We start from the raw sequence: 71,885 nt of genomic DNA on the forward strand, positions 1-71,885 counted from the left end.
GATAAACAAAATTGACAAATGCTTAGCCAGATTCACTAAGAAAAAAAGAGAGAAGGCTCAAATAAATAAAATTAGAAATGAAAGAGCAGAACACAATGGATACACAGAAATACAAAGAATTGTAAGAGAATACTATGATAAACTATATGCTAACAAATTGGAAAATCTAGAAGAAATGGATAAATTCTTAGACTCATACAACCTCCCAAAACTGAATCAGGAAGAAATAGAGAATCTGAATAGACCAATCACAAGTAAAAAGATTGAAACAGTAATCAAAAACCTCCCAAAAAATATAAGTCCAGGACCACGTGGCTTCTCTGGAGAATTCTACCAAACATTCAAAGGAGATTTAATACCTATCCTTCTTAAACTATTAGAAAAAATTGAAGAAGACAGGACACTTCCTAACACATTTTATGAAGCCAACATCACCCTGACCACAAAACCAGACAAGGGGACCACAAAGAATGAAAATTACAGGCCAATACCTCTGATGAACATAGATGCAAAAATCCTCAAGACAATATTGGCAAACCAAATACAGCAATATATAAAAAGGATCATACACCAAGATCAAGTGCGATTTACACCAGGGATGCAGGGATGGTTCAACACCTGCAAATCAATCAATGTGATACACCACATTAACAAAATGAGGAGTAAAAACTGCATGATCATCTCAATAGATACAAAGAAAGCATTTGACAAGATCCAACAACCATTTATGATAAAAACTCTCATAAAATGGGTATAGAAGGAAAGTACCTCAACATAATAAATGCCATATATAACAAACCCATAGCCAACATTGTACTCAACAGGGAAAAACTGAAAGCCATCCCTCTGAGAACAGGAACAAGACAAGGGTGCCCACTCTCACCACTCTTATTCAACATAGTGCTGGGGATTTTGGCCAGAGCAATTAGGCAAGAAAAAGAAATAAAAGGTATCCAAACTGGCAAGAAAGAAGTGAAATTCTTGCTGTTTGAAGATGACATGATTTTATATATAGAAAACCCTAAAGAATCTATCAGAAAACTATTAGAAATAATCAACAACTATAGCAAAGTTCCAGGGTACAAAATCAACTTACAAAAATCAGTTGCATTTCTATACTCTAATAATGAGCTAACAGAAAGAGAACTCAAGAATACAATCCCATTTACAATTGCAACAAAAAGAACAAAATACCTAGGAATAAATTTATCCAAGGAGGTGAAAGAGCTATGCAATGAAACTATAAGACATTATTGAAAGAAATCGATGATGACATAAAGAAATGGAAAGATATCCCATGTACATGGATTGGAAGAATAAACATGGTTAAAATGTCCATGCTACCTAAAGCAATCTACAGATTCAATGTAATCCCAATCAATATCCCAATGACATTCTTCATGGAAATAGAACAAAGAATCCTAAAATACATATGGGGCAATGAAAGACCCCAAATAGCTAAAGCAATCCTGAGAAAAAATAACAAAGCTGGAGGCATCACAATCCTTGACTTCAAAATATACTACAAAGCTATAGTAACCTAAACAGCATGGTATGGATACAAAAACAGACACACAGATCAATGGAACAGAATTGAAAGCCCAGAAATAAAACCACATATCTACGGACAGCCAATCTTCAACAAAGGAGCTAAGAACATACAATGGAGAAAGGAAAGTCTCTTCAATAAATGGTGATAGGAAAACTGGACAGCCACATGCAAAAGAATGAAAGTAGACCATTATATTTGCCATACACAAAAATTAACTCAAAATGGATTAAAGACTTGAAGGTAAGACATGAAATCATAAAACTCCTAGAAGAAAATGTAGGCAGTACACTCTTTGACATCAATCTTAGAAGGATCCTTTTGAATACCATGTCTACTCAGGCAAGGGAAACAAGAGAAAAAGTAAACAAATGGGACTTCATCAGACTAAAGAGCTTCTGCAAGGCAAAGGAAACCTGGAACAAAATGAAAAGACAACCCACCAACTGGGAGAAAATATTTGCAAATCATATATCCAACAAGGGGTTAATCTCCAAAATATATAAAGAACTCATGCAGCTCAACAACAAAAAAACAAACAACACAGTCAAAAAATTGACAGAGGATATGAACAGACATTTTTCCAAAGAAGATATACAGATGGCCAACAGGCACATGAAAAGATGTTCAACATCACTAATCATCAGGGAAATGCAAATCAAAACTACATTGAGGGGGTCAGCCCAGTGTCTTAGTGGTTGAGTTCACACACCTTACTTTGGCAGCCTGGGGTTCACAGGTTCGGATCCTGGGTGAGGACCGACGCACCACTTGAGAGGCCATGCTGTGGCAGCGTCCCATATAAAGTAGAGGAAGATGGGCACGGATGTTAGCCCAGGGTCAATCTTCCTCAGCAAAAAAAGGAAGAGGAGGATTGGCAACAGATGTTAGCTCAAGGCTAATCTTTCTCACACACACACACAAAAAGAACTACATTGAGATATCATCTTACACCCATTAGAATGGCTATAATCATGAAGACAAAAAACAACAAATGTTGGAGAGGATGTGGAGAAAAGGGAACCCACATACACTGCTGGTGAGAATGCAGACTGGTGCAGACACTAGGGAAAACAGTATGGAGATTTCTCAAAAAATTAAAAATTGAAATACCTTACAACCCAGCTATCCCACTACTGGGTATTTATCCAAAAAAGTTGAAGTCAACAATTCAAAGAGACTTATGCACCCCTCCATTCATTATAGCATTATTCACTATAGCCAAGATGTGGAAGCAACCCAAATGCCCATCAACTGATGAATGGATAAAGAAGATGCGGTATATATATACCATGGAATACTACTCAGCCATAAAAACGGACAAAATCACCCCATTTGCAACAACATGGATGGACACTGAGGATATTATGTTAAGCGAAATAAGCCAGAAACAGAAAGACAAACACCATGTGATTTCACTTACATGTGGGAGATAAACAAACACACGGACAAAGAGAACAGATTAGTGGTCACCAGAGAGCGAAGGGGTTGGGGGGTGGGCATAAGGGGTAAAGAGGCATGTATGTATGGTAACGGACAAATAATAATGTACAACTGAAATTTCACAATGTTATAAACTATTGTGACCTCAATAAAATAAAATAAAATGTAAAAAATAAGAAAGATCTCAAACAAATACCCTAACTTTACAACTTAAGGAACTAGAAAAAGAAGTGCAAACTAAACCCACAGCAAGCAGAAGGAAAGAAATAATAAAGATTAGAGAAGAGACAAAAAAATAAGATACAGGCTAGAAAAACAATGGAAAAATTCATTTAAACCAAAAGTTGGTTATTCAAAAAGATCACCAAATTGACAAACCTTTAGCTAGATGGACTAAACAAAGAGAAGACTCAAATTACTAAAATCAGAACTGAAAATGAGGATATTACCTCTGATTCTACAGAAATAAAAAGGATTATAAGAGAGTACTATGAACAACTGTAAGCCGAAAAATTGAGTAATCTAAATAAAATGGACAAATTCCTATGAAAACTAAGCCTACTAAGACTAAATAATGAAGAAATAGAAAATCGTAATAACCCTATAACTAATACAGAGTATGAATCAGAAATAAAAAATCTACCTGATGGCTTTACTGGGGAATTCTATGAAATATTTAAAGAAGAGCTAATGCCAATCCTTGTCAAACTTTTCCATAAAGTTGAAGAGGAGGGAACACTCTCTAAGTCACTCTAAGAAACCGGCATTACCCTGATACTAGGGCCAGACAAAGACAATACAAGAAAAGAACACTACAGACCAATATCCCTGATGAATATTGATACAAAAATCTTCGACAAAATACTAGCAAACAGAATTCAGCAGCACATTAATAGGTTTATACACCACGACCAAGTGGTATTTATTCCTGGAATGGTAGGATGTTTCAACATAAGAAAATCCATCAATGTAATATACTACATTAACAGAACAAAGAAAAAACCCGTGTGATCTTCTCGATGATGAAAAAGCATTTGACAAAATTCAACACTTTTTCATAATAGAAAAGGCTCAACAAACTAGGAATAGAAGGAAACTATTACCTCAATATAATCAAGGTCATGTATGAAAATCCCACAGCTAACATCATATTTGATAGTGAAAGACCAAAAGCTTTTCCTCTAAGATCAGGAACAAGAAAATGATGCCTGCTTTGACCACTTTTTTTCAACGTATTACTGGAAGTCCCAGCCAGATCAATCAGGCAAGAAATATGCGGCATCCAAATTGTAAAGGAAGAAGTAAAATTATCTCTGTTCACAGAATATATGATCTTACATGTAAAAAACTCTAAAGATTCCAGTAAAAAACTAATTCCAGTTAGAACTAATAAATTTAGCAATGTTTCAGGATTTAAAATCAACATACAAAAATCAATCATGCTTCCCTACACTAACAGTGAACAATTTGAAAAGGAAATTAAAACAATCCCATTTACAATAGCATCAAAAAGAAGAAACTACTTAGGAATAAGAAAATACAAACAAAATTTCAACATTGATTTTTCAAAACAATAATCTGGAAACATGACAAGTGAGTGCTTTAAAATTCTGACACGTGACACACTCTAAATAGTTACTGGGAATATACTGAACACAAGAGTCAACTTTAGAAGGTGCTCCTTGTGTGGCATCTGCTGTGACAGTCCCTGCCCTCAAAGAGCTTATGATTCAGTGACAGAAGATGAAATAAATGGAGAGTTGGCAGACTTGCTCTGCAGAGGGCCAGAGAGTAACTATTTTCAGCTTTGTGAGCCCCATGTTCTCTGTGATAACTATTCAACTCCGCCATTGGGGCACAAAAACAGTCACAGACAATACGTAATTGAATGGGCATAGCTGTGTTCCAATAAAACTTTATTTACAAAAAGTGGTGGGCTGGATTTGGCCCATGGACACTGGTTTGCCAACTGGGAACACATGGTTGCTTATACTCGTGTATTTTGAAGAATAAAAATAGTATAGTGTACTTGAATCGACATTTTGTACAGTGATTGCTAACAAATCATCTGTGATAGAACCAGCCTTCTGGGCATAAAGCCAGCACCTCTCACTGCACTTCTAGCTGTTGCACGTCTACCTGGATGTTCTTCTCTAGGAGTTACCTTGTGTCTTATTTTATTTTTTAACATTTTTTTAAATCATAGCAATCATGTATGTATTCCTTCTCAGTAAAAATTCAGAGACTACAGAGGAACCTAAAGCCCTCCTTCATCCCCTTTCCATCTCCCCCAATCCCATTTGCCACCCTCAAGGAAACCGCTGATCTCATTTTGGTGTGTTTCCTTCTGACATTTTTTAATGCTTTTATATACGTAAATACCCTAAAAGAAATACATAATTTCTGCTTTTTAGAAATAATTACATTATACCATATGGCAATACTCTTATAACTTACTTTTTTCCCTCAATGATAGGTCTTGTAAATTGTTCCACATCAGAATCTATAGAGCTGCCTCATTCTTTCAATTTAGTGCAGAATATTTCATAGGTTGGATATGCCGTGTTTCATATAACGATTCCAATATTGCTGAACATTTAGATTGTTTCCATTTTTTGTCTTTACATATAATACTTCAGTGGACATCCTGTCCAAGGACACATATGCCTTGCACCTCTATGGGAGTGTTTCTCTAGGTAATACCATGACGTGGAGTTACCAGCTGTTAGGGTGGGTACATTTACAATTGTAATAGACAGTGCCAAGTGGCCTGTCATGCGATTATGTTAATTTAAGCTCCCACCAGCAGTATCACTATCTGCACACCCATTGCCTGGCATTTTAATACTCAAAAAATGAATAACTTTTAAAAATTCTTAATTATGTGTGTTTTTAAACCTTCAGGGCATCATGGCTTCCTGTGGCCTGGTTTGAATGTCCCTCTTATGAGAAATGGAGCTGTGCAGACCATTGCCCAGAGAAGCAAGGAAGAGCAGGAGAAGGCGGAGGCTGATATGGTCCAGCAGAGAGAGGAGTGGGACCGGAAGATGAAGGTTAAGCGATAGCGAGGAGGGAGGGGAAACACATGGGGAGGTGTCAGTCTTGGTGCCCCAGACCCTGGTCCCAATGGAGGTATCAGAGTCCTGGTGTTGCTTACCTTTGTGACAGAGAGATTACTTGTAATTCTAGAATTCTTTATTATGATTTTATTTACTTGTCTGGTTAGATTACGTTTTCCCAAAAAAGGATTTGAGGATCATTGATATAACTCCACATCATTATCCAACTGTATTTTAGGAACACATGAGGCCCATAACCAAGAAGATTCCACAAACAAGATGCAAAGCACTGGGTTCTGGCATCTTTATTGTGTAGCTTCTCAGAGCCTTAATGTGGTGGTGTGCATTGTGGATCTACACAAGCCACCTACAGGATGCAGTTTCCCGAACACAGTTGGTCAGGGGGTGTGTATGGAGCAGCATAGCTCGGGAGTGCTGTTCCATAACAGAAGATAAACCGACTGGATAGTTGTCATTAAGCCTCATAAAAGCACACATGAAATAACAATTGATGATGCTTATCAGGCCAAATTAGAAAACAAAGTCCTCTCCTCTCTCCAAGTACATTAAAAAAGTAAAAATCATCTGAAAAATTCATTCTTGTCACTGAGTAGGAGATGAAGAGACAGACAAGAGTTTGGCTGCTTCCTTAACTTTGGCTTAAAGAGGAGAGTTTGAGATGGAGAGACCTAGGCAACATGCTTAAAACTGAGCAAAATGTTTCCACTGGAAGGATGAAGATATGGGAGGGAGAGAATAAAAACCCATAAACTCAGTCCCTAATGAGGCCCCAGATCCAGAGTGCAGATAAATGGATTAACTCCCGACAGAAGAAAGGGCAGAGTGCAGATTCAGGTGAGCCTGTGTTGTTGGTAAAGGAAATGTGGTGGGTGGGAGGGCCTGGTATGTGAGTGGTATCACTCTGGTGAAGAGGAGGTTGGGTCATCTACTGAAAGTAGGATGGCAGCATTGATGAGCATGGACAACAGAATATTTTGATAAAAATGTAGGGTATCTGGGACTGGCTTCAAAATTATCTAGGGGAGTGGCAGTTGGACAGAGTTTAGAGGAAAGAAGATTGGCCATGAGTTGATAATTGCTGAAGCTGGCTAATGGGTACATAAGCTTTCATCTAGCTGTTCTCTCTATTTTCGTCTATGATTGAAATTTTATATAGTAAAAAGTTAATAAAAATAAAAGATCACAGAGAGTGCTTGAAATGGCTTCTGTGGTGAGTGGAGAGAGACCTAACTAAAGGACATGAAAGGCCAACACACAGAAGGGAGGACTCACCTGAGTTGGAGACCATGGATTTTCAGTGGCCCAAGTGTGTACTCTGCTTTGACTTCTCTCCAGCAGCACCCAGCAGGCCAGGTGTGGCAGACAGCTGCATGGATTCAGGCCTGGATAGTGTGGTGGAGAGAGAAAAGGGGGAGAGAGTTGGGGACATTCACAAGATCTGGTGGAGGTGATGGATTGTGGTGTCCTGGCTGAGTGGGAGAGGCTGTGAAGAGCAGAGGGGGTGAGAGGGAAGGGGAAAACAGGGTCAAGTGTCTGGAGGTGCTGGGAAGCTCCAAGAACAATTGTCTTGGGAGTCGTCGAGTGCGCGAGCTGGAGGGTTAGGAGGATGCAGTCAGGGAGATGGTGGCCGAGCTGATGAAGTCAGTGGTGGAGCAGTCTCTGGAGATGGTAGAGGACCAGGGCGTGGCCTTGGGAGCGGCACCAAAAGATCTGAGATTCTTTCTCACTTAAAAGTCGGTGATGGAGCCTGTGTTGAAAAGTGCTTTCACACACTAACTGTACAGACACATTTACCTGTATGCCTGTTTCTTCTCTCCCTGCAGAAACATATGACAATTTTGATACCAGGATTCTTGAGGTAGGCGTGCTGCATTAAATACCCAGTTAAGCCTTTGGAGAAGTTGGGGTGGGTGGAGTGGGGATAGGGCAAGAGGAACTGTGAGGGAAAGCTTTGATGCATGACTTTTTCTAGACACAGAGCTGATTTGAGTAAGTAAATAATGGAACTTGAATGTCAGTGACTTGATATTGGCTTTCCTGTCTGCCCCCCTTTGTGGGGGCTACCAGTTGAGGTCCCAGGACAAGGCAACTTCAGTGGCATTGTTAGTAACAGAATTTGGAGATTACCTTTGAATTTCCTCCTTACTAAAGCTAAGGTAGCATTAGCAATCTGTCCTTGAATTATACACCAGCTGTATGTGGCACTCAATTCAGGGAGCAGAGCCTGAGAGGAGCCCTGGGGCAGGGGTAGGAAGCTTGGAGTTGCTGTGAATGTCCAGCTCTTGATGGGAAATGACCTGCTGGGCTGCTTGCAGGCACTTGAAACTGAAGCCTGTATCAGGTGAATTTCAGTCACTCTCTCCAGGACATTCCCTAAAAGAGTCAACTTCCCTTTGAGCTAGTGCTGCACACTGGGTGTTAAATACCGTAAGGAATGACCATTTATTGAGTTCGTGATTGAGTATGTATATTGTTTCTTCAATGTCAGTTGCATCATAGAATTTAACATCTGGTCACCAGTGTTTTATGTCTTTGGTCCCAGTGTGTACCTTTTGGAAGTAAATCTCTTTGAAGCATCCTGTGTGTGTGGTGGTTTCCTGTCAGGTCGTCCACAGGGTGGACGGGAGCTCCCGTTTCCTTTAACCCATTTTATGGGAAAGGGGCTGCCGGGTGAGCAGTTTAGTTCACAGTTTCATAGTTCCTGCCCTTTCAAATATGCCTCCAAAATGCAGATTTTCCTGTAGTTCATAACAAGCAGATATTTCCAGATTTCTATTCTCAGTTGAGCCTAGTCCTAAGCATGGAGATCCAGTCCTATGCTAATTCTTTCTATATACTGCATTTGTCATTTCTATGATGCACATTTTTTCATATTTTAACATCTCTGATATTGGGTATGTCTTATAGTCAATCAGTTATAAACCATGTCAAAGTATAATCAGCAACTTTTTTTTCTTTCTTGCGGTACGTTCGTTAAAATAGGGTATGTTGAGTTGTACAGTTTCAGGTCCCTTTAAAAGTTACCTCAGTGGAACCTTCTAACAACCCTGTGAAATAGGAGGAGAAATTCTTGTTTCCTTTTTGCTCTTTAGGAAACAGTCCTGAGAGAGGTTCCTTTGGAGAAAGTTTGCTCGTGGACTTGGAGGATGATGTACGATTCAGCACGTGTGCGTGTGTAAGGAGGTCACCCCACTTCCCTACTCCAGAATGTTATTAAGGTGTAATATTCATGAAACACTTTGTCTTTTAGGTCAGAAATGTTTTCAATATGACAGCAGAAGAGGGAAGGAAGAAATCAGTCCGCGTCCTGGTCGCTGTGGGGAACGGCCGAGGAGCCGCAGGTGAACGGGGTGTGATGGTCACGCGGTGCTGGTGGTGGTGGCAGAGGACAGGCGTGGCCGGGCTCGGCTGTGGGGGGTCTGCGGGTTCATGCTGCAGCCAGACATTTCCTCCTGATTAAATCTGTTAGTGGTTTGGTCTCACAAGCCTTGTGGTAAACCCGGGAAATCCCTTAGAGGGAAAAGATCTTCCAACATTTGCCTTTGCCTTTGAGGACAATGGATATTTAAAAAAGCTCAAGACACTATTGTATTATGTTTAAAAGTGAAAAATTAGGGTGGAAAAACAGTAAATATTCAACAATAGGGACATACAGAAAGAGTATAGCCACACATTGTAATGTTCTGTAGCCATTAAAAAACTATGGAAAATCACAAAATAATGCTAAATTAAAAAAAATTTCATGTAAGACTATAATATGATCCCAATTTTTGTTTTTTAAAAAAAGTATGTTTCTATGGGAAAAAAAGATATGCAATGAAAAGGTTAATAATGTTTACTCTAATTAGTAGTTTTGCCAATCATGTGCATTTTCTTCTTTATACTTTTCTATAAAGCTTTCATAGTGAACCTCTATTTGTGAAATGTATACTTGAATGTGTAAGAGAAAGAAAGCTGGAAAACTGTCCATTTAATCCATACTGACACTTCCAACACAAGAACTAGGTCTAGATAGTATTTGCCAAGAAAACCACTCTTAACAGTTACTTTTGTATCTTTCTAAGAATTCTGTATTCATATATCACCATATATCTTTTAAAATATTGACACAAAGGAATCATATCATATCCATAATTCAGCACCTTGCTTTTCTTCCTTAGTGTTATGCCCAGAGATCTTCCTGTATTAGCAGAAACAGATTCCCCGCATTCTTTGTACTGATTGCACAATGCTCCATTGTGTGGATAAACATAATTTTTGTAACCTTTTCACTTTTGCAGAATATTTATGTTGTTTCCAATTTTTTACTGTTTATAAAAATTAATGAGCGTCTTGTACATGTAATTTGTTGTACTTTGGCAAGTATATCGATAGGGGAAGTTTTTTGAGAAATTACTGCCTCAAAGTTCCATGCATTTTAAATGTTGATGAGTACTGCCAGATTGCCCTCCCAAATGTTGCATCAGGTTATGTTCATGTGTACCATCACATCCTTCCTGGCCCAGGACACAATCAAACTGTACTGACTCCATATGATATGGGAAACATATCTATTAGTTCTGATTTGCATTTCTGTAACTATGCAAGTTTGGACACCACTTACATGTTTATTGGCTATTATAATATCCTTTTTGATCTGTTAGTTCACATGTTTTACCCATTTTTCTACTGGATAATTATTCTTCCTTATTGATTGGTATAAGCTCTTTGTAAGTTAAGGACATTAACCTTTTGCCTATTATATTTGACTTAGTTTTTAATTTTTGTTTTTTAACAATTTAACACAAAGTTAAATCCACAGAAATTTTAAACCTTTAAATAGCAAGTTTATCAGTCTTTTATCACTTCTGATTTAGTGTTTTGCTTAGAAAGCCTTCATTTGAAGATTATAAATAAGTTCACGCATATTTTCCTCTAGGACTTATATGGTTTAATTTGTTTTGTTTAAACTAGGGATTGGAATCCTTAGTCCTTTTTGTCTCATGTTCTCAGATGTCTTGCACATCTCATGGAGCAGTATTGTCTTATGTTACTTTCCTGTGTATAATTTAAAAATAAAATATATCCTTCAAAATAAATAATTCATAGTGACAGCAAATAATGAGGCATTTCTGTTAACTTGTGATCAATCACACTTCACAGGGTTAAGCATGTACAAACTCAAGAATCATAGATTTTACTTCATGGTTAATTGAAATCTGAACTGCATTTGAAAGTTCCAGTGAAATTGTGGTTTCACTCTATAGCAGTTTATGTTTATTCCCAACCTTTCTGGTTATTCTAATCTGTTTTCAAAAATGTTCAAAACCATTTAGCTTATTAATTTATAGCATGTTTTTATTGAGTATATTTGGTTTTATTTAGAGATTTATAAAGGTAATGTTATGCATCTAACTTTGGATTTCATAGATATTTTCAAATGTGATAGTTCCCAAATGCCCCAATACAGAGAAGCAAATGTCTGTAGCCTCACGCTTTGTCATTCGTTTTGCACAGCAGGTTTTCTGTGGGCAGAAGAAAAGTGAAGTGCAATGAAATATTGTAGGAGCTGAAACTTAAAATGTGGTGAAAGACATTATGTGCCAAATTTATGCCCTTTTTCATATTTTTGCTTTTCGCTTACAGGTTTTGCCACGGGGAAAGCCACTGAATGGGTGAACGCTTTCAGAAAAGTATGTATGTTTTTCCTTTGTTGACAGTAAAAGATCAATAAGCTATGTGCTAGACACCTCAGATCCACAAAAAAAAAAATAGAAATAAGAACTCTCCCCTGAGGCTCACTCTCAAATGTTACTTATCCCATAAAAAGCAGTTTTAAAAGTGCTTGTATTCTTTTGCATCATTTTTATCAGACTTGTGATTGTGACAATATTAGGAGACAGCTGGGAAAGTTTGAACACTGACAGAAAGTTGAAACATACTGAGGAATTATTGCTAATTTTTGAGGTGATAGTCATATTGTGGTTATGATATTTTTATTAAATCCTTAGCTTTTAGAAGTATATACTGAAATTTTGGTATAAGTTTGAAATTTTCCATAATAAAATGTTTTGTGAAAGGTAATTTTTGAAATCTCTGGGAAAATGTATATTCCAACAACAGATTTAAGAAAAATATTTTCCTGCCTTCAGGCAAAGAACAAAGCAGTTCACTATCTGCATTATATAGAGCAATATGAAGACCATACAAGTAAGTATTAATCTTTTCTTTTAAAATTTGCAGGATTACACTTGTTTCATTACATGAGGCAATGTATCTCTACAGGAATCTTTGTGTTTCTCTGCTTGCTGCTGCGTTCTTTCAAATAAATATATGAAGTGTAGAGACAAACTCTCTCTCCTGAGAAGGTTAGTGATGAGGGAAATCAGAGTCTGTCCTTCGTCCTGGGCCAGTCTGTGCTGGCTGCCTCGGGTGGTATTAGCTGCTTTGTGGTATTTGCAAGGGCATCAAAACTGCACCCCTAATCCTTCTTGTGTTTATGTGTTTTCCCTCCAGTATTCCACAATATTTCTTTAACATCTAAAAGGACACATATCAAGATGAAGAAATAACCCAGAAGTGACTATAAAACCCATATTTGTTGAAGAAAAGGCAGAGAAATCTAACAGTTCCATCCTGTCCTCTATTTTTGCTCACCTTTACTAGGAGTCATTTTGAAAATACCAGAATCGAAAGGCCTAAGTTAGATTGAAGAAGGCTGAGGCTCTCAGGGAAAGAAAAAGTAGTCAACCTACGTGGGCTCTTGTGAGCACATGCGTGTTCCGGGGTAACTCCAAGAGGGAAGAGCACATTATGAAGAGGAAATAGCAGCTGAGTGAGGAGGTGGGCTTGGGTGAGTGGGAACCTTAGTTCCTCCAGGAGACGTCATTGACGCTCTTAGATGGTTCTGTTCTTAGAGCTCATTCGGTTCCAGTCATTTACTCTCATCATCAGGTATTGATTGACTGTCTTCTGCGAGCCAGGTGCTACACTAGGCTGTGTGGATGCAGAGATGGACCTTCCTCCTGTCCTGTGGGAGAGCAGGCAGGCAGGCAGGCAGTGTTCAGGGTCCCGGGGCTGTGGCAGTCATGCCCAGTGGACTCCAAGTGTAGAAATCTTGAACATTCTGGATTGCATTTTGCCTGTGTTTCCACAGTAAAAATATTAATATGTTATATTAATATAACATATATAATATAAAATATTAATACAACATATTAATATTTTAATCATTTCCTAAATTATGTTCTTCTGCATCACTATTTCTAGGAGGAGATATTAACAGGTGTTACTCCAAAAAGGGTGCCAAGTGGGAAAATTGGATTGAGAAAAGCGGAAAAGATGTTTGTATGTGTGTGTGAAGGTCACAGTCTTTAATGCACTAGTGTGCCTCTGAGTTTCCCAGAGGGGGACAGAGAATCCAACGTTCCCAGGCTTACTAACCCTGGGACACTTCTGCCTTGGCTGCAGGACAGTACTTAACTCCTCACGCAGCACTGGGAGCATTTCTTGTATAATACACACACACACACACACACACACAGACATTAATTTGATTTTTATTAAACAAGGGGTTTTTTGGACACAGTCCCTGCCTGGAGGTCTTCACAATCCAAGTACAGTCCAATAATTGCCATAGGACTGTGCCCACTATTATATGGATATTCGTGCATGTGCAAAACAGTGGCTGCCAGTCATGGAGTGTCTCCTGTGGTCCAGGTGCTCTGCAGCACGCAGGCCTCCCCTCAGGAGCTCCCAACCAGCTCTGCTAAGTAGGTGTGGCAGGGAGGGGAGGACCTTGCCCAGGGTCATCCAGCAAGCAGTGGCAGGGGAGAGTCTGCTTCCCAGGCACGTGCCTCTCTCTCCAGTTGTGTGTGCATCTATATACATCTGTGCATGCATGCATGCACAGACACATGTTCTGTATGTGTGTAACTCCACACAAAGAAGAACAAACTGAAATCAAGAATGAAGAAGTTAAAAAATCTTCCCTGGGCTAAACAAAGAGAAAAAAATATATATTGAGATAAACTTTCACTGAGTTTTAACTTCCATTGCCTCATCTGGTTTCCTTTTGATAATAAACCTCTTTCCTTGCCACAAGCCTGGTGTTTGTTATTGGCCCTCCTGGACAGCAGGTAAATGAGCCAGTGTTTGTGTTCAGTAACAATTTGGCAGGCCAGCCAGGAGGCTCTTTGCCTGTGGCTCCATGGCCCTGGACTGACCAGAATTTCCTGGGAAGCAGTCCAGCAGCTGCCTAGGTGATTTGCCCTAGGGACAGTCCGCTATAATTTCAGTCTGACCCAGCACCACTGGTCCTAGGCACATTTTTCTTACAACAAGGAAACAGGCTCTAGATTTGTTTGTTTGTTTGTTTTTGCTTCTGTTGAGTTGACAGACTCAATCTGGAGTAGGGTAAGTCACCTTTGTGTGTACAACCGAGAACTCCTTTCCCCTCTATCTGGAGTCCCTACTGGATAGGGTACCCTACTGGAGTGGGAATAGTTGTAGGACTTTTATTTAGAATCTGGGAACCGGTTCACTGGTGTCTGGTTTTTCCTTGTCTGTATCTATGTGTCTGTCCATCTCTGTGTATCAGAATGGGGAACATGCTGTCTGTCCCCAAGTGGGGCCATTGAGGCTGATTCTGAGTAGATGGTCTGATTATAGTTGTGAGCCAATGTCCAAGAAGAAGATGATTTTCTATTGTAACAGTGCATGGTCACAATATTCTTTGGAGTCCAGAGAGTGCTGGCCATTTAATGGCTCACTGAATTACTATACTATCTTACAATTAGAATTGTTTTGTAAAGGAAACTGAGAGAAAAATGAAGGGACTCTTCTCAACAGAGCGGAAAATTTTAAAGGTTTTTTTTTTTTTTTTTTTAAATAAGGTAAATAAGACAGTAGGGTAAATAAGACAAATATTAAAAGGGGGGTAAACGAAGAGGAATCAGGAAGGGAAGGGTCATAGGACTCATCTCAGAGGATGAAAATCTTTAGCTAGTTATTAAAAAGAAAAATGGGATAAATAAAATGGACATTAATGTGGTCAAAAGAAAAGTTTTCATTAAACACTGCCTAAGGTTGGGTGGGCTAAACAGACCCCCTACTGGTGCCCCGCACACACATTAAAGGACTTCAAACAAGCCCATTCTATTCACCTCAATTTGAAAAAATTTAAAAAGTTAGAAGCCAGAAATCACAAGGAAAAACCTGACCAACAATCGTTTGGGGCAACAGTTAGGCTGCTAACGTTGATAAGATCATAAAGATTAAAATGTTTGAGATAATATTATATGAAGAGGTCATGTCAACTTTGCCTGAGTGTTTTTTGGGAATGGATGTTATGTCTGGCTAGGAATGCTTCCCCAACTCAATGTTATAAGACCGAGACTTATTGATGGAATCCTAATGGAAATTATGATTAGAGGTATAAGAGTTGATAAAATTAAGATAAAATTTTGTAAAAAAAAAATTGGTATGTTTAAATGGGCTTTATGTAAAATGATTGCATCTCTTTTGCCTGATTGTATTATAGATTGTGTTGTAGGGATAAACATTGTGTCTCACTGGGGAATGTTTCCCCTGCCTGATATTGTAAGAGCATATAAATCCACCCTTCAGGCAATGTTAATTGAACATGCTAAAGGAGATCTCACTTTAAAATGGCCAAAATGGGGAAATTTTAGTTTACCCAAACAGTGGATTTACATATGCAATTAGAAGAAACCAGCTGTGCTAGCAAAATGAAACCAAATCTGTTGCTCCTCTCTCCTCTCTCACTGAGCTCCCCAATTCAACTCCCCTGAAATTCCTGATCTAAAATTAAGTGAGTGAAAGTGGGTAAAGTTTTGAGATAATATGAAATTATAATGGTTGTTCTGGGGAACCTCTGTTTCAGACGTGGCCACCTTAAGAGGCACCCTTACAAGAGGAGATTCAAAACATCTCAGAGACAATGGAATACAATCTTTGATTAATATATAGAAACTTCTAAGAGACAAAATGATTTCAAAAACAGCTCTAAAAAGGATACTTACAGCAAAAAGAGAAGAATCTTTAATAAAAATTTTTGGAGGTCTGAGCAGGTTCATCTGACAAAGAGCAATTTGGATCCAACTGTTCTTTCAAGTTTTGTACCTGAGACCTGGTTAAAATTTCAAAGATCTCTGTGTTTATCTGTATGTAAGTCTCTCTATGTATTTGTCTACCTTCAGATGATACAGTTTCTAAAGAACTCTATTTAATTGGCTTGAAGTAAGTGCTGATATAAATTATTTCTAAATGTAATAGAAACTAGCCTAGATGTCTTTCAAGTTAATGTGATATAAAATGATCTTTGGTAAATGAAGAGCTTGTTTAAGTTTGTTGGTTTAATTGAAATAAACATGTTTTCAGTTATCAGCATTGGATATGATACAGACGTTATCTGTGTTACAAAATTTGTCAGAAAAAAAAACAATAACTTAGAATGATAGCTGATTTTGTTTGATGACTCATGAGAGTTTTGTAGGCAATCTAAATATAATTATTGGAAACAAGTAAACTAAATAAATGTGAAAAGGATGAAAGTTTTGGGGGAAACTTTTTAACAAAAGTTATGTGTTATGGTGTATGTACTTAAAACAACTCAAGATGATGACTAACTACTTTAATGTCATGTGAAGTTTTTGTGAGTAATCTAAGCATAATTATTGAGAACAAATAATTTAGATAGACAAAAATGGGTAAGAGTTTTTGCGTACAATAATTATGTTTAATGGTATATATGCTTGAAAGGTAACTCCCAAAATCTTTTTGGTAACTTAAAACTTTAGAGTTTTGCTAAATTAAGTTAAATGATTAGAATTTGTTGAGTATCTAGGTCATTTCCACATAAGATAAAATATTAGAAATTGATTACTAAGCATAGATTTGTCTGCCTTTGGTTTCTTATCTCAGAGAAGCTGAAAGATGATTAGGTTATTGATAAACATGTTTTGTGCATGCTGAGAAATTTTCTATGAAAAAGCACATATTTCTAGAAAGCCTGTATACAGGGAAAGTAAAATATATGTTTTCAGTAAAGAAGGTATAAAGAACAGAGATAGTTTTGTTTTGTTAAGAAAGATAAAGTTGTCCTAAAGTACTAGGAAAGAAAACATGGGACAAATTCTGAATGTAACTGACAGAAGCTTTGTGGAAGTAAAACCCTGAGGAGTTTTGTGCATGGTCAAGTTGGCTGAGATTAAAATAAATTCAACTAAATGGGTGAGTTTCAATATCAAAAGTAAGCTGGTGCGAAATTAGAATTTGGCCTTCTCTCTTAAGATAATTCTCTTGAACTTTTGGTCTGCTCTTGATAAAGAGGTTATGAAAGGTTTTTCTTTACCTTTGAATAAATTTACCTAAAAGACAGAATATCTATGTTTTGTTAAAATAATTTCCTATATTCAAAAAGACTGAGGTCTCTCTATTAAGGTTTTTTTACTGTTTCTGTTGTCACCTTGATTGAATGGATAACTAAGTATTGTTCCCAATTTGGCCAAGTGTCTTGAAAACCTTTTGAAGGGGCCGGCCCCATGGTCTAGTGGTTAAGTTCAGCACACTCCGCTTTGGCAGCCCAGGTTCAGTTCCCTGGAGTGGACCTACACCACTTGTCAGCAGCCATGCTACGGCAGTGAGCTACATACAAAATAGAGGAAGATTGGCACAGATGTTAGCTCAGGTTGAATCTTCCTTAAGCAAAAAGAGGAAGATTGGCAACAGATGTTATCTTAGCACAAATCTTCCTCAGCAAGAAAAAAAGCCTTTTGATATTTTTGACAAACTTCCCCTAAAATTAAAGTCTTTCTTTTGACTTAAAAAGGAAACTTTGAGAATTTTCAATCAGCCCCAGAAGTTATCAAAAAATAATTAGTTCTTTCTATGAAGAGAAAGATATTAAACTAATTAGACTTATTTGGTAAGTTAAATTACATGGGAAACATTAAATTAGTGATGATAAAAATTCCTAGGTTATATTGTGTGGGTAAATGCTACTAATATAAGGGTTTTTTTTTAAATTATATAACATTTCAAAAATTCTGATCTGTCCTGGTTTTCAGTCATAGTTCTAGTTATTATCTCAAAGTGTTGTATGTCACAGAAATAGCCAAGCGTCTTTCTCAATTGCCATTTTTGAGTATTTCACTATTTGCAAACAGTTGTTCTACTCTGATGTTTTTGCAAATATGTTTCATCTTCAAAGAGATTCAAGGAAAGGACTCTGACATTCTAAAATACAGATTTTTGATAAACTTTCAGATTATGAAACTGAGCTGGGTAAGAAATTACAGAACTCTAGTGGAGAAACTGATGGTCTCATAAAACTGCTAACAAAAGATCAAAAAGTGATTACATGGGACTAAACAAATTGATGAGGATGATTATAATTTTTATGACTTTTTATGTGAAATATTGCTGATTTTTTAATGTCTTGTTTTTCCAGATTTAAGGAAAATTTTTCTCTTTTCTTTTAGGGAACTATGACTTTTAGCAATTTATAAGCAGAATTGAAGTATTTATCTTTTTCTCCCTATCTGATCCCTCCAGAATCTGAAAACTCTTGATGATTGAGTATTCTTATAGTCATGGCAATAGTTATTTGCATATATTCAATAAGAATCTGTTCTCCTTATAGCAGGACTCAACTGAAAACACTAGTTACATTACCAAGGCTTTGACTGCAATGTCATATTTGAAAACAACATGCATAAACTCAGATATGACCTAACAGCTTTGAGGAACAAGGATTGACTTTATGGAACAAATAAAGCCACCTGGAAATATTGGCCTAGTACCTTGCTTACACGGTTCCCATCAACCTTACAAGGTGAGTAAACAAGATCACTTCCCTGACAGGTGCAAGAACCTCAGGATATGTTGTGGACCTCAAGAAGGGAGGAGTTCACCCAAATCTGTAGGTATTGCAGGTGGACTCTGATGATAAGTCCTTGACATGGCTTTCCTTGCCTCAGGAGTCCTTTAAAGTTCAATCTGAGATTCCTTATAAAAAGTTCCTGCAAAGTAGACTTAGAAGAGCCTATATGATCAATTGCTATTCTTGCTGCACTTATGTAAATAATTGGGTCAAGTTTATTATAACTAGACTTATTTTGCAAACAAATGAGTCTTCATTTGATTATCTTTTGTAAAAATGAGGGTGATTTTAGAGAGAAAAATTATATTTCAACAGAAACTATAATACACATTTGTGGATATTAGATTCTAGTTCTGTTAATTGTCCTTGAGGTTTTTGTTTTCTATCTGTAAACTGAACTGGATCCTGAATTCCTCCAGTCTCCTCAAATATCAGGTACAGATCTGCAAATTAATGTTTTCAATTTTTTCTGTCCTTTTCATTTGGAAACATTGAGAACTAAAACCACCCTTTTTCCTGAAGCCCTGAAAACTGAAGCTGGACGACTTGATATCAACTTAAGAGAGTGCACCATGATAGCCCATGTTTGGACAATCCTCATGCCTGTTGCTGTGTAAACTGCTCAAAAGGTTTACCTGAATCCCTGATGATATCATCAGAGACATTTCAAACTGCACGGGATGCATCACTCCTGACATCTAGAGATCTTTTTGACTGACTGTACCCTGGGCTCAGAAATTGATTTATAATTTGCTCCAACCGTTAACCTTGTTTTTCTTTTTGTTCTTGTGGAAACGCTTCTTATTAAGTACCTGGTTACTTACACAATATAGACCTAACTTTGGGAGACCCTTCCTGTGTTCTAGAGACGATCCGAAAGACCTAGAAGGAACTTGAACTAAGGAACTAGGCACTGTCAGATGTTCCTCTGTACCATCTTTGTCATGGAGACCGGGTCCAATGAAAACCCTGGAAGCACAAGATGGGAACATACAAGAAATGCCATAGGGAACATGAACCATTCTGTAGAGATTACCTAAACTTTGGGTGGCTTCATACTCTAGACACTGACCTCTCTGGTCAAGTGAATCTCTGACAGACCACCAGTTGCTGTCAGAAGACGGTCTCCTAAAGATAAGTAATAAATGACTCCCAGGTTCTTACCTTATTTGTTGCACAATTAGACAGCAGTCTCCTTGGCTACATCACATTTCACCTGAGGTTCTAGACACTAAGCTTGATTGGTTTACAGTCCTCTTCTCCTGGATTCCCTGAGGATTAAGGTCCATTTTGGAGAGGAGACTACAATTTGGACTGTCTATTTTGCTAATATTGTGGTCATCTATGTAATTATAAAATGTGGACTTAAATGTTGGTCCAAAGCCATTGATCAGACTACTAAAATATTAGTCATGCAAAGCATATCTTGCTCTCCCCACTTGGTACCCAAAAATATTTTAAAATAAAGGTAGAACAGTTTAATTCCTCTGACCCTGATCTTTGCCCTTTCACAGCAGGAAGTAGCTAGACCAGTCTTCACCCTATTCCCCAAGATTGAGGAATGATCATAAGAGAGTGGGGATTGAAACTGAGAATAAAGAAGTTGAAAAAACTTTCCTGGGCTAAAAGAAGAGGAAAAAAAAATTTGAGAGAAGCTTTGCTAACTTCAGCTGTGCATACTTAGCATAATCAACTGTTGCTCAAAACTAACCAGGTTTTTCTATCCCTCTGTTGTATATGAGTGAGCTGTCTTTCCCAGGAAGTCAAGGTCCAGACATCAAGATTCAGCCTCACAAGGCCAATTGCAGGCTGAAGATAAATACTAAATAGAAAAGGCCAGACAGTCAAGGGAAAAGAAATTCAGTCTTCAAAGCCAAAAGCAGGCTCGTGGGAAGGCACCAACCAGCAAGGCCACATACTGCCCCTCCCCTAACTAAAACTCCAGGACATGTTATCCTTCTCCTACCTAAAACCACATAAAAAAAACCCTACCTTTTTCCCTTCAAGGAGGAGGATCTGAGTTTTAACTCCCATCTCCTCGTCTGGCTGTCTTTCAATGTTAAACCTCTGCTTGCCACAAGCCTGGTGTTCTAGTTATTGGCCCTCCTTATGCGGTGGATAAAACAACCTGTGTTAGTGTTCAGTAGCAGTCTGGTACCCTTTCTCTCCTATAGAGTGGTCCAAATAAAATTTAAGAACAGTTTATAATCCACATAACTAATTGGAACAGAAGACAGAGCCCGCTTCCCAGAACATTTCTGATCAGCTTCACAGAGTGAGAAGAAACTTCTGCACCTTGTTTTCTTATGGCTTAAGTACTTCCTAATTGAGCACAGACCCCTTTGTCTTGCAGGAAAAAGAAGAGACCCCCAGGCTGGCAATTGGCAAGTTTCCAGAGAGGGTGAAGCCATCTGACGCCCCTGGTAGTGGGGAGAGTGGGAGACCAAGCGCCGGGCTCCCTGAGTGCAGTAGCCAAGCACACACAGCTGTCATCTGAAATGCCATTTGATGCCACCTCTAGAGATTCCAAATAAGCCAAAGGATTCCTCAGAAAGGAAGCTGGATTGATGGTGTTCCTGATACTGGGAAATTAAAAACAAAACCAAAAAAACACCCCACAAAGGTATTGAACATAAACACATTTTATAGGGGCCGGCCCTGTGGCGGAGTGGTTAAGTGTGCGCGCTCCACTGTTGGCGGCCCAGGTTTGGATCCCGGGCACGCACTGATGCACCGCTTGTTAGGCCATGCTGTGGCGGCATCCCATGTAAAATAGAGAAAGATCAGCATGGATGTTAGCTCAGGGCCAGTCTTCCTCAGCAAAAAGAGGAGGATCAGCATGGGTGTTAGCTCAAGGCTGATCTTCCTCACACACACACACAAAAAAAGCATTTTATAAAGTATTTCAAAGGTTTATCATCTTCCACTGTGGACATCTACAAATATTTGTTGGGGGAGTTTTACTCCTTATGACAGGAGAATATCCATGAAGACTTAAAACACGCCACCAGATGGGTGCTCAAAAGAGCCTGTGGAAAATTCCAGTAGAGAGTTCTCAAGATGCAGTCCAGGGATCAGCAGGGGATCTTTGTTTCATCGTCTCTCAGATCACAGTCTCCACTGCACACCCCACCGCCCCCTTTCACAAACAGGAAATGACCCTGAAAGAAGGCTCAGTAGTTGGGGGTTAAATGCAGCAAGCCCCCAACCTTGACATGAAGGGATATGGGAGAGTCAACATAACACCCACAAGATGCAGAGAGTTTCTCTTCTTGTGGTTTCCTTTTTCCACCATTTTGAGTATTTCTGCATTCTAAAAAGTTATGCTGGAAGGCGGCTGATCAGTTAACACCATCTGTTTTCAGCTAAAGGTCTTCAGCTTTAAAGTTCTGAAAACTTTCATCTGGTTAAAGAGACACCACATGGACCATGTACAGCAGAGCAGCTATGCATGAAAATACCTAAAACCAAGATAAATGACCATTAATGGGCATGCATGGGGAGACGGCAAGGCATGGGCTGTCCATGCTAGGCTGGCTGCTTGGATGGTGGGCTCGAGGATGACAGACCTGAAGTGTGTGGACCACCACTTCCCAACACTCAGGCAGATATCCTCTCTTGCTGAGCACAGATATGGCCCCAGAATGCTGGTGGCACAGAGCTCCAGGTGACCTAACGATCCACTGGATGTGGCGTGCAAGGTCCACTATCTGCCACCTCACATCATCATGTTGGTGCCACCCAACTGGAAACAGGGGCCCTCAGAGGCCCCTCAAATGATACTCACAGGAGAGTATCAACTGCTCTCCATGGGAAAACTGCTTCCTCCACACCAGAAAGACCAGAGTCCACCAGCTGTGATCCCAGCGGCCTCAGTGAGGAGAATATGAACACACGGGTTTGCTGGCTCTGGTTAAGGTCTCCAGGCTGCCTGGACATCCTCAGACCCCTTTCAGGAGTTTTGTTCTAAGATTCTTAATTTCACAGGCATGGGCAAGGGAGCCAGGCTCACAGGACTGAGGGACAGGGACGGGGAGGAGGATTTTGAGCTTTTGCAGAAAGGAGCGTGCTGACTGAGAAAGCTACTGGGAAGATCCAGTCAGCCATTTTGGGGGCTGGGAACAAATGCCCTGGAAATGTGGCAAATGGTCACTTTGTGCCTGTCAAGCCCCTGACGTGCTGTGTCACGTGGGCACCATCTATTCCTAAAGGCTTATCCGCCCCCAAGTCCAATATCTGCACCTGGTTCTGTGACCTTGGGCGTAGGGTCAAGAGTTTCCAGCCCAGGCACAGCATTTAGGGGCTACCCTCTGTGACTCTTGAAAATGCCCATAAACACCAGCCGTCCCCAAGCCTGTTCTCTCCCTGCCCCACACAGAGGTGAACCTTTCAGCCTCATTGGCCAGAGGCGATGAGTAAGCCCAGTTATTTAATAACAAATTTAAGAGAACTCATCCGGGAACTCTGAAGGACCCTGGCTGAAAGGAGCAGTCACGCATGTGTGAGCAGCCCCCCGAAAAACACCTCTCCCCGTCAGGTGGGAGAAGTTTACTGTCTGAGCTGTTCCAGATCCCCTGAGAACCCTGGGCAGAAGCGCCTCAGAAGTCCCCACAAGAACAGGAAACAGGCTTATTTTCCGAGTGAGGGCAAGAAATGGCACCTTGGGGACATTGATAGCCAGGGACATAAAGGGACGCAGGAACCCCTCTCCCTAAACTGCTGCCCTTATTGCCCACCCCTGTTAAATCCAGAAACCTCCAGATTTCTGCAGAAATTTCCAGCTACCCTCAGTCAGCTCCCACCAATCCCAGGGGTCCCTTCAGTGCAGAGACTGTGCTGCCAGCAAAGGAGGGGGAAGCTCAGCTTTTGAGGCAGGTCCCCATCAGGAACCACAGAGGGCGAGAGGCAGGCCAGACGCTTCCAAAGGCCAGGGGTGTATGGGAGAAGGTCTTGAGACGCCTCCCACACCCTGGACTGGCCATCCCCAAGACCACGGGAAGGGCATGTGATGGTTGGGCGGGGTCTGGGGTTAATTCCTGAGTAATCATGACTCCTCCTCCCCTGTGCACTGATACAATTGATATTCTGAATAGAAAGGCGAGACTTCACAGTGAACCGGGCTCATATTTCTCCTTGGTGGTTTCAGCCCAGTGCCCCTGCCTGCCGAAAACATCATGATGCTTGATTCTGGCACTCCCGACTGTGCCTGGGCATGGTCATGTTTCTCCAACTCAACTAAAAAACAGTGGGGACACGATCAATGGTGGACTGGATAAAGAGACGCTGGTGTAGTCATGAATGGAATACTCCACAGCAAGGAGAATAAACATTCTACATCTCCACCCAACAGTGGGGCTGAGCCTCACACACCTACAGTGGAGAGAAAGAAGCCAGACATAAAAGAATACATAATGTGTAATTCCATTTACATGAGGTTCAAAAGCAGGCAAAATTAAACAAAGCAGCTGGAAATCAGGACGGTGGTTCTCCTTGGTGTGGGTGCACAGTGATGGGGGCAGGACAAGAAGGGGATTTCTGGAAGCTTCTTATGATGTTCTATTTCTTAATCCGGATGCTTGTTACACAGAGGAGTTCACTTTATGGAAACTCATCAAGCTGTGCACTTGCATCCTGCTCACTTCTCTGGATGTGTGTTGCAGTTCGATAAAAATAAAAGTTCGAGAAAAAGTAAAAAAAAAAGTAAAAAACCCATGGTAGAACCCAGGGGTTCTCAGTGAGAGATCTGTCCAGTGGGCAGGGCCATTAATTCACCCCATCTGGATTGTTCCATCAAGTGCTGACCCACTAGCGACATTCCATCTACATTTCATTACTGTTGTCTGAAATAATTTTATGGAAGTTGTTGTCAAATGCCTTGCTGATGTCTGTTTGGAGAGACGGCTTCTGGGGTTGGGATAGGGGAAGGCATAAGTCTTTCTAGGTGAGGGGGACATGAAACAGAGTCATTTGAAGGATGATGGAGGAGGCGGACTACCAGCCTCCCAAGGGAAGAGAGAGCAACCTAGGGGCTGCCTGGCTGTGCTACTGCTTAGAAACCAGCCATCATGGGAGATGAGCCAATACGGGGGACATTCCCACCTTGTGGGACATTTGAGCTTGTGCAGGGACCATGAGGTGGCCGTGTTGATAGACATGGGGAGTAGGGTGGGAGCATAAAAGCAGCATGTCACTTCCCCGGGGCAGAGGACGGGCCCACAGGGACCAGCAGACAAGGCTTTGAGGAAAATTCCCCCAGAGCCAAACAGTGCCTGCCCTGTGGGTTTTCTCTTGGCCTCGGCTCTGTCCTTTCCAAAATGGGGGGACGGCACAGCTTTGGGACCTGGAGCTGCCATCTTGTGATCTGTCATTACGTTTGACCTCGGGATTTCCACAATTCCTAGGTTGACCTCTAGAAATCTGAGAAGCGCTATTTCTGAAACTTTTTCTTATTTCTTAAACAACACCCTTGGCTAGAAATACATTTGACATGGTGAGTTAGCATACTGGTGCAAGCCCACCCATGCACAGCTCTGGAAAAAAGTTTTATGGAACAATACATTCCTTTATCCTGTCATTCTGACCCATTCCATTAAAAAGAAAATCCAGGTCATGACATTACAAGACCTCAGCCATCAATGGGTCTGACCTCGCAGTTGAAGCATGTTCCTTTTAGAGTTCGGAGACCTGCACCCAGTGTGCCCCCCAGTGACACACAGTTGGCACCCCCATTTGTTCTGCTGATGGGGTGAATGAGGTTCAAGCCCCTGTTCCACCCGGTGCTGCCTGTGAGACCTCGGGAGGAAGCTGTTTAATATCTCTGCAGTCCTCGAGGGAAATGGGCAAGAATTACCGTCTCATTTCATAGATGAGCAAGCCGAGGCCCAGAGAGCACCAGGGACCTGCACAGGGAATTAGTGGAGACGTGACCTCCGGCCCCTCCTCCTCCCACAGGTTCTCAGTGCTGTGGGGCAGGAGACACCGTCATGAAGAGCTGAGGGCCTGATCACAGCAGCAAACACCCACAGCTGGGGGTCTGGACTCGCTGGGCCCAGAAGGGCCTCCCCACAGCCCCAGCCCCAGAACCAGGGCCTGGGGAGACACTGGTCACTCGATTTTCCATCCCAGGCCTCAGTGCTCCCTGCCTGACTGTGTGCTTCCACGGAAGACCACTCAGGGAGAGCCAGGAGACCCAAGTGGGCAGACTCACTGCTCCAAACTGGTGCTGAGTGTGGGTGACAGAGCACCTGGCCTGCACACCAGCCCCACCAATTCCTGGTGATCAGGAGCAGGTTATCCATGCTCTTGGTGCCCTTGCTCTCTATCTGTGAAATGGGAATGATAACAGCACCTACCTCCCAGGGCTGTTATGAGGGTTCAATACGATTGTTCACGGAGAGCTCAGACAGTGCCGGGCACTCAGCGCTCATGTCTCCTCACACATCTGCCCTCCGCAAAGCCCACCCAGACACGGACCCCCGGGCCAGCCCAGGCCTGGGCAGGGCAGTACTGACCAAATAATGAAGGCAGTCTTGGGCACTTCCCTTCCCTTCTCTGGGGCTTTGTTTCTTCAGAAATGAGGGGGAGCTTTATTTTATTCAAAAGTTACTCAACTAAAAAAAAAGACTGGAGGGCTCAGGCAGCCTTCTGCTCAGACCCCTTGTCAGCGGGCGGTGGCAGCTGTGAACAAGCGCAAGTTGACTGGTGGACTCACCACAGCAGAGATGTTTTCAAGGTAATGTTCATATGTGAAGCCATCTTGCATGTAGGTGGTGGCCAGAATTTCTAGGACTGAGGACAGAGAGTAAAGCAGGACGGCGAGACAGTGGTAGGCTGCTTCCTGCAAGGCCAGTAAGGGTTGTCAGAGAGATCAGGAGCCCAGACATGTAGACTTGGGGCAGCTGTGGTCCCAGCAGGGCCTGTCCACCCCATCCATCCCTGCCTGGCATGGCTCAGGTCCCTTGGTCATCTTCTGCTACTTCCTTTGACTCCCCCACCCCATCCACCCATCACCACATCCCCACCCCCCTCCTCACAGGGGTCCTTTGTCCAGCTGAGTTTTGTCTCACTGGTTTGGGGGCAGAGTAAGGACTTCAGTGGAGAAGGGACGCTGCTTTCCCTTGAGGGGGGATCAAGTGAGGGGGCAGCTTGTGATTGAATAGGTAGAAACTGGTTCTGGGCCTGAGGAGTGTCATCCATGGTCACAGTCCTGGTTCAGATGTGGCCTCGGTGACCAGTGCAGGTGAGAGAGGCCCAGGCCATTTCCGTGTTGTTTTGTTGTTGTTCATTTTTTCGGGGGGTGAGGCAGGGGGATCCAGGTATGTTTACAAGCAAAAAGTACTAGAATGGGGTTTTGAGTAGCTGTAAATTGGAGGTGATTTCACAAGTCTAAGTAGGAGACCTGTTGAGAGTGAGAGGCCTGGCCAAATGGCCCCCACCCCTTCCAGGGGACATAAGGGGCAGAGGTCCATGAGTAAGTTTCACCCTCTTCATGGGCCTCAAGAGAGAATTTATATGGAAAAGAGACCACAGGCCATCTCTCTCCCCCACCAAGCCCCTCTCTGGTGACCCGGCTTTAGAAGGCTGTGACTGGGAGCTGGGCAGTAAACAGGGCCTCACACGGGCAGCCAAGGCCAGTCCCCACGACCCTGCTCCCCTGAGATGGAACCCAGCCCTCCTGGACGATAGGAGGTGCCAACAGGCCCTGGCAGGTGCAGGTGGGATGGGAGTGGGGTTGGGCTGCTGGTTACCCATGAAAAGGCCGTCCTGCAGGAGGAGGCAGAGCAGCCCCAATGGGATCAGACAGCGACAGCCACCCTCTGCCCTCACCTCCTCCTGACCTTGCTGCAGGAGCCCTGGGCTGCTGTGCACTCGGAGCTGAAGGCTGGTCAGCCCAGCCTTGGAACACGTGTGGGAGACATCTACAGCCTCACCCAGCGCTGGAGAAGCCAGCCTCCCAGGGGAGAGAGTCCAATACTACCCCCCTTCAAACATCCAGGAATGCAACTCACCAGCGAGACCCAGGAAGCCTCACCACCGTGGGCGCCAGTTAGGTAGAGGAGGAGCAGGGCAGTGGTGCCTATGAAGCAGAACATAGACACGAACACCACCCAGCCCTGGACGAGAGGATGGGGCAACTGGGATGAGGTGACCATCATCCACACCAGGCCCCCAAAGACCTGCAGAGGGAAGGAGGGCAGGGGTGAGCACTGGACCAGGAGAGCCCACGCCCAGGAAGGGCCAGAACCAGAGGTCACGCTGGGGCACGAGGGGCAGAAAACAGGAAGGAGGCAGAGAACAGTGGTGGGCATTTTCCTCACCAAAAATGACTCTTTCATCCCCCAAGGCTCTATCCTGGATCTCCAATCTCAGTCTTTCCCAATCCTCTGCTTGCTTGCCTTTATTCACTTTTTAAATACATTTTAATTTTTTTATTTAATGAGCACTTAGATCACATTTATATGCCAGGCACTGACCTAAGCACTTTACAAACATTAACTCATTTAATCCTCACACAACCCTATGAGCAAGGTACTGACCCATTTGTCAGATGGGGAAATTCAGGCATGTGAAAGTTAAGTAATTCATCTTCCCAAGAAAGGACTTATGCCATCCAGTATTATCATTAGGAGGGCTAATTCTGTGATTATATGCTTCCTAGTATTTTTGATGTAAAAATATCCTTTCTTTTATGAAATGGTAGTGACCAAAAGATTCTTTTGGTCTTTATTGGCAAAATAAAGTTGGCACACTATGTCACTAGCACATTTTTTAAAAATTTGATACCTTAAGTCCCCACATCAAAGAAGTGCTCTGAGTGCTGGAGCTGGGGCTGAAGAGAGGGCCCAGGTCAGCCCCGTCTCCTCGGGTGGCCGAGGATGCGCATGAGAGAAGCACTTCCCCTTCATTACCCAGAAGACACCCCAGTTGATGCTCACAGGGTCAGTGAGCCCCAATCAATGCTGAGTGTAGCGACAGATGTGGGGTCATAATACCCCTCAGTGCCACAGTCCCGCTCCCCCTGTGGACAAGCACACCCCAAGCTGGGATTCTCTGCACTTCTCTCCCCTTCTCCTTGTCCCTCTTCATCCCAGTGACATCAGCTCAGCCTCATCCACTGTCCCCACCCGGATAAGGACTGTGCTGGGAGTGGGCTGGGACATGGCTGGAGATGGCTTTGCAGTCAGAGGTTCCAAGGTACTGTGACCCTTGGTATCATCCTCCTGAGCATCTGGGGCCTGAGGACGGGCTGCCCCCCCAGTCCTACATCCCTGTGGTGTGAACTCAAGTGGTACCTTGTCCTCGTCTCCTGTACCCGCTGCCCACCTGCTGGGTGAGAGGTACCACTGTCCTCACAGGTGTTCTCCGAGCCTGTGAGCTGAGAAGCATCAGGAGAGAATCACATCTGGGTAGAAAAGTCAGTGCAATGAAGAATCTGGAGTTATCAAAACCAAGTTCAGCCTCATGAATCAGATCTGGGCATCTCTGACCAGAAGACTCCTTCTACTGATGAATCTGAGATTGCCTGAAGGAAGGCACGTGACAGAGTCAGTGGGACACTATTTACACCCTATAGCAATTCGAGCTAAATCAGCTAAATACAAATTTAAATACAAATCCTCAGACTGCCATAGACTAAGATGTGTGTGTCGATCTCATCCATAGTCGCCTTTATGATCAAACAGATTACTTGGCCTTTTCTATAACGGGCACTGACAAGGGACATGAGCGTGCTGATGGCTGAGATGGACTTGGATTTAGGAGGCAGCAGAGTGTGGCATGGAGAAGAGGGAGGATTGCATGCCCATCTCGTGGTCAGAGGTAAGGGCCTGGGACACAATTCTCCTAAGTGCCCTTTGCCTGGTCAACCAGTGACCATCCAAAGAGGACCAATCTGAGTTAGGTCCCTGTTCACATGCTCTCAGGGAGCCCTGTATTCTCCTTTGCAGCATTCAGCACAAGACAGGTGTATCTGGTTAGTTACAAAATGGCACTGCCCCTGACCAGGTGAGGGAGGGGGTGAGGGTCCCCCTGCTCATGGCTGATCTGGGGTGTGGGACACAGGGAAGGCGTGTCCAGCGTGTGTCAGTGTCCGAGTTAGTTACCTGGCCCTCAGGGTCTACTTGAGAGGGCTGTGCCTAAACACGCGACTGATGGACCAAATCCCAAAGGAACAGCTGGCCTTGCACGTGGAGGGGGGAGCCCTCCGTTATGGAATCCCATGTGGGACTCAGCAGACCCAACGCACTTGTCTGTGGCCAATGGATATAGCATTGAGGGACACTGAATGCCACATCAGGAAAATGGTTCTCTTTGTCACTGTCTTCAGTTTTTCTGACTAAGGCAGGGAGAAGGGCTCAGGTGGAGCCAGGTGTCTGGACTCCCCTAGAACAGGAGCTCCAAGAATGGGCAGGCAAAGGTGATCTGGAGAAGGGCATGGTTTTATTTTTAAGGTAATAATACAGTTATTTTAGAAAAAAATTAACTGTAGAACACATAGGAGGTAAATGAATGCACAGGTGGTGCCTGGAAATGGTAAAATCTGAGAAGGCGGCTCTCAGAGCCTGGTCTGCAAACTCAGCTCACTGCACCTCCTTCAGCTCGATTCCTCCCGTGTGGCTCGGTCAGGAACCAAAGACAGGAAAAGTGAGGGGAAGTCAGAGCAGTCACCACACTGAGTGTCGCCACGGAGTCCTGACTGTGCACTAGCGAGCGTGACCCCAGCTCTGGGCTGAGCTTCCAGCACCCAGTGCAGAGGGAAGCTTCCAGGTCAATCCCGACTCTCCACTTGCTGTGGGCGTGTGCTCTCACAGTGTGATGAAGACTGTGTGCCAGCTCCCTAGGAATGCTCGCTCTCTCTCTCTCACACACACACAAACACACACACACACACACACACACTCTTATGCAGCTTCCCGGGGTCTATGGAAGAATCTCTGTCCACAGGAACAAAGCCCCCCTGTGCCCCATCCCAGCCCTGACCCCTGGTACCTCAGGACTCTGTCACCCATCTGGATGGACCACCTTGCAAAGGTCCTTTTAAAAATCATGCTGAATTTTCTTCTTTGTATGGTTTATCTATAGCACTAAGTTTCATAGTAAGATGGTGGGGAGAAATTCTCTCTCTTTTAGACAGCTTTAATGAGAGATAATTCACATACTACACAGCTCACCCATTTAAAGTGTACAATTCAATGTTTTTAGGATATTCACAGTCACGTATAAACATCACCTCTAGAGCCAATTTAGGACATTCTCATCACCTCAAAAGAAACCCTGTGCCCTTTAGCTATGGGTCCCCTCCCCTCCCATCCCTAAGGGACCACTGATCTACTTCCTGTCTCTATAGATCCTCCTGTTCTCAACTTTCACATGAGCAGAATCACATAATAAAAGGTGGACTTGGGTGACGAGCTTCTTTCATTTAGCGTAACGTCTTTCAAGGTGAGAAATTCTCCCTCACAGGGATTTTTATAAACTATCTCTACCCTCACAGCACACCCCATCAGCCATTCTGACCCACCATTTGGGGACACTGAGTGAATGTGTCTCATCTCTCTGGAGCCTCCAACAGGAATGAGCTGAGGAACCTCTGGTGCCAGGGACGTTCTCATAGGAAACATGCCACCAGGCCCCATCTGTCCCAGAAACATATTTTAAGTGACACATCATGTGAAAGGAATGTCCTCAGCACAGATGAAATAAAATTACACCCGGGGGGTTTACACCCAGGAGATGGGCAGTCGGCCTGCCCTCTACCCCTCGCAGCCCTGTCCAGCAGGTGCCCAGGGGAGAAATGCAGGGTGACCTGCACAGGGGACCATCTGGGAGAGGGGTTGAGGTGGGTGCAGAATAACCCTAAGAGAGGACGGGAGGAGAAGGAAAAAGACGAGGCTGAGAATAGAGAGAGTCTGTTCCCCGCTAGACGTCTGTGACAGTGCCCTGGACACAGACCCCGCTGCTGTGAGAATTCCAGTGCAGATGCGTGTCGGAAGGGGTAACGGCTGTGACGGCTGTGCACGTGTGCAGGCTCCACTCCTCCCGGCACATGCCAGCCCCCGCAGCACCTGCACCACACAGCGTCTGCACAGGCCGGGGGCACACGTGAACCCTTGAGAGGGGCTCTCCACCGAATGTACTGGAGGAGGCTGGAGCATGTGACTCGGCCACTTGGGCCTCGGCTCCCTCATCTGTAAATGGCAATTTGCAGCTGTCTCCCCACATCGCGGGCTGGTGCAAACTGGCTGAAACTGTGGATGTGAGTGTGAAGCTTCTGGCACCGTGCCCAGCACCACCCAACAACTGGGGTTAGACACTGCCCACCCAGGAGGTGACAGCCCCGAGGAGACAGACGCAGAGGCAGCCAGTTACAATGCAGGATGATCTCCAGCCCCGAGGGGGCAAAGCAGCCTGGACTGGGTCACGGCCCCATCGGGTCTTGAGGGGAGAGGTGGCCGTAGCTGGTTGACCTGGCCAAAGGGTCAGGAAGAAGCTCTCCGGGGGAGGAGGGAGTACACGCCGCGTCCAGAGGAGCTGAAGCACAGTGAGGGCTCAGACGGCCAGGGAGCCGCGCACGAGGTGGGGGACAAGGAGCGGCAGGAGATGGGGCCGAAGGAGGGAGAGCTGGAGACAGCACTGGCCGTGGGGCCGGTGTGAAGGCCTCCGAGGCCCCGCTCAGGGGAAAGCCGGGACTCAGCGTGAATCGTGGACACAGCCCGTGCCTGCCGTGCTCCCCCACTCAGTGTGCAGAGAGCAGCAGAGCGCGGGCGCTGCGCCCACCCCCGGGAGAGAAGGCCTCCTGGGCAGGGAGCATCCACCCATCCTGGCCTCAGGACCCCACTGGACAGATATTGTCAAGAGCAAAGGGGTAGGTGAGGGTCAAGCATTTCCCTTCGTACAGAAAACTCTAAGCGGCTCCACTTTCCAGGTGACAGATGCTCAGAGGCGACTGTCTTGACAACCTTACGCACACACACGGCCTCAGTTTGCCTTCATCTCTGTCTACAGTACAGGCCAGACTTCCCACCACCCCCACCTGTCCCCGGGTCACCGTCCTCCACACCACAGAGGGCACAGCTGGCTAGGGTGGTCTCAGACAAAGGTCTCTAAGTCAGGTGGCCCTAGTGTCACCAGGGTTGAGCTCTCTCTCTGGGCCCCAGGTCCCCAGGCTAGGAAATGGGGGTGGGGCCTGGGCTAACGCTCTGTGGCTCTCAGGCCTCAGTCTACACCAAGATCACCTGAGACACCTGGAGAAACACCAGTGCCCAGGTCTCTGGCCCAGGGTCTGACTAGACAGGAGAGAAGCAGAGTCACAGGACAAGGGACAGACCGCCCGGCCTCTTTGCCAAAGGCCTGGGAATGTGTTTCCACAACACGAGCCTGTGGATGATGTTCTGTTAACTCCCGTCAGACAGCAGAAGAAACACCTGCTGTCTCCATGCCCTGCCTGGCTCTCCAGCAATGCTGCCCAGATGCCTCTCCAGGTCCTGCCTCGCACATGGGCAGACTCAGCTTCCAGGCAGGAGACAGACCACAAGCAGGGGCCTGCAGAACAGCAGAGGGGGGCCTGCTGAGCGGGCTTCCAGGTGGAGGTGTTGGGTAAGCCGGGCCTGAAGGACAGAGGACTTAGCCCCCGCACTGCCACCTGCACCAAAGGAGTGCCACAAATGGAGAGCAGCAAGGACTGTGGGGCTGGTTCTGGAAACACTCCTAAGACATAAAAGCTGGGTGCTTCCTTCCTGCCAGGCCCCTCAGTCCAACTGTCCCTCACTTATCACCAAGCAGCTGCAGGGCAGGGTGGAGGCTGGGGGAGGTGGGGCACAATTTTGTGCAGAGGCTCTCCTCTCCCTGCTCCAGTGCCCGCCCAGACGGTGATGCAGTGACACCGATGACAGATCAGTTCTGAAAGGTTTAATCCCGGGCCCTCTGGTGACTGGCTCCTTCACCTTCGGGCAGATGCAGCACTTTGCTCTGCACTCAGGATTCACAGAGCTTTCCCCACCTGTCCTGGCACCAGGCGGGCAGGGCCGTGCTAGAGAGGCTCAGGAAGTCCCCACCGCCAAGGCAGAAGGCAGCAGAGGACCAGACAGCCCTCTCTTCCCTTTGGCCACCCCATTGGGCTGACCAGGTGTAGCTCCAAGCAGAGGAGCCACTGGGAAAGCCCTACAGAGGGTGCTGTCTGTGCAGTACTTGGAGACCGCAGGGACAAGTCACATTTCCCCTCCACAGCCCCACCCACCCCCAAATCTCACTCTCCCCTGTCCCACGAACCCTGACTGGGAAGGTCATCTAAGGTCATAGGTGGCGAGGGATTGCCTCACAGCCCCTCCTGCAGTTGCCCCCTTATAGCACGGATTGGCCAGTGGATCTCGGGGCAGGTGTTTGACTTATTAGTAAATTAATGATAATTGCACATAATAGCTACTGAGCAGGAGTGTGTGCACCACGTTGTTTGAAGAGCTCTGTGGACATTACACTTACCCCTCACAGCAAGCCTTGAGGTGGGTGCTATTACAGCCCCATTTCATTGATGCAGAAACTGAGGCGCAGTGGCCTGCTCACATTCCACAGCTGCTGAGGGCCGGCTCTGACAGGCTGGTTGTGGAGCCAGGTCAGGACGTCCCTGCATGTGGCAGGTACCCAAGGAGACCCACAGGCCATTCACCATGAAATCTCCCCAGTGTAGGCTCGGCTTTGGAAATGGCCATGAGAATAGTAACATGGGGGGAGAGGAGACTAGCCCCTTAGCCGTCATCCTGCTCCCAACTGCCCTGGGTCTAGAGGAGAAGAGATCACAGATGAGGAGGCGATGGGAGGCAGGCTCCCCTCCCCAGCCCTCCACTGGCTCAACAGGCTCTGTTCCTTCAGAGGAAAGAACACCAGGGTTTGTGTTTAAGACCAAAACACAAGAAAAGATCAGAACCCTGAAGGGCATGGCTCCCTCTTCAGCAGACACGGTCCCGTGGTCCTCATCCCCGGGACCATCAACACGACCCTTGTCACCCCCACCCCAACCCCTACTAACAGGGTAGGGAGGTGGGCTTCACCTTCTGTCCTTCCTCCTTTGCTCTTTTCCTGGAGTGACGCCCCCCCCCCAAAGCCTGTACCCTGGGCCCTCTAAGGGCCTCCTTCTAAGTGGGACCCAGGAGTTTCAGGGGTCCTCCCCCTCCGCCTCCTCTCCCCCCCCTCTCCCCTCACAGCCCAACTGCCTTCTAACAGGAGTGGGGCTCTGGTGTGGAGTTTCAGGTCAGCTGAGACTGGCTATGTGGCCCTGGGCCTTCCTCCTCCCCCTGCCTGTGCCTATCAGTGTGTGTTGGCTGCTGACAAGGCTTTTCATTTAGTTCCTACACAGTTCCTCAGGCCCTAGGGCCTTGGTGCATTGAATTGAATCAACACAGGGTTGTGTGGCCCCAGTGTGGGCAGAACAGTAGCTATTACTGAGCTGGGACTGGCGAGAGCCTGGAGCGGAGAATCAAGGCCAGTACGTCACCCTAGGAAGTCATTATGATGCTGGTGCCCAACAGGAGCCAACCAGGAAGCAAACCTTCCACCAGAATCTAGAACACAAGTCATAGCCCCATGATGCAGAGAATCCAGGGAGTTGCTCCGTTCTCCCGAGAACAGTCTGAAACCTGTGGGGAGTCGGCCTGCACCTCCCCATGGCATTAGGGCTTCAGGGACGAGGGGGCCCCTCACCCACCGTCCCCATCCATCAGCATGGAGGAGAACCCCTGCTGGGCTATCCCATCAGCCCTGCCCTTGGCGGCCTTTGGTCCAAAACACTATTTCCAGGGCCTGGTACTTGAGAGGCCAGGAGGGAGCCCCAGACGGCCTGTGTCACAGGTGGAAGCCAGGGCTCAGCTCTGAATCCATCAGGAGTCAGCCCCCAGACCCCAGCCCGTCTAGACTGGCTGGCCCATCCCAGCTTAAGGCAGGCCCCAGGGGGCCCAGTCCCCACCCCAGCCCTTCCTTCAGAGAATGTGCCTGAGCCCAGAGCAAAGCCAAGCCCTTCCTGAGGCTGCAGAAGCGGCCTCGGCCAGCAGCCCAGTGCGCTTTCCTCTCTCTGTGGGTCTGCAGGTGCCAACAGTCAGCCTTTGTCCCTGGCCCCACCTGAGCATGAGCTCTCCCCTGCCATGGCATCTGGGGTCCTCCTGCTCTCTCCTGGAAGCACTGGGACAGAGAGGGAGCCTCGTGCCACCTCCACATTACCCCACTTGTGTCATATGGAGGAATGACTCATGGAAAGCTTAAAAGCAATCTTTCTCAGTGGAGCCTGGTTGTGCTGACATATGCATGACCCCCCAGAGTCCCCATCACCACACTTAGCAGCTTCCAGAGAACAGCTCAGCCACTGACTGCTGATCAGAGCAGGCCTCTGGTTCTAGAAAAACCGGAAGTCACTTCTCAACTCCAAAAACAAACCCCTGAGAGACCTCTACCTGTAATTCCCTCTCCCTTTAGAGAGGGGGAAAGGAGAAAACCCGGCAGTATCCTTAGCCCCTTCTAAACAGCTGCAGAGAGGGGCCCCCAACACAAGAAGATGACACAGGGCCAGGGGTCAGTGGGCACAGCCAGGGAAGTTCAGCCTCAGCCCCCACTCTCTGGTGAGTATGAGGGGTCCCAGGCTGGGGCAGTGCAGAGAGGGCACCTGCCCTGAACCCAGGAGAACCTCAGGGCACCTGGCTCCCTGCCCTAGTCTCTCACTGAGAACTGTCCCCACTATCCTGTCCCCCCATAACAACATCGAGGGGGTGGGCTGGCCTACCCATGACCATTCCAAACCTTGCTGAATCAATGAGGGTTGTGCTGTGAAATGCCGATTCCTCGGCCCGCCCGGGACCTAGTGACTCAGAACCTCCAGGGTGTGTATTTGACAAGCAGGCCCAGGGTGGTGTGAGCCCCCCGGTGGCTCTGAGCTGTCCCTTCACTCCCTGGGGGGAGAAGGGAACCAGGCCTTGCCCAGGGCTCCCAGGTGGGCAGGGCACCTGTTCATGGTCCTTCTGCTGTGGGCAGAAGTTCATCCCGGGTGTCTGGGCGAGTGCAGAGACCTGGACGTGATCTGCTGTCACTGCAAGAAGCACCACCCTGGAGACTGAGGGGCAAGCTGCCCCCTCCCCGAGCCTCAGTTTCCTCCCAGTGCTGGAAAGTCAGGTCTCGGACTCTACGTGTCTCATCTCCCAGGAGTCCTCACGGGGCCTTCTCAATGGAGCAGAATGTGGACCTCCCACCAGAAAGCTGCTCCATCATCCTGCCCGCCCACCCCACTGCCCAATCCTGGCTCTGGGGCCCCTGTTCCCAGACAGGTGAACATCTAGGGCAGGTCCCAGGACTTGTTTGGTCACCTCAAATAATAAAAAGTCCCCAGGCACTTTGGGTCACAGAAATAGGCCAGGGCCGGCCCAATGGCATAGTGGTTAAGTTCACACTCTGCTTCAGCAGCCCAGGGTTTGCAGGTTTGGATCCCGGGCGTGGACCTACACACTGCTCATGAAGCCGTGCTGTGGCAGCATCCCACATACAAAATAGAGGAAGATTGGCACAGATCTTAGCTCAGGGCCAATCTTCCTCATTAAAAAATAAAAAAGAAACAACTTTAGATAAAATTGTAGAAATAGATAATATTACGTTGTACAAATCTATTAAATGCTACATGAAAATAATGTGAAAACGTAAAGCAAAATTATCTCATGCCATTTATCAATATATTGGACTTGAAAAAAAAAAAAGAAAGAAATAGGCTCATTTTAGTAACTACTATGTTCAGGTCAGTGTAAGAATGGAAACTGCAGGGCCGGTCCCGTGGTTTAGCGGTTAAGTGCGCGTGCTCCACTACTGGCGGCCCGGGTTCGGATCCCGGGTGCACACTGACACACCGCTTCTCCCGCCATGCTGAGGCCGCGTCCCACATACAGCAACTAGAAGGATGTGCAACTATGACATACAACTATCTACTGGGGCTTTGGAGGGGAAAAGAAAAGGAGGAGGATTGGCAATAGATGTTAGCTCAGAGCCAGTCTTCCTCAGCAAAAAAAAAAAAGAGGAGGATTAGCATGGATGTTAGCTCAGGGCTGATCTTCCTCACCAAAAAAAAAAAAAAAAAAAAGAATGGAAACTGCAAACCAATTCCCAGTGGCTCTCCCACCCCACCCCCACTGCACCCTCACCCCAAAAAGTGCACCCTGCAAGCATTGCCTCCCACCAGTTGACCCTGCTCCTCTGAGTCCCCAAGCTCTTGAGGGGCACATGCAATGAGGGGACGCCTGCCCTGGGAGAGGTGGGTGGCACTCCTAGCAGGCTCTTCCCAAAGAAATGTTCTCTCTGAGTTCCCAGCCGTTCTTTCTGTGGCTCCACTCCTTTTATCCGCTGGGGAGGAGGGAGCTGGGCTAATGATTTCACAGCCCCTTTTCAGGCATTTCCCTCCAAATTCTGACAGTGGGGGGGTATCTCCTGGTGCTTCGTGAGAGAAGTTTCCTCTTGGGGCCCTGGCCAGAGCTGAGACACAAAGCACCCTATGTTAACATCCTGTTCTGTGAATGGTGACCGGAGTGTCATGACGCCCCTGGCTTAGGAGGAGGAGGAAAAAGAATCACAGGCTGTGGTTCCAGAAGGAAATGTCCCCCTTGGATGGGGAGGAGGGAACAGGCCAGAAGGAGAGCCCTGGGTGCAGCTGTTGGGAAGGGGAGACACTGGACACTCCACCGGGGCCTGTATGGGGGTGCACCTGTGACCCCACTGCCTGCAACAGCAGCGCGGCCTGTGGGGCTCTGGGGGTGCTCAGAGAGGCAGGGTCACACCCCCTGGTTGGGCTGCCTTCCACTTCCTGTGGGGACCCTGCAGCTTTCAGGGGTCAGGAGCTCTGGGGTAGAGGTGCTGGGCCAGGGTAAGGTGACCATGCCCCGCCCTGAGCCATCGCCCTTCCCTACTCCTGTGGGCAGTGTCTCTGCTTTGGGAGGGGAGTGGACCCCACCCTGTGGGCCCTGGAAGCCAAACGAGAAACTTGGAGGCGATCTGCTGATCCATCTATAAATAGTGGGAATGGGCACAGTGGTGTCCAGGGTTTCTCCTAGATGTCACTCCTTGATTCTGGCTCTAGCCTCAGGACTTGAAGTCACTCTGGATACATGCAGGTGTGAGCTCAACTCAGCTCTCACAAATGCAGCGATATGGGGCCACCAGGCAACCTCGGTCCCTTAGCCCTTTCCCCAAACCCTCCATGGACGACAGAACCTGCTCCTTTGCTGTCCACACCCTCCGCCTCCAATTGGGGAATAAAAAGCTGGGGTCTCGATTTTAAACAGTCAGCTTTGGACGTACTCTTTTCCAACCAACTCTTCTGCAGCAGGAGTGCAGGAAAGGAGTCTCGGTGGCTGCAAGGCTCCACACCCACGGAATACACATGGCCTGCCCCCTCCCAGGTAAGGGCCTGTGGCCCCTGGGGAGTTTAGGCTGAGGGTGGTCTGAAGCCTGGCGACACAGTGAGCACTTTACCAGGAGCCCAGGGTACGAAAAGCTTTCCTGAAGCCACCAGCAGAGCTGTGCGGCTCCAGCCTAGGAAGAGACTAACTACAGATACAGAGGCCTTCTGACTGCTCAGGTCAGCCAAGGCAGAGGACCCCTCGGGCCAGCCCCCCACTCCCCTCATTCCACACACAGGGCAGAATGACTGTGGTGGAGCAAACGGAGGCCTGTTTTATTATTTCCAGATCAGAGCTGTCTCAAATATGTTCTCTCACCAGAAACTTTCAAGGCCAGAACAGAAAACTCCAGATTCAGCTCCTCCTACACCAGCCCAATCCCCAAACCTCGGTTGGTGATACTCTGGTTTCTTTTGCTGATTTTTGTAAACGAAATCCTAACCCTGGACAAAGCTGGGCGCCTCTACAAGGACGTCGCTCTCCAACAAGGGCTTCCTCTGCGCGGCCCGTGTGAAGCGGGTGGGGAGCGCAGCTTCGGAGCCAGCGCGCAAGGAATGGACCCTGGCCCGCTTCCAGCATCTGACCCACGCTGCGATCTTGGTTTTTCCATGGGTGTTGGACACTGTTTCCCCCATTGTCCTAGGTCTAGAGGGCGCCAAAGGGCTGTGGTGGGGGAGAGACTTCCTCACCCTGGCCCCGCTATCCCGATGCTCCTGGGACCCCGCAACTTGTGGATCTGGTCGGGTCAGCCATGCGGAGCCCCGTGCTAGTGCGCGGCACGAGCCATCCCGCCCCCGCCCCGGCTCTGCGCGCCAGCCACTCACAAGCTCCCAGATGAAGAGCAGCTCGGGGAAGGTGGTGAAGACAGCGAAGCCGCTGGGCAGGGGTCTGTCGTCCATGGCGGCATGCTGGCGTCGGCCTGGGGACAGGACGCGCGGCTCTGGCTCCGCGCTGACCGCTCGCTTGCTCGGCAGAGCCCAGTGGCCCCGGCGCCCCCGGCGCCCCCGCCCACAGGTTAAGAGCAGAGACGCCCAGGGCCCAGGAGGGAGGAGTCCGAGCCACCGCCCGCCCCACCCGGTCCCAGTCAGCGGTGCGCGCCCCAAGGGACCCGGCGAGAGCGCCTCAGGCGCCGCCCTGAACCACCGGGAACCACCCTGAGGGCGCGCAGCCGGCTTGCCGAGCTGGGGGCGGGGGCCTGGCTCCTGCGTCCCAACTCCGCGTGCCAACTGCCGTGGGGAGCAGGAAGAGCCACTTTGATGAAGCACTTCTCAAGCTTTGAATTCTTCGCAGGGGATCACCATCCCTTAAGAATGATAACCATCAATAACTAGGCCCCCAAAACTCCCCACCGTGGCACCTCTCTGGAGATCATTGCTTTAACTGTTCTTAGGTTGGGTCGTCGTCTTTCCACTGGGTGCGCGACCTCTGCCTCCAGGCTCCCGGTGGGATGAGGTCCTAGTCCTGTCTGCAGCTGCAGGCTGGGGGTCTGCAGGGGAGGCGTTGAGACCAGCTCTGGCCACCACCCCTTCTCCCCACAACTTCACAGCCCACGCCGGGAACCCTGCACCCGCGATCCGCTCCCCTGGGTGCTGGAGCTTCAAGTCTGTCTGTTTGAGGGAAGGACATTGCTCTCAGCTCTGCCGGCCCCAGAGGAGGGGTGGTGGTGCTGCTGCTGCTGCTGCTGGGGCAGATCTGCACTGAATCCAACCGACAGGAAGGGGCCCTCCTAGAGCAGATCTGGGCCCTTCTCTCACACTGGCAGCCCTGCGCCTCTGCAGTGGGATTGAAACCAGCAAAGAGTTAGCCATTGATGATTAAGCAGCTAGTAACTATGGGGGATTGGAATTGGCCACCTCAAAATATGTCTCTGCCTGAAAGACACTTTGGCCCCCACCTCCACTAACTGACCAAAGGAGTTTGGGATGGGAGGCCTGCCCCCAGAACAGGCCATTACCATAGACATCTCCGGGTATCTAGGAGGGTCCCTGCTAAGCCCATTCTTAGTTCTGGTTACCCTTTATAAGTGATATTCACATTTGTGAAGGAAATCTCCATTTGTAAAGGTATCTTCTTCCCTGTACCAGGAAGAAGGGGGGCTTGGCCTTACCTAGAAACTTATCGGAAGAGAAGATGAGGACTTAAACCTGCATGATAAACTTGCCCATTATTAACTGTGTTGTTTAGGCAATGTGCTATCTGACTCCCACTACGTTCCTATAGCTAACATCCTGGAGCCGGGGTCACCACAGTAATGGGTGTTCGAGCTATTTTTTTCAGGAAGTGAACCCCTTGTCCACTTCAGGCCGGATTGAGACCACTGTTAACACACAAAGGGCATGATCTGCTGGCCAAGAGACAAAAGCCCATCATCAAGAGGCAAGATGGTGGGCAAGAAAGGGCAGTTTATCGCAGCTTGCTAGCAAGGGGGAAGATGGCCGACTAACGTCTCAAAGAACATCTTAAGGGGGCACAAAGTCTTAGAGCAGTTATATAGGCCGGTCGGTTCTAGGGGAGGGGTTAGGAATGTTGACCTTCCGGTGTTATAGACTGGGAGTTTCCACACCAGATCTTTCAGTTTTCGTTGATAATGGCTATCAGCATAGATTCTCTGTTTGGGGGTCATCACATTCCTAAGGAACTCAAAAGAGCAAAGTTATCGTCTTATCGCAGCTGGGAGGTACGTGCATAAGCAGGGGTTGTAAAATCTACAGAGCAGTTAGATCTCCTGGAGGGTGCAGATGGGTTAGTTAGTCGGAGGACATTCAGTTACAATAGGGTTTTTCTTTTCTAAAATATGGCTTCCCTTATGTCAACCTTGTCTTGAGCCGGTATCACTACCAACCCATCAACTGGGCCCACACAGACATGTGTCCAATAAGCAACCTTTTGATGTCAAGAGGTTGGAACTCCACCCTCAGAGCATGCTAATGCTGCCATTCTGTGAATGTGCCTCCTACGAAGAGATGTGAAGCTTGACCACGCTTACGCAGATCATCAATTACCTCATCTCTCCTCACCTCCAATCATTTCAGACCACTTTGCCCCCTACCCCATAAATATCCGAGTCCCTATTTTGGAGGAAGTGGATTTGAGATTCATTCTCCCTGTTTCCACACTTGCCTGCCTTGTGATTAATAAACCTTCTCTCTCTGCAATCTCCTCATCTCAGTGGTTGGCTTTCTGGGCGGCGAGTAAAAATAGACTCAGTGCAGTAACAGGACGACTCCTCGTCCCTATGTCCTGTGACTACCTGTTGCTGCTGGGTTTTTGTTTTCTAGACCACAGTTTCTTTATTCTTTTATGACTTTATTTTTTAAACAAGTGCCACACTCCAGGAGTTTACCTGTTTATTTTAATTTAGATACTGTTACTGAGTTTTCTCCTACAAGTCCTAAACCCAAAAATCTGCCCACAGTTGAGGGCAAGCCCCCAGCTCAGACTCTCCAGTGCTTCTGTGGCTTCACCCACAGCCGTAGCAGGGCACAGCCCCCGTCTCTCCAGTGGGACCCCCACCCTTTCCCCTTTACACTGCTCTTTTTCCTTCCCAGTGGAGAGAAGTAAATTCCTGGACACATTATCAAAAAAAAAAAAAAATCCATGCCCATGAGCTGTCCATTCTGCCCACTTGCGGAGAGGGACCAGGCATTTGAAATAAGAACATCCCACTGCACCTCTGTGAGCCTCCTTGGGCCTGCTGACCTTGGTGGCCTGAGACCCAGGGTGTCCATATTCTTCCTCCCAAGGAGACTCTAGTGGAGACAAACCACAAGCCACCTTCAAACAAATCCATCCAAAGCTGTCTGGCAATTTCTCTTGTTGACGCAAATAATCCATAACCAATCTATAAGTCAAAATTGGGGTGAGTTTATTATGAGCCAGATTTGAGGACTATATAGCCTGGAGCCTTCCTTCCCCAAGGAAGGAAGGGCACCAAAGAAGTGGGGTGTACAGAGTAGTTATATACCGTCTTGGAACAAAGAGCATACTTCACATATGATAGGAATGTCCCTTTTACAACTGCATCACGAGATGCTTAGCTGGCACAGGATTTCACACAGAATTTGATGAACACAGCAGGTAGTAGGTCTGTGATCTCGAGCTAGGTGTCACAGGATGAGCATAGCAATCAAATCCCAGCCTAGGGAGCGATGCTTATCCTTAAGGAAATGCCAATGTGGGGAAAGGTACATCTTTCTTTATCTTAAAGGGCTTTGTTCTTGTCTTTGGGACATAGCAAATACTTAAGGCAGATATACAGTGCATGCTCAATGCTCAGGCCCTTTTGGAAAAACAAGGTCAGGCGGAATTAGTTTTACACCAAATGGCTTCCTCATAAACTCCAGTATATCCTATTGCTTGCCATTTATTTATCTTTCTGTCAGTATTCACTAATTAAAACACACGAATGTCTTCTCAACTCTCAATAATCGCATCGCCTGGCCTTGAGTTTTTTGTTTGTGTGTTTTTTGGTTGGGTTTTCTGCTGTTTCAAACCTGTGTTGCTGAATTCCTCAGGCTGGGCTGTGACTCTGGGGAGAAGGCACAGCCCCCTGGTGTAGCCCAGTGAAGCTGAGCGGCCCCAACCCTCCTGTGAGAAGGCCTAAGAGGCCACAAAGGGTTTAGGAAGGTCCCTTTCTCTGTGACCCTCATCTCACCTCAGTCCTTTGCTCGATGTTTCTCTTCCTGACCACACTCCACCCTCTGCAGGGCAGCCCCTCCCCACCCCATCCTCCTGTCTCCTTCCTGCCATATCACGTCCTCAGTGCCCAGCCAAGACCCCAGCCCACGCACGGTGCTCGGTACATATCATCCACTGCCAGGATGGACCCAGCCTTGTCTGCACTTGACCGCCTGAGGAGGAAGTGGAATGACTCTGTGTGAACGGAGAGTATTGTCAGTAGAGACGGGTCTGTCTTCACGTCACAGAGCTTCCCCAGGGTGCTCTGGGCCACCAGCTGATGATTTAGGTGGTTCATATTTATAGTGAGACCAGGACCACACTTTGGCTTCCAGCAGGATATGAAAAACCACCTCAGCCGATAGTAACTCATTGCAGTGTCCTCGGTCTTCCTACCAGCAAAGTGGGTGTGACGGTGGGGGTCAGTCTGGGGAGGGTCTGGGGCTTCTGTCAAAATAATAACATGGTCTAGGGTGGGTTTCTACAAAGTAGGAACTAGAAAGTGACGATTGCTGTGCCAGCCTGAGGATGGAAGAGGTCATCTCCAGTTTGTGTGTTGGGGGGAGAGAATAGGGGGGGGGAGAAGGGATTGGGGGAGAGGGACGTGTTCAGGGAAAGATTCCTGGGGCAGGAATTGCCAGTAAATAACAGTAGGTGTGATTTATTTTGGGGTCTATAGACTGACTCCCATTTTACTGATGAGGTGATGGAGGCTCAGAAAGGTTGAGTAGCTGCCCAAGGCCACACAGCTGTGAGTGGTGGAGCTCGGCCTTGACCCTGAGTGACACTGTGCCCCCACAGCTGCAAGCCCTTGATGAAGCCCATCCTTAATGGATGGATGATGCATAAGGAAGTCGTGGTATATATATACAATGGAATAATATTCAGCCATAAAATTGAGGAAATCCTACCATTTGTGACACATGGATGGACCTTGAAGGCATTATGCTAAGTGAAATAAATCAGGCAGAGAAAGACAAATACTGCATGATCTCACTTATATGTAGAATCTTAAAAAACAAAAAACAACAAAAAAACCCCACCAAACTCATAGAAAAAGAGATCAGACTCCTGGTTCCCAGAGGCGGGAGCTGGGGGAGGGGGTTGGAGGAGGGTGATCACAAGGTACAAACTTCCAGTTATGAGAGGAACAAGGACCAGGGGCGTAGCGTACAGCAGGGTGACCACAGTGAACACTGCTGGATGAGACACAGGAAAATTGTTAAGAGAAGATTCTGAGAGCTCTCACCACAAGAAGTTTTTTTTCTTTTCTTTTTATTGTATCTATATGAGATGATGGATGTTAACTAACCTATTGCGGCAATCATTTCATATTTATACATATATCAAACCATCATGCTGTACACCTTAAACTTATACAGTGCTGTATGTCAATTATTTCATCATAAAACAGGAAAAAAATTCAAACAATACAGAAATAAAAAAAGAACCGTGCTTAAGATGGACAATTGCAATCAAATGGCATGTTCCATGCAGACCGTCGGCAGCCACCCAAATCCAGCCTTCGTGGTCATCTCAATTGTGGCTCTGGGCACTGGATCCGTGAGGCATCTCTGCCTGGCAGAGGGCTCTGGAACTTTCCTCCCCTGACTGGGGACACAAGGTTGGAGGTCATCATCCCCATTTATGGATCGGGAAGCTGGATGAAGGCCCGAGTTCAGAGAGCTACCCTGGGCCAGCGCTGACCCCGAGGGATTGTATCTGTTTAACAATCTCCCACAGCCCTGGATTTCCACTCCTGGCAGGAAACAAGGGCACCTGTGGGCCGATGGACTAATGGCGGTCCCCGCTGCCTTGACTCTAGGAGGGCAGAGGGGAGACAGCACTGTTGAGGGCCTACTAAGTGCCCGGCCCTACCATAGGCACTTTGCCCACATGACCTCATTAACCCCACAGAGCCTTTCTGGTAGCTGTCACCCCACCTTACAGGCTCAGATGGAGAGGGAATGTGCCCAGGACCCACAGAGGACACCTGGACCTCTTGACTCCAGAAGGTGGACTGTCCCCACTGCCTCCGTCCCTACTGCATAAAATCCACTCACTTGAAACAAGAGGTGGTGAGTGGTTGCTCACCAGGAGCTGTCCTGTGATGGGCCGACGGGGCACCTGCGCCCTGCTGCCCCCAGTGACAATGAGCCACCACATGTGATGGTTCTCGCTTGTTTCCAACCTCTTCTAGGCTCGTGTCTCTAGTCCCAGGGAGACTTGGCACTCCCCCTGAGAAACTCATCACCGAGCTCGAGAGCTCTGCCCTCTGGTGTCTCAGGGACAGGAACGGAGAGGGGAGGGTCTGCGAGTAGGGGAGACAGAGTCCCTGCTCCCAGGCGAGCTCCATCCAGCAGGGACAGCATATCAGAGTCAGTAGACACCTGGGCTGGGCCTGCACTGGGCGCTTTCCCATCTCTGCAGCCAGACGCTGAGAGGAGGCACACGGCCAGTCATCCCACACCCAGGTCGGGGTGGGGACAGGCCCCCATTTCTGAGCACCTCTGGGTGCACTGAAGATGTAGCAGTAATAGAGGCCCCTGCCCTCAATGCCCCATCAGTACTAGTTCAGTAAGTGCCGGGCAGTGGGAGCAGGGCAGACAGGATCCCTGTCTTTTTGAAGCTTATCATGGGGCGACAGGAGACAGGACCAATCACACACCCGCATAATAAATGTGTAACGAGGTCTGGTGCTGGAAGGAGCCCCAAGAGCATCCACCTGTACAGCCTGGCTTGGCCTAGGGGTTGGGGAGCTTGTGGGAGGAGGTGACCCCTGAGTGAGTGAGCAGTGGTTAACTAGGGGGAGGGAGAGAGCCTCCCCTACAGAGGATCAGCCTGCGCCAGGCCCCAGGCCATCTCCTGGAGGAGCACTGGGCCCTGCTCCCCACACTGCAGGGCTGCAGTGTAAATAAGGAAATCCATCAGAGAGTCAGAGGCACTCGGGGAGGGACGGGAGGGAGAACGTGGACAGCCACGGGAGCCCAGGGCAGAAGGAAATGGGCACAGGCAGTGAGTTCTGGAAGAAGACAGGGCCGATGCCCACAGGGCAGTCTGAGGAGGGCCTGTGCAGAAAAGAGGGAGAAGGGACATACCAGGCCAGGGGAGCAGCATGGGTGAGTCCCAGAGGCCGAGAGCCTTTGATCTCTGTGGGGAGCAGGGGGGCTCCTGGGGCAGAGCTGGAAATGCAGAGGGCAGGCTGGGCTCAGGAGAAAGAGACAAAATTCAAAGAGTATAAAGCATCCATCAAGCTTAGACATTTCCCCTCTTTGGCCCTGAGAGTGATGGGCTCATTATCTCTGACCCAGAGCGGGGCCGGACCCTGCACCTCTGCATGAGAGCTCACGACCTGCCCAGTGAGGTGCGCCAGGAATTCAGCCCAAGTTGCCCGAAACATCAGAGGCACAGAGCAGGGCTGGGCTAGCGGGTCCTCGGAATGCAGCCTCAGCAGGTTGGGGCCGGGCTGCCTGCTCCCGAGTTAAGCACTTTCCTTCCAGGTTTCACCTACAACACCCTTCAGAGAGCCTTTGCCACACAGCAAGCTTCTTAGACTGGGAAGCAGTTGTTGAGTGAATATCAGAATTTAGCAGATGCGTCCTGGAACAGCCTTGGCCCCAGCCTTTCACTCTCAAATTCACCCTTCTACCTGGGCTTCTTCTAAAGGCCTCCCCATGGGAACTGACCCCTCATGGATGACCAGGAACCCACGTTCTAGAGAAGCCACCTGTCCTCCAGTCATTGAGAGAGTGAGGGGAATGTTTACCCTCCCACCTACTGCACCAGGGGGCCCTGTCTGGCTCTCTGTTCTTCTCCTTAGCATTTCTGGCTTCTGTTGGAAAAAATACACTCTCACTTAGAAAACATAGAAAAGGAAATTGTACTAATGTTCCCTGATTCTTCTAAATCTAGGGAACTATTTTCATGTCTGCATACTATCTTTAGAACTCATGGAGAGGCAGACTTGTTAGCTCTCTGAGCTTCTATTTCCACATAGTGACTCATCCTTTCATTAAGCCTCAAAGGCACCCTCTGAGCACCACATCCAAGCTGTCTGAGCACAGGTAACCAGGCGGAAATGGAGGTGCCTGTGGGATCCTCGGTGGTGGAGCTGAAGCCTCTGTTCCTGCCAGCATTCCAGGGTGGGGGCCATAGAGACCCCTGCCAAGGCCAGTGTGAGGTCCTCTCTGGGGGAAGAGAGGGGAGTCCAGCAGGTGCCCACGTGTCTTCAGTCCCCGGGATGCTTGGTCAGTGCCAAGAGCTTGGAACTGTCCAAAAGAAACAGGGGTCCAGGGAGCAGTGCAGAGGTCTATGAATTGGCCCAGGGAGCCTGGAGATCTGGAACAGCATAAGATGAGAAAACACAATAAAATTATAGAATCTCAACCAAATAGAGTCTGAAACTCAGAGCAAAGAAGAATGGTATGTTCTTATGGAGAGTAGTAGGTACTTGCTGATTCATCTCTCAATGCCCAGTGCTTATCACAGTGCCTGGTCCGGGGCAATGAATGTTTGCTTAGGAACAAGGAGAGAGAGTGGAGGAAAGGGAGAGAAAGAAGGAGGGAAAGGATAATGAAGCATGCAGGCAGGCTTCTGGAAAGCTCAGGAACCCGCAGACTCCACTGGGAATGTGTTCCATTGGTTTCCTAAACTTGCCAACCGTGAAACAAAGTGTGTTCTTTGAGTCAATTGATTCCCGTCATGACAAACAGACCTGCTTTTCCAGCTGTGGGGCCTAAAGGAAGAGGAACGAAAACTCTTGGCTGCCCTGAGTCTTGATTATGACTCAGAGCAGGCAAGCCCTTGGAAGGAAGGGAGGGGACCCATGGCTGCCTCACCTGGATGACAGCAGAGGAAGCTCCAGAGAAGTGCACCCCAGAGGTGTGCAGGAAACAGCCTGGCTGAGGAGGGTGAATGGCAACCACAGCCTGTGGGGAGGAGGGCTGGACCCTCATCTGACCAACTCAGCTGGTTTTGGGAGCAGTGCTGACCATGCAGAACTGACCGATACATCACAGGAGATGATTCAGACCCCATCACATCTGCATCACCTCCCAGACTCATCTTCTTACAAACCCATCACCTCTCAGACCCAAGACCTCCCAGACCCCACCATTCTCCCAAACCCTCACTTCCCAGACCTCATCACCTCTCAGATCCAACATCTCCCCTAAACCCCTTACACACCAGAGAGACCAGAATCCTGGCACTACCAGGTTCTCTGAGACACGACATCCTCTCCCCACCTCCCCCACCTCTGATCAGTCGCTCAGAGGGAGCAGCTCTGTGGGAAAGGACAACCCATTCTCAAGAAGGCCTTGTGACCACATCCATTCAGCATAGGACAAGTCACCCAGACACACGTGGTCTGTGTCCACACTGTGGGATACCACACCAGTGCTGGAAAAGGAGCAGTGGACACCCATGTGCTGACACAGGAGGACAGCCAGGGAGCATCTTTTGGAGATGAAAAGAGGAAGTTGCAGGCCAATACATAAAGCATAACCCATATTTTTCTTATAAGACCCCTGGTTCCCTGGGGTCCTGAGCAGCTGCCTTCAGCCCAGAAGGCTCCATGTTGCCTCCATGGAAACCTCTTGCCTCCTACTCCAGCACCGCCCACTCAGGGGGGCTGGGTCCTCTCACCCACCTACAACTGCGCCCCGCTGGCCTCTGAGTCCTGCCCTGGGATGTAGAGGAGGGGGAGCATGACTACCTTCCCCTCTGCTTCCCCAGCCCCCACATCCTGCTCACACCTTCCTGCCACTGCTCACGCCCACTACCCACCCCCCAACCCCTGGCAACCCCCATTCTACTTTTTGTCTCTATGATTTTGGCTACCCTGAGTATCTCATATAAGTGGAATCACACAGTATTTGTCTTTTTGTGACTGGCTTATTTCACTTAGCATAACGTCGTTAAGGTTCATCCATGTTGTAGCATGTGTCAGAATTTCATTCCTTCTTAAGGCTGAATAATATTCCATTGTGTGTATACATCACATTTTGTTTATCCATTCATGTGTCAATTGACACTTGGGTTGCTTGTACATTTTAGCTGTTGTGAATAATGCTGATATGAACATGAGTGTACAAATATCTCTTCAAGATTCTGCTTTCAATTCTTTTGGGTATGTACCCAAAGTGGAATTGCTGGGTCACATGGTAGTTCTAATTTTAATTTTTTGAGGAACCACTATAGTGTTTTCCAGAGTGTCTGCACCATTTTACATTCCCACTTACAATGCACAAGGGTTTCTCTTCATCCTCTTCAACACTTATTTTCTGTTGTTGTTGTTTTTTACAGTAGCCATACTAATGGGTTTGAGGTGGTATCTCACTGTAGTTTTGATTTGCATTTTCCTAATGATTAGCGATGTTGAGCATCTTTTCATGTGCTTATTAGTCATTTGTATATCTTCTTTGGAGAAATGTCTGTTCAAGTCCTTTGTTCATTTTTGAATTAAGTTGTTTGCTTTTTTGTTGTTGAGTTTTAGGAATCCTCTCTATATTCTGGATATTAATCTCTCATCAGATATATGGTTTGCAAATATTTTCTCCCATTCCATAGATTGCCTTTTTATTCTGTGGATAGTGTCTCTTGATGTACAAATTTTTAAAATTTTCATGAAGTCCAATTTGTCTATTTTTTCTTTTATTGTCTGTGCCTTTGGTGTCCTGTCCGAGAAATCACAGCCAAATTCAAATGCCATGAAGCTTTTGTCCTAAGTTTTCTTCAAAGAGTTTTATGTCTGACGTTTAGATCTTTGATTCGTTTTGAGTTAATTTTTGTATATCATGTTAGGTAAGGGTCCAAATTCATTCTTTTGCGTGTGGATATCCAGTTACCCCAGCACGATTTGTTGAAAACTCTATCTTTTCCCTGTTGAATGGTCTTGGCACTCTTGTCAAAAATCATTTGACCATATATACAAGTGACTATTTTGGGGCTCTATATTCTATCCCATTGGTCTATACATTTGTCTTTATGTCAATACCACACTACTTTAATTACTGTAGCTTTGTAGTTTGTTTTGAAATCAGGAAGTGTGAGTCCTCCAGTTTGGGTCTTCTTTTTCAAGATTGTTTAGGCTGTTCAGGGTCCCTTTAGATTCCATATGAATTTTAGGATGGGTTTCTCTAAATCTGCAGGAAACGTCATTGGGATTTTGATAGGAATTGCACGGAATCTATAGATCACATTGGATAGTAGTGACATTTTAATGTCAAGTTTTCCAATCCATGGACATGGGATATGTTTCCATTTATTTATATCTTCTTTAATTTCTTTCAGCAATGTTTTGTAGTTTTCATTGCACAAGTCTTTCACCTTCTTGGTTAAGTTCATTCCTAAGTATTTTATTCTTTTTGATGCTATTGTAAATGAAATTGCTTTTGTAATTTTCTTTTCAGATTGTTCATTGTTATTGTAGAGAAATGGAACTGATTTTGTGTGTCTCCTATGTATCTAGCCTGCTAATTTGCTAAATTCATTCATTAGTTCTAACAGTTTTTCGGTGGAATCTTTAGGGTTGTTTACATATAAAATCATGTTGTCTATGAAAAGAGATAATTTTAGTTCTTCCTTTCCAATTTGAATGCCTTTTATTTCCATTTTTTGCTTAAATGCTCTGGCTAGATCTTCCAGTACTAGAATGAATAGAAGTTGTATAACCGGGCATCCCTATCTTGTTCCTGATCTTAGAGGAAATGCTTTCAGTGTTTCACCATTGAGTATGATGTTCACTGTGGGTTTTTCATATATGGGTCTTGTTATGTTGAGATAATTCCTTCTATTCCTAGTTTGTTGAGTATTTTTATCATTAAATTGTGTTGAATATTATAAAATGTTTTTTCTGCATTAATCAAGATGATGATGGGGTTTTTTTCCTTCATTTTGTTGATGTGGCATATTACATTGATTGATTTTCGTATGTGGAACCATCCTTGTATTCCAGGAATAAATCCCACTTGGTCATGATGTATAATCCTTTTAATACACTGCTGAATTCTGTTTGCTAGTATTTTGCTGAGGATTTTTGCATCAATGTTCATAAGGGATATTGGTCTATGGTTTTCTTGTGGTGTCTTTGTCTGGCTTTGATAATCAGCATAATGTTGACCTCATGGAATGGGTTTGGAAGTGTTCCCTCCTCTTCAACTTTTTGGAAAATTTGAGAAGGATTGGTGTCAGTTCTTCTTTAAATGTTTGGTAGAATTTACCAGTGAAGCCATCAGATCCAGGAATTTTCTTTGTTGGGATATTTTTGATTACTGATTCAATCTCCTTACCAGTAATAGGTCTATTCAGATATTCCATTTCTTTGTCATTCTGTCTTGGTAGGGTTTGTGTTTCTAGAAATTTGCCCATTTCATCTAGGTTATCCAATTTGTTGGTGTACAACTGTTCATAATAACCTCTTATAATCCTTTTTATTTCTGCAGAGTTGGTAGTAATGTCCCCACTTTCATTTCTGATTTTTGTAAGTTGAGTTTTCTCTTTTTCTCTTAGTCCATCAAGCTAAAGGTTTGTCAATTTGGTTGATTCTTTTGAAGAACTCCTTTTGGTTTCATTGATTTTCTCTATTGTTTTTCTATCCTCTATTTTTTTCTATCTCTGCTCTAATTTTATTATTTCTTACTTTCTGCTAACATTGAGTTTTGTTTGTTATTCCTTTTCTAGTTCCTTAGGTTGTAAAGGAAGTTATGATTTGAGATCTTTCTTGTTTGTAATGTCAGTGTTTCTAGCTATTCATTTCCTCCCTTAGCACTGCTTTTGCTGCACCCCATAATTTTTGGTATGTTGTGTTTTAGTTTTCATTCATCTCTTCATATTTTCTAATTTCCTTTTTGATTTCTTCTTTAACTTACCGACTGTTTAAAAATATATTGCTTAATTTCCACAATTTTGTGAATTTTCCAGTTTTCCTTTTGTTACTGATTTCTAACTTCATCCTGTTGTGTCAGAGAAGATCCATTGTATAATATCTATCTCTTTAAATCTATTGAGACTTAATTTATGGCCTGACATGTGGTCTATCATGGAAAAATGTCCCATGTGCACATGAGAAGAATGTGTATTGTGTTGTTCTTTGTAGAGTGTTCTGTATATGTCTGATAGATCCGGTTGGTTTATTGTGTCATTTAAGTCCTCTGTTTCTTTACTTATCTTCTGTCTTGTTTATTCATTCCTTTTTATGAATGGGATAACTGAAGTCTTCCCCAAGTCTTCCATTGAAAGTTGCAAGTTTTCATGATTCCAGAGGTCAAAATTAGTTACATCAGACAGATTCCACCAGTGCAGTTGTTATCGAGGTGGGGAGACAGACCCCTGGTGCTTCCTACTCCTCCATCTTCCCATAATCCTCTGACCAACAGCTATACTTTTTAAGCAGAAGCTTTGTCACCTTTGTAAATGGAAAAACAGCATCATTTACCACATATAGAAAGGAGCTCTGAAAATAGATACCAAAACAAAAAAGCAAGATTACGTTGCAGAAGACTCTGTGGCCAAACCAGGGCCTGAGAAAGCGTGGAGATGTCTCCCCAACAACAGCATGAGGAGGATGAGACCTGCTGGCCCTCAGGGTACAGCCTCATCTGCAGCTCCCTGTAGAGTGCAGTGAATTGACTCTCCCTCTCCCAGGGTAGGGATCCTGTCACTACGCATCTCCAACAGCTAGCATTGGTGAGTTCTTTAAATTTTGCTAATCCAAGAGGTCTGAGATTGTATTCATAGGCATTCTTTATATTTTCAAGTAGTAGTCCTGTGACACTTTTATTCTTTGCAAATGGCTTTTCCCAGTCGGTGACTTCTGGAAGAGAAGTTTGTTTATTTTTAATGAAGTAGACTTAATCAGGTTTCTCTCTTACAGTTTGTGTTTTCTCTATCTTAAGAAATTCTTCCCTATCCCAACATTATGATTTTCTTTTCTCATTTAGGACTTTAATCCACATAGAATTGACATTTGTGCATGGTGAATGTAGAGATCCAATTTCACTATTTCAGATGATGGGTCATTGTCCCAGCAACATTCACTGAATTGTTCAGACTTCTCCCAGTGTTCTTGAATCTGCTTTTAGAAGCCTGGGATATTTTGCACACATGCACAAGAACTTGGTAGCAGCAGTTGTCTCCTGGGAGGTCAAGTGGGTGGTTGGGGGAGAGAGGTGGAAAGAAAGATTATTTTTCCCCGTTCACTATGTTGTACCTTTTGAACTAATCAAAAATAAAATGAATGGTTTATTTAAAAAGTTGAAAAGGGAATACTTTTCTCACCATAATTTGATGCTACTTACAATGTGAAATCCCCTGGCTCAGGTCCTCAGCTCTGAGTGAGGGAGGGAGTGTAAGGAGCACATTTACTCCTCTGAAAGAAGAGATTGGCTCAAGTATGGGGCCCCTTGGGGAACTGTCAGGCTGCTCCCCACAGGCCAAGAACTGACTTAACAAATCCTCCCCTGAATCTTTCTTGGTTGATCTTGTTCTTAACAAGCAAAGGACAGCAGGCTCCCTGGACTTTCCAAATAACTTGAAGACACCTCATGGAGCAACTCCTCAGGGACTTTCTAAGCTCTACGAAGCTTGGTATTCATAAACGATAAGTATGGTACTAGAGTTTTCTGAGGCCCTAGTTCAATATTTTCATAAGAAATCTGTGTGGAGAGGAGTGTCAAGCTAAGGCACCCACTGCTAGGTCAGCACACACCCAATCAGGTGGTTACGATTTCTACAATTTTGAGAAAGGTTGCCATATCACAAGTGTCACCCTGAGTTTCTCATGGGTTTCAATTGCTACTTCACTTGTAGTTAATTAATACAGCTTTAGAGTAATTTATGCTTTCTTTTGTTGATTGCTTTGTTCCTGTGTCGATGCATCATTTCTATTTTGTTATGGTCTTTGTGGTCACCAAGCTCTTCCTGCATTGGAAAGCAGGAACCAGTCTGGTGACCAGTCACCAAAAACTTTGCAACCCTTGGCTCAAAAGCCCACAAGAGGCCAGAAGGAAAGCCAGTTCGTAGCTCCCTGTTCTGGGTTCTATCTGCCAGGGCATCCAGCAGAGAAAGATAATGAAGCCGGTTAGCTTTCATCAGCTGTGGCCTGGTCAACAGAGTTGACAGCATGGAGAAGAGAGCCCAGCTCTTGAACAAGCAGGTGTAGAACCTGGGGCTCTGCACAGGGCAGGGGGTGGGGTGGGACCAACGCGTAAAAAGGGTGGTGGGAAATCAGGGCGTGTGGAGCCCTAAAAGCAGAAGTGAGAGTGAAGCTGGAAGGCGGCTCTCTCCTGCTCTAATCTGGGCCTGCGGACACCCATCAGGCAGCATGATTTCCTCTCATCAGCTTTGCACCAAAGCCCGTGAAGCCTCCAAAAGATCTCACCCCTCTGTCCATTCTCTCCCTCTCCCTCACAGCCTGAGGCCTCCCTGGCTGTGGCCGCTGTGCAGCCTCCTTGCTGGCACGGAGGAGCCTTCTGGAGCTATGCTCAGGGCACTTCAAGCCTGTGTTCACCACCTTCTGATGGCCTCTCCTCCACGGCACCGCCTGGTTCCCCACTGCCCACCCCAGCCTCATCTTGGTTGTTCAGGCTGTTCAGGGTCTCACCACCCTCCTCTCCACTCCTCAGACAGAGGAAGCCTGTCCCCACGAGTTTGTGCTGTCTGCACCCGGAACACCTCTTCCTGGAGGACTCAGTCACATGATCTCCTCTTAGAGAGACCTTCCCTGACAAGCCCACCCCAGAAGCCCCTTCCTCCCCACATCACTTATTATGTCCCCCAATCACTTCTCATGGCACTTTCTTCTATTGAAAATTGTCCATTATCTGTTTGTTGAAGGAATGCTCACCGTCTGGAATGTCTGCTTTGTTCTCCAAGCCTGGAATAACGCTGGCACAGAGAAGGCCCTAAATAAACAGTTGTTGGGTGACTCAATGAATCTCATAAGGTGATGAGGTGAGATCCTCTGAGAAACTGGAAGCCAGCCTAGTTCAGAAAGCACCGCTGGTCCTTTTGTTTACACCGATGAGAATTAACCTGCAGTCAGCACTTGATGCCGAGCTCTCTTGGAGCCAGCGCCCCCAGCAGGTCCTGGGATGGAGACTGCCGGTCTGTGAGCGGGGTCAGGAGACGCCACGTTCTGAATTGTCTAAAGTCTGGTTCACAATCCGTGCTGCTTACAAGTGGCTGCCCTACTTTCTTAAATCTCCAACCATTGTCATTTTCTCTATCTATGCACATTTCCTCTCCCTTGAAGATCAGTCAGAATTCCCTCAATGTGCACTCATTTTGCCCTAGAACTGATGTCTGATGTGACGCTCACAGGTCTTTGCAAAGTGACCAGAACTTCCCTGCCCTTCTCTGCGTCTGTGCATTCACCTTCCACCCTTTCTCCCACTTGACGCCTCTCCACCCCAGGAACCACCTGTGCAGCCTTCCTGCACCCCCTAGGGCAGCTCCTTTCCAGTCCTCTCGAGGCACTTTATTCATCCAGCATTTTTTCTACAGTAATTATTTATTAACCCCTGGACCAGGCCTGGGAGCTTACAAGGAAAGAACAATTTTAATCATCATTCTATCCTTAAGGCCTGGAGCATACATGTTTGATAAACAAGTGAATGACCGAGTCTTTGAATCATTTCAGTCGGCCCTTGGGCACAGGGGTGTCCCTAGTTCTCTGGTACCTGGTGCTGGGTGATTAGGACAGAGGAATATTGGCTTCTAGAGTGTAAGAGCCAGGCAGAGGAGGTGGTTGGAGGTATGGGCTGTGGATTGATTGGTTTGCAAATGAGTTGTCTGTATCTCTAAGAATTGGCTAACCCTGGGAGGGGCAGTCTCTCCCTATCAGCAAGACCTCAGATGCCAGAGCATCAAGAATACAGAAAATAAGAAAATGTAGTTACCAAGCAGAGGGGCAGGCACACTGCGGCTGAGGGGCTACTGAAGCAGGCACTGAATAGAACATATTATCCAAATCTATAATAGCAAAATATTCACTGGCTGCTGATTGGATGGAGCAAGTGATTTCCACAATGGGTACTGGGTATGGAGGTTTAATGCATGGGACCACAGCATTAAGGCTGCAATAATTCACCATGAGGTGCCATATATCTTTACAGGTTTAGAGCAGGCAAACCTGGGCTGTCAATGGAGAGGCAGGGGGATAATCACCCATTCATTACTTAGATCTTATATAATAAGTTTTAATCTTTGAAGGTTTTATCATAACTCATAGGGCCATAGTAACTATTATAACTGGGGGTCCATGGGGTTCCTTTTTGTCAAACCAGTTTGTAAGCGCCAAAGACTTAATTTAATTTTAACTTATTACTCATTGGGTCAGAGCACCTATGGGATATTTTAGGGTGATGGGTACTATAACTATGGGAAATTTAGCCAAGGCTACAGTTAAAGAGAGGCATACATATTTTTTCTATCTTATACTTAGTTTCTTTCCTAAGATTATAGGGGGTACCATGTTTAATTGTAGTGGGATCCCCTGGTTTAACTATAATTTGAGCCCCAGTATTGGTTAAGTCTGTGAAACTTTGTAAACTGGTGCATTTAAACAACTGTTAAAGTTAATTCAGAATCTATGCTGTACAGGCAAAAGGCCAATCAGCACTCTTTTATTTTTTTGTTGCATAATTTTTTAAGTAAAGTTTAGATTTTCACTAGAGTCAGTTTATAGACTTTTGTTTCGATTTAATTATACGTATATGTATACATAAATGTGTATTTTAATTTCACATATACTTTTTCACCTCTTTCCCCTGTATCAAGGTTTCTTTCCCATTTTTTTGCAAGAGAGGCCTCCAGCAACCTAAAGCTGTGGTTTTTAGTTTTTGACTCCGATAACTGACAGTGCAGGCCTTCTAGGAGGTTACTGGAAAGGTGGGGGGGGGGGCTCCCCTCCCAGTGATCCGGGTTTGCTCTCAGGAGAGAGAGCAGCCTCTCCTTGGACAGCACAGTTAGCCCCCTGTCTGAGGGATCAGGCCCTCTGCATGTGGACACGCGGGGCCCTTACTCAGGCCCGAGCACACTGGCTGGGGCCCTGCAGTATTGAAGCAGCTGGGTAACGTCTGCAGGTGCTGGGGGTGGGGGAGGGTGTGACTCACAACCCCCCTGAGGATCTGGGGGCAGGAAGTGTTCAGGTGACAGCAGCCAGGTGTGAGCAGCAAAGAGACAGGTAGGCCACTACCCCCACCTGAGAAACATTCACAGTGAGACCAGGGAGCCATTTCTCCACCACAGGGGAGGCCAACCAACGCCTTCTTCCACAGGGGTCGCCCAAAACACACCAGGGTTCTGCCACAAATAGTAATAGAGACAAATGACACTGAAGCAGTGCCCTAAGGTGGGCCTCGCCTGAGCTGGTATGCAGTCCCCAGAGTTGGGCCAATTAGCACCACTCATTTGGAATATCCCCACACTGAGGAAATTTGGGTCAGGAGAGCGGCGGCCACTGGCAGACACAGCAGCGGGCAACAAGGCCACACACAAGCTCTGTGCCAAGCCCTCTGTCGTGCTCTGGACCAATTAACAAACCAAAAGCAGTCTCCCGATGAGGCCATCCTGGAGCCAGAGGTCACGGCCACACCATCCTGTCACAGCACCAATTGTTTCATGAGAGTTAAAGGTTGCTTTGGTGGTGGACACAATACGAAGACCCTCAGATGAAAGGCAGACCCCTTGTTACTTACAGCTCCAAACCAGGGCAAGCTGCCAGGCAGGGCCACACAGGGGCTTGTCCCCGGGGATAGGAGAGCAGGCAGCTGGAGCTGGAGGGGCAGCCTGTGTGTGGGGAGTGCCCCCAGGAGGAGAGTGAGCCTGCGGGGGCCCTGGGAGGCTTCACAGCAGCAAGAGGGTCAGGGGGGAGGCTCCCAGAGGAGGAGGGGATTGGCTTGTCTGAGTGATTCCCTGGGCTGGCAGGGAACCGACACCTGCTGCTCAGGGATAAACAGGAACTGTGCCTGGGCCCCTTGATAAGGAGGGTGGTTTGGCCAGGGGCCTATCCCTGGGACAGAGCAGGGAGGGGAAGGAGGAGGTAGGCCATTTAAGTCCCTCCCAGCTTCACCAGATGTCAAGGCTGCACATGATGTGGGGCCTTAGTTTTAGACCTCACACCACAGAGGGGTGCTCTGCAGTGTGGCTTTTTTATGTCCTTGGACCTTATGTGTGACAATATGATTCTTGGAGCTACAGCAGCCTCCCTGAGATGATGAGGGAAAAGCCACGGAAATAACACAGAGGCCGACCTAGGACCTGACTATGGTGGAGCTACCCAATTAATCAGCCCTGGAGGGACCATGCCTCCGGTCTTTTCATTATGTGAGATATGGCACTAGATTCTTTACAGTTTAACCCACTTTGCGTCGGGAATTCTGTTCCTTGCACTTAGCAGCAGCCTGATTCATTGTTCAGACTGCACGATTCCGTGCATTTCAGGGGCCCTAGCTCTACAGTGCCAAGAGCTTAGAGCAGTTGTGGGTTCCCTCTGTGTCTCTCTGTGTATGTCTGATGTGCCATTTATACAAAGAGTCCAACAAGCCCCAAGTCTCACTGGAGTATACTGGGGGAAGAAGTCCACAGGGGGGTGCCCAGCCCTGGAGAGTCCGGGTGCAGTCCTCCAGGAAGGATGCCCCCTCTCTAACTTGGGGAGCAGCAAGGCTGAGGTGAGTCATGGGCCAGCCTGGCAGTAGAGGTCAGTGAGTCACACTTAACCAGACCAGAGGAAGCTGTAGAAGAGGGGCGTGTCCCCTCCTCTGTTGTCACTAATGACCTGAAGTCCTGAGGAGAAGGTCTAGGTGCTGACCACCATGAGGCCACAGTCTTGGTACCAATGACCTGACCCCTGGGCCACAAGGGGGCACTGCACGCTGGAGGTAAGGGAGCCCCTGCAAGGGGGGAGGCCCTGGAGCATGTCCCAGGGCCAGAGAACACTCCCTGGTGGGCTGGGTGGCATTGGGGGCACTGCCTTGTAGCCCCTGATTTCTAGGGAAGGTCATTGGTGCAAGGAGCTGTGTGCCAGGTTTCCTGTTGATGGCTGGAGCCGTGTCCCACCTCCCTTCTGAGAATTAGACGGTGGAAGTGGCCAGTTGTTGGCCATGTATTAAGTGCCAAGGGCTCTTTACCCATGATCTCTGATCTTCACAATCATCCTTGTGAACAGAGAAAGTCATGCTCAGAGAGGCCAAGTGACTTCCCTGAGCTCACACACCAAGGAGGTGGGGGAGCCTGATCTGTCCCAGGTCTGTCCTGGAATGCAGAGCCCGCTCTTCCCCCCGCCACCATCCTGGGAATCCAAAGCCTTGGGCAGTTGCTGCAGTGGCCAGCGATGTGCTGAGGAGAGTTAGGGCAGTTACCTCCTGCCTGAGCCTCAGTCCCCTCATCTGTGAAGTGGGGGTGGGGCTGCTGTCATAAGAGTAGAGAGGGATGTGTGTGGGGCCTGGCACAGAGCAGCCCTTGACCACTGCATGACTGGCCCCCTGGTGGACCGCCTCTTTTAAATTTACCTCCATCCAAGAGAGGAAAAAGAGGAGATGGAGCTGATGATGGTGTTATGGAGTCAAGCCCCAGGCCTTCAAGACAATCACAGATGACCCCATCGTCTCATCCTCCCCACTGCAAAGCCCAAGGTGCAGAGGCCCTTGTCCTCACAACCCCCAATGTGCTGGGAGCTAGAGGTACACAGGCGGCTGTGCACACACAGGGGTGGGGTGCCATGGGCTCCAGGGTTTACAGCCTGGGGAGAGACTTTGGAATTTAATCTTTATTTCCATCCCTCTGCATCCAGAACAGGATTGATCAACACCGGTCCCTGCTGGGCTTGGCAGTGGGTCACTGGGTGCCTCCAATACTCCGTCCAAGAATGACTGGCAGGTCCAGAGCCCCGGGAGCCCAGGGCAGGACTCACTGCCTGACTGAGGGGAGCGGGGCCCCCGCCCCTGCAGCTCTGCAGGCTCCGACAGCATTGAGCCTGGTCGACATGGGAAGGCCTATTCTATCTCCTGGCTTCCTGGAGTGGAGGGTGTGGTGGTTGTGGGGTGAGGACAGAGGGTGTCTAAGGAATGGGCCCTCAGTGGTGCTGCAGGGTTGCTGGGCGCTGGGTCACAGAGCATGATTTCAAATCCACCTCTGTCACCTAGATGCTGAGGCAAATTACTTCCCTCCCAGAGCCTCAGTCTCCTCACTTGTGAAGTAGGTACACTCATGGTAACTCTCCCTGGGGTTGCTGAGGGATTCAGTGAGTCTTTCCTACCTCAAGCTCATCCCCTATGAGTGGCTAATAAAAGAGAGCCTCAGGCACTAGTTATGATCCAGAACACCTTCCCATCCCTCCCCGCTCTGCATCATCCACCCAGCCTGAATTCCCACCCCTGGGCCTTCCCCGTGTCCTGGCCCAGGATGGCCCCTCCTCCCCACCCCAAAATCCTGCTCCTCCTGCATCTCCTCCATGAGCCTTCCAGCCCCCAGGAGCCTCAGGGCACAGACTGGAGACACTCATCTGAGACACTGCTTTGCCCGCAGTGGGAGCCGAATGCAGACGTGTGGAGTGGAAGAGGACTGTCTCCTGACTGAAGGAAGCCCCCGTGTGGCCCCCGTCTCCTGGCCTGTGTGGTCTTCTGGACGTGCCCCTGCTTTCTGCTCCTCAGGCCTTTGCTCAGCATGATCTCCCCCCTTGCCGTGGACTCTCTCCCACACTCATCCCCCACGAAGCCTTCAGCTGCCAGGGTGCTTGGACTGAACTGTGTTCCCCCCAAATTCATGTGTTGAAGCCTAACCTGCACTGTGATGGTATTTGGAGGGGGACCTTTGGGATGTGATTAGGTTTAGATGAGGTCACGAGAGTGGGGCCCTCGTGATGGGATTAGTGTCCTTACAAGAAGGAAAGAGAGACCAGAGACCCTCTCTCCACCACGTAAGGACAGAGAGACAAGGCAGCGTCTGCAAGCCAGGAAGAGAGCCCTCACCAAGAACAGGATCTGCCGGCACCTTGATCTGGGACTTCCCAGCCTCCAGAACTGTGAGAAATAAACGTCTGCTGTTTAAGCACCCAGTCGATGGTATCTGTGACAGCAGCCTGAGCTGACTAATCCACAGGGGAGAATCCCCACCCTTTGATTTCAGCTGTAAAACACACCACACTGACTGCCCCCATGTGCTCTGGGCAGCAGCAACTGTGCTGAGGCTGATGGAGATGAGCCCACATCAGCTCCATCAGGAAGTCTGCTGGAACACCCATTGTAAGGACAGGAAATGGAGGCACAGAGAGGTGGAGTAACTCACCTGAAATCACACAGCTGGAAAGTTGGGATTTGCACCTGGTTCTGTTGGGCTCCAGAGTCCATGGTCTTACCCACAGGGCGAGATTCTGCCCCAAACCAGAGAAGTTGCCTCTGGGTCTTAGTAATTCAAATGTAATTGTTATTTATACACTCACAGTTTGCAAACTTTACACAAAACATAACTTCATGAGCCCATTAGCAGGGTCCCCTCCCGGGGCCATGGAAGGGCCCAGAAGCTGAGGCTTCACAGCTTCATGGCAAATCCTCCCCTGCTCCTGGTCTAGCCCTCCAAACCTTTCAAGTAACTGAAGAGTAGATTGATTAACTAATAGGACATACGATGGACTTTGAAATTATGGCCTAGATAATGCACATTGAGAGCAATATATAAAAATCGTGACTCCTAGGGGGAAATCAGATCTTGTCTGGACTAGACTTTCCCTGTTTAGATCACGGCTTCTTCTTCTTTTCATTCTTTCTATCCCATCTCTCTGCTCACAGTGCTTTGGGGTTTGTGGTCCTTATGGTCCCTCTGACCAGCCCCCCAGGAGGCCTCCTCTATGGCACCTCTCACCGTCCTGGAGTGAGATGTTTGGTGCAGGACGTGTTAGGCAGAGGTGACTCTGCTTTACAGTTTTAACATCCAATTCATCAAACTCACAAACTCAAAACATAGTTTTTACTTAAGCATTCCATTTCAGCCAAATCTTTCAGTATTTTGAATATATCCTTCCAGTCTCTTCTAGCCTGTAAAGTTTCTGTTGAGAAATCCGCTGAGAGCCTGATGGGAGTTCCTTTGTACGTTATTTTTTGTTTTTGTCTAGCTGCCCTTAATATTGTTTCTTTGTCATTGACTCTGGCTAGCCTTACCACTAGGTGTTGTGGAGAGGGCCTTTGCCTGTTCATATATTTAGGTGACCTGTTGGCTTCGCTTACTGGTATTTCCTGCTCCTTCCCCAGATTTGGGAAGTTCTCAGCTATTATTTCCTTGAATAGGCTCTCTGTTCCTCTTTCCCTCTCTTCTCCCTCAGGAAGACCTATAATTCTTATGTTACGTTTCCTAATAGAGTCAGATATTTCTCGGAGACTTTCTTCATTTCTTTTTAGTCTTACTTCTCTCTCCTCTTCCATCTGGAGCATATCTGTATTCCTGTCCTCTATAATGCTAATTCTTTCCTCCATATTGTCAGCTCTGTTCTTTAAAGATTCCAGATTCTCCTTTATCTCCTCCATTGTGTTCTTCATCTCCATCAGCACCGATTGGTTTTTCTTTATGATTTCAATCTCTTTTGTGAAGAAACTCCTAATCTCATTGAATTGTGTGTCCGTGTTGTCTCGTATTTCATTGAGTGTTTTTACGATAGCTATTTTGAAATCTCTGTCGTTTAGATTATGGATTTCTGTGTCTTCAGGGTTGGTTTCTGGGTGCTTGTCATTTTCCTTCTGGTCTGGTGATTTCATGTATCTTTGCATTGTGGTTCCTGTGTTGGCTTTGTTTTTCCTCATCCTGGAAATCTCTGGTTGCAATTTCCACCCGCCGCCACTGTGTGGTGGTAAAGGGCTGTGTAGTCTAAGCTCCCTGCGCTCTGCCGGGGGTTTTTCCGCTATGATCCGTGGGTCAGATCGCTTGATCTGGTCTGCCTCGGATCGCTTGGTCTGGTCTGGTGGGCTGAGCTGCAGGGTCCGGTTTGCGGGGAGGGAGGGGCTCTCTCTTTTGCCCTCTGGGTCCCTGGCGTGGGGGGCTTCTCCTTTGCCCCTCGTTATCTGCTCTCTGGGGTGCTCAGATGTTGATGGTAGCCTTGTGGCTACCACAGAGAGCCTTGTGGCTCTTCTGAGTCCTCTGTGCGGGAGTTTCCCACTGGCTGAGAGGGCCCGAAGAGCTACGGTTTCCCTGCAGAGGGCCGCCCCTCCCCCCTCTCTGGGAGCCCCTTGGACCGGGATCGCTGAGCTGATGGGGAAGGAGGGGAGTTCTCCTCACCTCTCCCCACTTCCTCCGTGGGCCCAGCACGTTCCACTCTCGGATGTGCGGCAGTGTGGATCTTTCCGATCTAGCTTTTCACTGTCTGGGATTCCATTGTTGGTCTGTGACTGTTCCTTTTGTTGTATCTTATGGGGGAAGAGTTCAAGGGAAAGCTCACTCCGCCATGACGCTGACGTCACTCTCAGCCAAATCTTTAAATTTTACATATTTATGAATCATTTTAAAGGTGCCTTGGGGCCGGCCCTGTGGCGTAGCAGTTAAGTGCATGCACGCCACTGCTGGCAGCCAGGGTTCGGATCCGGGCTCGCACCGACGCACCGCTTCTCCGGCCATGCTGTGGCAGCATCCCGTGTAAAGTGGAGGAAGATGGGCACGGATGTTAGCCCAGGGCCAGTCTTCCTCAGCAAAAAGAGGAGGATTGGCATAGATGTTAGCTCAGGGCTGATCTTCCTCACAAAAAAAAAAAAAGCAAATAAAGATGCCTTTATTTCTTAATAATTAAATTCCCTTAAGTCTTTAAAAATGTATTTATAAATGTAATAGTCTCTTTCTTTTTAAGTATTCCAATTATTTGATATATATAAATGTTCCTGAATATTTAAATAACTCATAAATCTAATAAATTAAATTTAGAAATACTTTGTAAGTTCTCTGAAATATTCTAATACTGTTGATAAATTTAGAACGTTTTAACTTAAAATCACTCCTGAATTGACACATTTGAAACTAATCAAAACTTTTACTCTACTAGGCTGAATTCTTTTAAACTTGACAAGATGCCTAGAATGTGAAATATGTACAAATTTGCATGCATTATATATATTATTATTATTTAAAATTAATTACGGGTTTAATTATCAAGTAATTCTGTACTTCATTCTAAACCATCCAAGGCCGTGGTTACACACATGGGAGGAGACCAGATAACAGAGCAGAGGTAAGGCTGGAGCAAAGATGCTGTTGGAGGTGACCCGCAGGCCTGAGTGTCCAGCAGCCCTGGTCAGGCCCGGCCTGTGGGAGGAGCAAGGCAGCCAGGGCTCATCCCTGCACAGGAGGGGAGGCTGGTTCCCTCTCAAGGTGCCACACTGCTTTCCAGGCGGCTGCCCCAGAAACAGGGGCCTCAAGCCAAGCTAGAGGGGGTCTCATCATACCTGTCTAGCAGGGATTCTGGGATTTGCCACGTGGAAACTACAGTGTGAACCTACAGTCACATGGAAAGATGTTCAAATCCACTACACGGAAGGGAGTGTGTGTAGTAGGAGCCCATTTGACTTCCCGCATGTGCAGCAGATGTTCCCATGGAAACGTCAGTGGAGGCACCCACATTTCACAGGAGGGGCTGGACCCCTAGAGCACAGCAGGAGGAGGGGCCCAGTGCAACCTACTGGAGTCCAGGAGCCTGGTTCTTGGCCTGACCATCGGAGGACGTGGAGGATGTTAGGGTGAAGGTGCAGCAGTGCTGTGCAGGAAGGAAGATGTTACAGAATAAAGACCAAGGGCTGGCCCAGTGGCTTAGTCATTTTGCACACTTAGCTTTGATGGCCTAGGGTTCGGATCCTGGGAGTGGACCTACACACCCATCATCAAGCCATGCTGTGGCAGCGTCCCACATACAAAAGAGAGGAAGATTGGCACAAATGTTAGCTCAGGGACAATCTTCCTCACCGGAAAAAAAAAAAAAAAGAGCAGAGACCAGAGTGTCAGCTCAGAGTGGAACCATCTTTATGTGAGTGAGGGCAGCATTGTGATGTCACGGGTATTAATGTGCATGTGTTTGCTGGTTGATGAATCACAGCAGCGCGGCTTTAGGACACACTTGGGAGGCTTTTGCTGGGACTGAGAGGGGAGGTCTCCTGGGAACCCCCGGCACGCTGTGCCCTGGCTTTCTTCACTGTTATCGCAGCCTTTCCTCTCAAATAAACCGCATTCCTGGACAGCTGTGGAGTTGTGTTCTGTCCTGGGGCAACCACCTGCAGAATTGCAATCAAGGTGGTGAAAACCGGTTACAAGACTCCTAACAGCTCACTCACCTCGCGGGATAAAAGGCTGAGAAATGAGAAAGAGCTTGTTGGGAGCCAGGGCTGATCCCCAGGGGGAGGGAGAGGGTAGGATCTGCTTGTGTCCAGTCAAGGGCTGTAAGGAGCTGCTTGAAGAGTTTAACCTGTGACCCCGCAGTCTGAGGGCCATGGGGGCTGGTCTCAGATTCAAGCTCGAAAATCCAAGAGTGAGCGACAGGCTGGCTGGAGCCCCCATGGGTCACGGCAGAGGATGCCGGAAAGGTTTGCCGTGGACCAGACATGCCAGACAGCGAGGGGGGCCTGAGGAGCTTTTAGCTCCTGTGGGAAGAGGACGGCACTGAGGGGCTGGAGGTGAGGCTGGCTGCCCAGGTGGACAGAGACACGTCCTCCCTCATTCAGGGCCTGCGGGCCAAAGGGGACAGCAAAGCACCTGGGGGGGGAGGGAACGTCCACAGAAGTCATGGAAACACCTGTCTGAGGAAGAGGCAGCCTCCCACCTCTGCCAGTGCCCCCTGACCCCACAGGACCCACCTGGTAAAATCTGCCCCCTGCCGTTCCTCCCTCTTTCCTGGTTCACCCTGGAAGGGTCAGACACTGCACTGGCAAGAAGGGGCCTGAAGCAGAGTGGAGAAGCCCCCCTGCCCCCTCCTGGGCTGCGGCAGGCTGGGGCTGTGGGGGTGGGCTCGAGTGGGGAGAAGGGGCTCAACGTGGGATCCAGTCTCCGTCACCTAAGAACCACCTGACGACCTGCCCTCCTTTGTCTCCAGGACGAGAACCAGCCCCAAAGAGTGAGTTAGAGGGACGGAGGGAAGTTCAAGTGCAGCTGCTCTCCGATGGCTTTGCACACGTCCCCGTGAACATCATAGGCTGCTGGGAGGGCTGGGCTGGGCGGGAAAAGTAGAGCCACTTCCCTCCTTCTCCCTCTGCCCCTTCAGACGCCAAGCAGAGTCCTTCCTGCCCCCTCCTGGTGAAGTCTCAGCTCCTCCGCTCACAGCAGCGCTGTCCCCCAGAGAGAGGACAGAGCCACAGCTGTGCAGACCTGAGTGTCCGCATTCCAGGAGCCACAGTGGAGAAAGCAGAGAGAACAGGCAGAATAGTTTTCATAATGTATTTTCTTTAGCCCAATATATGTAAAACATTATCATTTAAACATATAATTAATGTAAAATTATTGAGACAGTTTACATTCTTTTATTTCCATACTGTCTTTGAAATGCTGTGTGTATTCTGCACTCAACAGCACATCTCTATTCGGACCAGCCTCATTTCCAGTGCTCAGTAGCCGCCTGTGGCTCTGATATCAAGGAATTGTTTTGATTTCAAGTGTTAAAATATCCAGTCCAGTCTGGAACCAAAGCTGCGACCTTTTATCTTATTCACACGTCCCCCTCCCAGCCCGGGGTGACGTGAGCTTGGCCCCTGCAGGGGAGGGGAGCTGGGGGGCTTTTCTCTCTTCCTCACTTCACCGTTTCTTCCCTTGAGAGCTGTTCTTCTGCCCCCACCCCACCCCTCTTCCTCCAGGACCAGGGGACAGAAGCCATTAGAGGACAAGGACAGAATCCCGGGCCACCAGGTCTCCCCGCAGTTGTCTCTGGGGGGTGGTGCCCGGGCAGCCACCCACTCACTGTGAGCTTTGGTGCTGGGGCCTCCACCTGTGCTTCCTCCATGGGGCTCGTCCTCTGCTGGCTGTTTGAGCCTCAGCTCTGGGCTGCTGGCTGTCCACCCCCTGCTGGGTTCCCCGGGGGAGGTCACCTTGCCTCTCCAGGCCTCCCAGGCCCCTGGGGATGCTCATTCCCGTGGCTGCCCCTGCTGCCCAGGGAGGGCAGTGACATCCTCCATCACTCTCTCCTCCCTCTGCTGGAGAGGCACCTCCAGCCCCCTCTCTGGCTCTCAGATTTCCCAGGCACCAATCTGGTGCTGGGCCCTGCCGCCCACCTCCCCCCACATTTACTTCCGGGGGAGCCAGACAAGTTCTCTGGAAACTCTCTTGCTGCCACTTTATTTGGTTTGAGGGCACCCTCCCTTCCCCTCTATCATCCAAGTGGTTAAGGACCCCATTGTCCCCCTGTCACATTTACAAATACAGTCAGGAAGGGCACGCCCACCCCAAAATATTAACATTGGCCATCCTGGGTAGGAGCATACTGTGTGATTTTTATTTTCACTTTTTGCATCATGGAATTTTCTAAAATATTTTTGAAATGTCTACAATTGATTATTTTTGTAATGAGAATTTTTTTCTGAGAAAACCAGAGACTCTTGGGAATCAAATAAGATAAGGATATGAACATCTACAAGAAATATAGATCAAGAGTGAAGTAAACAGCAGGTGTTTGTGTGCAGTGTCTGTGCACACACGTGTGTGTAAACAGGAGGCTGTGTATTTGGAAGTTCAGCTTCTCAAACAGCCCCTCCCCTGCCTGTCTCTGCTCTGCTCTGCGTCGTCCCCCAGCTCCTCGCTGCTGGTGTTCTGTGACGTTTGGCCAATGTGGGCGCTGGCGGGACAGTGGAAGGCGGGTGGAGGGAAGAAGCCGTTGCTCTTTCCCTCTGCTTCTGGTGGTGGTTCTGGCTGCAGCAGCAGCCGTGGGCTCTAGTGGTTTCCTCTGGCAGTGGTCCCACTGTCACAGCGTCAGCAGCAACGTCCTCCTGGACTGTGGTGTCACCACCTCCCCTCTTGTGTCCCTCCGGCCCTCAGGGCTGTCCTGACTTCCTGCAGTTACTAATCTCTGGGTTACCTCTCATTCCCCTCTTGACTCCTTCCGCCCTTCACACCATTTGTAAGCAGTTCCCTGAATTAAATCCCCTCTCTGCGAAATGCCTCACCTGGTTTCTGTTTTCCAGACTGGACTCTGGCTGATTAGCCGAGCACGTTCCCCACATCAGCCTGGGCAGATGTGTGGGCCCAGCATCATTCTCCTCTCTCCACTCTGCAGCTCCTGGCTGCTCCACTCCTGGCCGGGTTCTCTGCCTCCACAGGGAGCAGGTGTGTGGTCAGAACATGGAGCACCTGGCCCTGGACCTGTCGTGGCAAGTGACCCCTCAGGCCAGGACTCCTGGTTTCTAGCACCTAACATCCTGTGCTGTGCCTGGCCCTGAGACCCTCCAACCCCCCACCCAGGGGTCAGGGCTGCCCCTGGAAGCCTGTCTATTGTGTACACCTGAGGAGCCTCTCACCTGTGGCCTCAGGCCACGCCTACACCACAGCCATGACTCCAGACTGTCCACACTGAAGGATACCTTCGGGACATTTAAATCTTTATTTTGCAGATAAGAAAACAAAAGTGAAATGGAAGCAGAAGGAGAAATGACATGCCCACAGTCACACAGTGACTTGATGGAGCAGCCATGGCCAGATCCCGGGTCTCCTGCCTCCTCATCCAAAGCACTTAAAAGAACCCCAACTTTTAACTTTAGATCATTGCAGATTCCCATGCAGTTGAAGAAATAATACAGAGAAACCCCGTGTACCCTTTGTCCAGTTTCCCTCGATAATAACACCATGCAAAACCATAGTCACTGTCACAACCAGGACATGGACATCGACACAGTCACTGATCTGTTCAGATGGTCCTGGTTCACTTGTACTTATTGTGTGCGTGTGAGTGTGTACTTAGTTCTATATGATTTTACCACATGTGTAGATTTGTGTATCCACCACAACAGTCAAGACACACAACACTTCCATCCCACAAGGACCCCTCCTGGGCCCTTTTATAATCACACTCCCTTCCCTCCTGCCCCACCCCCTCTTTAACCCTTGGCCCCCTAATCTCTTCTCCATTTCTATAATGTTGTCATTTTAAGAATATTATTTCCATGGAATCATGCACTATGTAACATTTGGGGATTGGTTTTTTTCAACTTGGCATAATTCTCTGGAGATTTATCCAGGTCGTTGTGTGTATCAATAGTGTGTTCCTGTTAGTTACTGAGTAGTGTTCCATGGTGTGGATGGACCACAGTTGTTTAACCATCCATCTGATGGAGGACACCTGGCTTTCCAGTTTGGGGCTGTTTCACATAAAGCTGCCGTGAGCATTCATGTACATGTTTTGTGTGAATGTAAGTTTTCATTTCTCTGGGACGAGTGCCCAGGAGACAATTACTGGATCATGTGGTAGTTTCATGTTTAGTTTCACAGAAGCTATATACCATGTTACATACATTCCCATCAGCAATGTGTAAGTGATCCAATTTTTCTGTGTCCTTGCCAGCTTTTGGTGTTGTCATTATTTTAAATTTTAGCCATTCTATTAGGTATATGGGTTTAATTTGCATTTTCCTAGTGGTGAATGAGGTTAAACAATGTATGTGCTAATTGGCCGCTTGTATATCTTTTTGTTTCATTCAAATATGTGTCCACTTTTTAATTTGATTCTGGTTATTTGTTATCAAGCTATAAGAGTTCTTAAGATATTCGAAATGCAAGTCCCTTATCAGATATATGATTTGCAAATATCTTCTCCCATTTGTGAGTTGTCATTTCACTCTTTTAATAGTGTCATTTGAAGCATAAACTTTTTAATTTTTATCTAGTCCAGTTTATTTTTTCTTTGTTTTACTTGTGTTTTTGGTGTCATATCTAAGAAACCATTGCCTAATCCAAGGTCACAAACATTTCCTCCTATGTTTTCTTATAAGGTTTTAGTAGTTTCAGCTCTCACATTTAAGTCTTTGATCCATTTTGAGTTAATTTTTTATCTGGTGTGATGTAGGGGTCCAACGTCATTCTTTTGCATGTGGATATACAGTTGTCCCAGCACCATTGATCAAAAAGATGATTTTTTCCCCCAATGAAATATCTTGGCTTTCATGTCAAAAATCAATTGACCGTAAACGTGAGGGTGTACTTCTGGATTTTCAATTCCAGTCCTTTGATCCACGTGTCTAAACTTTTGTCAGTCCCACACTGTATTGATTACTGTCATTTGTATGAAGTTTTTAAATTGGGAAATGCGAGTCCTCCAGCTTTGTTTTTCTTTTTCAAAATTGTTTTGGCTGTTCTGCATCCTGTGCATTTCCATGTGAATTTTGGGGTCAGTTTTTCAATTTCTGCAAAAACTGCCAGTGGGGTTTTGACAGGGACGGCACTGAATCTGTTGGTTCATTTGGAGGAATGTTGCCACCTTAGCAATGTTAAGACTTCTGATCCCTAAACACTGAATGTCTTCGCATTTATTTAGGTCTTTTAAAATTTCTTTCAACAGTGTTTTCAGTGTACAAGTCTTGCACTTTTAAAATTAAATTTATTCCTAAGTATTTTATTCTTTTTGATGCTATTGTAAATGAAATATTTTTCTTAATGTTATTTCTGGATTATTCATTGCTAGTGTATAGCCAACAATCACTTTCAATGGGTCTTTGATTAACACTTGGTTTCAATTGAAAACTTAGTTAAGGAAATACCTTCCCATATTTTAAACTACCTCTATAAGTTTAATATATATGTTTTCCCTTTTAAGTACTTCAATGGTGTGACAAGAAACTCATTTGGAGCCTTTTAATTTCAAATATTGAATTTGAAATATGGTGAAACTTACATTATCTTAAGTGTTTCAA

At 46.9% G+C, this 71,885-nt stretch overlaps 1 protein-coding gene across 1 annotated transcript; it reads right to left on the minus strand.

The window, feature by feature from the left end:
- Window positions 1-21,611: 21,611 nt before the first annotated feature.
- On the minus strand, window positions 21,612-40,324 carry LOC101399670 (myelin and lymphocyte protein-like). The gene is made up of 4 exons (XM_087426358.1): window positions 40,191-40,324; window positions 27,964-28,131; window positions 26,667-26,792; window positions 21,612-22,416 (listed from the first exon to the last, which is right to left on the minus strand). The coding sequence occupies exons 1-4, from the start codon at window positions 40,263-40,265 to the stop codon at window positions 22,363-22,365; spliced, it is 423 nt and encodes a 140-aa protein (XP_087282484.1). The 5' UTR covers window positions 40,266-40,324; the 3' UTR covers window positions 21,612-22,362.
- Window positions 40,325-71,885: the final 31,561 nt, after the last annotated feature.

This window comes from Ceratotherium simum, chromosome 40 (genome assembly GCF_057802395.1).
Source record: "Ceratotherium simum simum isolate JZ-2026a chromosome 40, ASM5780239v1, whole genome shotgun sequence".
Taxonomy (NCBI): Eukaryota; Metazoa; Chordata; class Mammalia; order Perissodactyla; family Rhinocerotidae; genus Ceratotherium; species Ceratotherium simum.

Coding starts and splice junctions, on each gene's coding strand:
- LOC101399670 (XM_087426358.1), bottom strand. CDS start 40,265: ATGGACGACAGACCCCTGCCCAGCGGCTTCGCTGTCTTCACCACCTTC. Junction 28,132..40,190: donor TGCTCTTCATCTGGGAGCTT/GTGAGTGGCTGG, acceptor TTCCCTCTGCAG/GTCTTTGGGGGCCTGGTGTG. Junction 26,793..27,963: donor AGGCTTCCTGGGTCTCGCTG/GTGAGTTGCATT, acceptor CTGGCCTTGCAG/GAAGCAGCCTACCACTGTCT.